The sequence below is a fragment of the Lemur catta genome, chromosome 2 (assembly GCF_020740605.2).
Source record: "Lemur catta isolate mLemCat1 chromosome 2, mLemCat1.pri, whole genome shotgun sequence".
In the NCBI taxonomy this organism is placed as follows: domain Eukaryota; kingdom Metazoa; phylum Chordata; class Mammalia; order Primates; family Lemuridae; genus Lemur; species Lemur catta.
In genome coordinates this window covers 112,306,236-112,378,324 of record NC_059129.1, presented here as the reverse complement: position 1 = coordinate 112,378,324, position 72,089 = coordinate 112,306,236, and the positions used below count along the sequence as shown (strand labels likewise).

Genomic DNA, 72,089 nt, shown 5'->3' with positions numbered 1-72,089 from the left:
GCATGTTTTATGATTTCAATTTATGGTCACGCTAAAAGCAGTATGTATAAGAAATGTATACCTGTAATAAGTCTATAGGTTTTTAAGTAATATTGTGATAATAATTATAAAGTCAACATACATGGTAGAGAACTACTTTAAAAAAAGAAATATGTGTATTCTTTGTAAGAAATCTGGATTTGGTTTTGATACTAATTATATACATCAGATTGCTTCTGACTGACAAGCAAAGAATCCAGAGAATACTACACAGGTTAAGTTAGAGAACAGAATGTAAGAGACTATGGCTCTCCTGAGTGTGGTGCCTGGAAGGAGATTCAGAACAGCTCATAGCTCTGAGCAGAGCTGAGGGGCCCAGGTGAACAAGAAGGACAAGGAGGAACTATCAGCTAATGTAGAATTTCCCGCAGATCCATCCCTGATGTTTCTGTTTTTTTCTGATCCCTCCTCTTATAACAACAACAAAAGACTTCTGATTCCAGGAACCAGAAAAATCGCAACATACTTTAAGTACATGTAATGCTAGGTACATTTTCACAGAGTGAACATGAGAAAAGTCAGCCAGACTATTTTCTATAGAACAATGCTCTAAGGACTCCTAAACAACTATATATTCATACATAAACTGGGAAAGTGACCTATTGGTGAGTTGGACACTACCTATAACGTTTTACATTTGTCCTTATGTGTTTCACCTGTCCTAAGATCTAAAATACAAACATTTATTATTAATATTTCATTAACATATGTGTGCAACCATATAGGTTTTATTAGAAAGACAGAAATTCCTGCAAAAGTTAGTTTTCACATTAAAGCACAGCGCTGTCTACTTCCTGTTAATTCATGTTCCATGAGGGGCAAGAAGCATATTATGCAGATGACGGGAAATGATTTAAAGTTATCCAGACAGATAATCCCAGAGGGAGGAAAAAGCCACCTTTGCTTCACATTGTGAGAATTATCTAGATTATTGCTCCAATTCAGTATTTTGCCTTGGGAGTAAGGGTTTGGACTCAGAAGCCTGTCTGCTGCAACAGCTCTACCTTTAGACCCAGAAACCATGGTAACCAACAGCCACAGTGAAGGCAGCTTCCTGTGCTGCTGTGTATTTTCTAGATCTTTACAGCTGAGTCTTGAAACACTGCTGTATAATCAGTCAATCCCACAGATTCTGCAATGAGCTCGTTGCCCTTTATTGAATGACTGGCATCATTAGCTTTTGGATGAATGTACATATGAAGCAGCATTGTGGATACAGGGGATAAACTATGTACTGTTGTATTTTGTTATCATCATTACGTGACACACTATGGTAGCTCTATTTTATCGTTTTAATTAAATTCCCAGGAGACAGAGAAAAGTGAGATGACATAATTTCCTGAACACACAAAAAAGATGCTCTTATTTTTTTTCTAAATATGACATTTATGTTGTTCTCAAGAGGAATATCCTCAGGATTATCTGTCACCTGGGCCATAAATAAAATAAATAATGGGTTTCAAGGTATGATGAGTGTTTCTATATGTGTGTGGGTATGTGTCAGGGAAGGGTAGTAGAGGAAGAGAATTTTGTTAAATCAAATACCATTGAAATGTGTACAGCAGTTTTATCATTTATGTTTCCACAAATTTTTAACATTAAGTAAACTCCACTAGTTAGCATGTAAATCTTCCATTTTTAGCACCTAAAAAATATTGGAAGAGTGTAATAGTTTAAAGAACAAGTTCAGGAGCTGGACTGCCTCAGTCTTCTGCCATTGACAAGCTATGTGACCTCTGGCAGGCTACTTACCTTCTCAACTGTACCTTCATTTCACCAGCTTTAAAATGAGGGTAATAGTTCCTACTTCTTTGGACTGTTATGTGAATTAAATGAGTCAACATACATAATTCATAAATATATCTAGAATTTAGTGTTTCATAAACTTATGCTATTATCATAGTAATTGCCATCATCATTATTTTGCTATTATTAAACCATTTGCCTGATTTAAGTTAAATTTCAAAAATAAAACAAATAATTGAAGACCAATAAGTTAAGTAAATAAGTATTAGAAAAAAGGAAATTGGTATACAGTTGCTTCAATAATAAAAAATAAAATTATTGACTTTTCAACTGGAAAGGTTCTTAAAGATCATTCAATGCATGTGCCACATGGTACAACTTTGGACACCCAGCTACAAAGAAGGCCAGTAGCTAATCAAGGTTCTTAGGAGCTGGTCCCTGGTATGGAGGCACAATGGAAGAAGTCACTGAGGCAAGTTTCCTAATGTCTGGTACATTTCTACTCCATCACACTAAATCCCTTTATAATCCTTTATACTATAGGTTAACTATGTTAAACTCAGCTTTCAGGAGATGTCATTTAGCTTGCCATGTTAATTAATGTAGTACATGAGGTTGTCCTGTTATGGGGTCTGTGTATGTGAGCATATGCCAACCTTAATGTAAGTGTGCCCAAGTGTATATGTTGTGTGTATGTTGTGTTCTTTAATAGGTGATAATGACAAAATAAGTAACTTGGTATTGGTGTATTATATTTTTAAAGTTGTAAGTAGGTGTAATTCATTAGCTAAGACCATTGGCTTTGAAATCAAGCACATCAACATTTTAGGCTTAAATCCTGACTCTGTATTTTAATAGTTGTGCCTCTGTTTCATCACTTGTAAAATCAAGATTAATAACTCCCTCAGAGCTTTACTGTGAAGGTAGAATTAGATAAAATAGATACAGCTCTCACAGTGCCTGACAAACACTAAGTGTTGGCCATAATTTCTACTGATGCAGAGGACTTCTGATTTAGGATCTTTCACCAAACTATTCCTTAGTACTTTTCCAATATCTCTAAACTCAGAATTTTTAATTTTTCATTGATAGCTTTTACACATGGTTGGAGCCAAATCAAGAATAAGAATATCTAGCAAAATCTAAGAAATCTATGGGCTATGGGAAATACTGGACTTCCAAGAGATTTCTTTTCATTCCTGAACTTCTTCTCCATACCCATAATATCTAGACTGAGAGGAGGGGCTCGACCTTCATTGCAAAAAAGACTTTTTCATTTGGAGACCTTTTCATTCCCAGTCCTCATGCCAATTAAATAGGAATCTCTGAGATGAGACCCAGGCATCAGTAGTTTGTAAAGTTCTCAGGGTGTTTCCAATGTGCATCTAAGGATAAGAACTATTGCAACAATCATATAATATTAGGTACGATTGTTGGTTCTTTGTATGGCAGTGCATAACACAAAGATACTCAGATAGATAAAAATCAGAACTCTTTTTCACTAATAGGACCAAACAAGAGAAGGCTGTCAAGAAGGACCCCATAGGGGGTTGCACCTGGGAACAAGGTAACACGCAGCTGCAACTGGAGGAGATGGTTTATCATGGCAAGTAGGGTGGGGTTAGCTGGATTTTGTGGACTTCCAAGAGACTGCGTATTTCAAATAATTCTGCTTGCCCAAGGAAGAAGGGGCTGTTCCTGTGTATTAGGTATTGGGGCCTCTCTAGCAGTTCGGTATGTGTGTCTTGTAACCCAGGAGTGTTAGAACCTAACAAGGGAAGTAGTGGGAATAGGAGCTTAGCAAACTGCGTGCAAAGAGGAATTGCAAGTTTTTTGCCATAGCTTCAAAACTGGGTGAAGACAGCACTTGTAAAATACTATACTACAAGAACCACCACTCTAGATCCTTGTATAAAATGCAACGCTCTTTTACGTGTACTTATCTCGCAGTGCATTGAAAGGCGACATAGTAGAAAGAGCACCGTACTCTTGATCAGAAGACTCGGGTTCTGGATAGGGCTCTGCCACTTACTGAACATGGGACCAAATCATTTCATCTGAGATTTTGTTTCTTAATCTATCAAGTGGGCAGGACATGTGTCCTGCCAACCTCACAGTGCTGTGATGAGGATCAAATCAATCAATGCCCTGTGGATAGTGCTTGGTAACTATTAACATTCTAAGTGTAAGTAATCATTGTTTTTATTGAGTGTTATTCCTCTGGGCACAAGAGTGGAGATAGCTGAGCTGCATGCATGGGTAAGGGGAAAGCAGAAAAAGAGGAGAAAAAGGCTAAAGATTTAAAATTAATATAGCCCTAAGGCCAAATCTGATGCCAAGGGCAACCCCTCCTTCCTACTGTTATACACCTGCAGGCACTTAAGGGCCTCTCCCGCATTGTAGAAAAGCAAGCAAGTGTCTCTGATTGGAAGCAATTGCACTAATCCCTTCCTTTCTTCCGCCTCCCGCTCTACCTCCCTAACCCCAAAACACAGCATCCAAGACTTCAGACAGCCCTTTACGACCCTTCTGGGAACAATCAATAAAACTGGACACAAAACTTGATAGTTCTAATCTCCTCCTCTTTCCCTCACTCATGCTTGTGATCAGTCAGCAAATCCATTCCTCTTCCTTAACACTCTCTCCTTCCCCTCTGCCTTAGCCATCATCATCGTCACTTCCCATTTGGAAGCTTCCTCACTGATCATCCAGCTTCCGACCTCCCCCCAACCCTGTCTGTCCTCTGACAGTAGGCTGACAGTTCTAAAATATAAATCCACGTTTTATAGCTTAAAATCTTTCCTTCAAGTTTCTGGGAAGCACTGCTCATTTTCACTCTGTAGCCTTTTTGTGTATTGTTTCTGCCCTGGAATGCTCTTCCTACCCTTGTTCGTGGGAAAAGTTTTGTTGAAGAGAAAACAGTTCTTACTTCAATATTTGTGGGGAATGAAGGTTGATTACTTCTTATATTTTGGGGATCAAGTTGACTGGCTGTTTGATTAGTTTATTTTATTAAACAGATTTGTTCTTTAGTCAGTGTGGCATGAAAGACTTTCAATAATAGTTCAACACTGCTCTCAGAATCGAGTATAGGAAATAAAAAATGTCCAAACCATATACTAATCGTGAGTGTAGTAGGCAAAATGTTAAGATGGGCCCAAGATTCCTGGCCCCTGGTGTACATACAACTTCTCCAAGTTATTCAATCTAACACTAATCCAGGTTCTGCTGTGAGGGACTTTTGCAGATGTCATTAAGATTCCAAATCAGTCAACCTTGAAATAAGGAGATTATTTGATGGGCCTGACCTAGTCACATGAGTTCTTTAAAAACAGGCTATTTTTTCTAGCAAATGACAGAGGAGGAAGGCAAAAATTCAAAACACAACAAGGATTTGACCTGCATGCCATCACTACCTTGAAGATGGAGGGGAGAGTGTAGCAAGGAATGCAGGTGACCTTTAGAAGCTTATAGGAGCTCCCAGCTGACAGCCAGCAAGAAAATGGAAATCTCAGAGACAAAAGGAAGTAAATTTTGCTAATGGTAAGAATGAGATTGTAGGAGGATTTTTCTTCAGAGCCTTCAGATAAGAATCTCAACTGGTTAACGTCTTGGTTTCAGCCTTGCAAGAGCAGAGAACCCAGCCATGCCATGCCAGACTTCTGACCTACAAAACTGTGAACTAATATGGGTTCTCTTTTCAGCTACTGAATTGGTAATTCATTACACAGAGTAGTAATGTAACACAAGGGACTTTTCAATGTATTGAAAACATCTGTTCTGTATTATTCTTTCCTTAACTTCCTTCTCCTCCCTTTACGCACCTGGCTAAAAGAGCCCTTGGTTTTAATCATTCTAATTGAAAGTAAATAATTGCTTTAGAGATGGAAGGAATTTCAAACCCAGACAGAGTACAAGTGGCATGCATACTGACTCAGAAAACCATTAAGAAACTTACCCAAGGTAGCAGGACACAATAAACTAGGACTTAAATATCAAACTGAATTTAAATGCAACTTTGTTTCTGTTTGATCTTGTGTGTAGTTCTTTTTATGGACCTGTAACAGTGATTTTCAACTTGGCTGTGCGTTAGAATCACCTAGGATCTTAAAAAAAAATATTGATGGACAGATAACACCCCCAACTAATTCAATCAGAATATCTAGGGCTGTTTCCAGATATCAGTATTTTTTTAAATGCCCAGGAGATTCCAATGTGCAACCATGTTTGAGAACTTCTGGTGTATAAAAAAAGGACTAAGACTATAGGATATCAAAAGCTTCTGGCAATTCTAACAGTTTATGAGTTTATGTTTACTTAACACAAATATAAATTCACAAGCAATAGTTTAATGATGATGAGGAGGAAGTGGTCAATTACTATTTAAGGTTATAATTTTATACAGCTATTTCTGTCCCTAAATGAGTTGGCATAATTTTCTTCCCAAGGACAAAACCATTTTATTCTTTTAGGAACTACCTTAATGAGACACAATGGAGGTGAACGCTCATCTTCTATATAGCTCATCCTTTCTATATATGATTTTGGCGTGGGTAAAATACAGAACAAAAGGCAAAAGAAAGAGTGTGGCAGGGACAGGGGAAGAGAAGAAGAAGAACAGCAAAAAATATACATATATACAGATATAGATAAGATATAGATAGATAAATACTGGAAACTGAAGAAATATCAGCCAGTGACATATCCCTGATTGTGAACTGAAGGACTTTTAAGTACTGAGATGTAATAACAGTTATGCATTTGCCAAAACTTCAGTAAATTTGACTATGATATAAAAAGACTTATGGGAATAGGAATGTTTTAGGGACAAGAAAAAATGATTGTTTTTCTTAGCTTAGTAGGCACAAAGCAGGGACAGAAAACAGCTCTGTGAAGTGAAACACTAACTGAAGAGCTCAAAGGGAACATAAAATTGGATCAAATGTTACCATGAGAAAATAAGTCCTTTCTAATTCCTGGAAATCTTGAGGTGGTCACTGGCATTTCCACTGAATATGGGTTTGAGGATCTAGAACTCATGTCAGTCCCCTCAGTGCTCCAGTCTCCTAATCTGTAAAATGGATTCAATTATGGGACCCACTTCATAGAGTTGTTTGAGGATGAAATGATTTTTTTTGGTTATAAATTATTAAAAATAATGTTTGGCACATCATGTTATATAAATAATTATTAAGTAAAAAATAAGCAAACTGAAATAAATATCAAAGCATCATCAAAAGAGTGTGGCATTAGAAGAGGACTAGGCAAATAAATCAATGGAATAAATTCAAATCTACAAACAGACTTGGGGATATGTAATCACACTTCACCTCAGTAAGAAAAGAATGGAGTATTCAATAAATGGTTTCAATTGCACCCCTCTGATTTTTCTTCCTATTTCTTGGTGAAACAAAGCTCTGAAAAAACGACATTGATTTCAGATTGATCTTACTCCTTCTCTCAAGCATTGATCTCACTAAATAATCTCCAAGACCCTAAACTGCATATTTCAACAGTATTAAAGTTCTCAATATTTTCTTTCGTTTTGGATTGTGAAGTTGCCTTTATCTTTAGAATTGGAAAACTGCTTTAGATATAATTAACATGTGACTACACTAAGACATATAGTTCTTTGTGATATATCCCTGACATAGATGTTTTCAGTGTGAGCAGTGAACACCCTTGCTTACACGGCCTTGATTTTTCTAGTGTGAAGCAGATTAAGCTATTAACTGTGCAGTGTAAGCTGGCAACACCACTAGAGAGGGTTCTACAGCTGCAGGTTAGTGGTCCCCTGAGAACATCTGCCCAACCCAAAAGGAGCCTATATATTTCTCAGCTGTGACACTCAGGACTAATGGGAAGAGGGAAGTAAACGGGAGGGGCATCCTGTTAACACATTGGCCTATTAGTGACTCTTGAGGTTGCTGAGTTGCATTTGGAAAATGACTACACATATTCATTGCCAAAGACTATTCAATTATAGTCCCATTTTGGTCATAACCAGTCCCAGGAAGGCAGACCAATTATATCGCTTTTAAAATACTCTCTCTCCTACTATCCTAGTCTGCCTTGTGTTGCTATGGCAGAATACCCACAGGCTGTGGGTAATTTATCAAGAAAAGAAACTAATTTTTTACAGTTCTGGGGGCTGGGAAGCCCAAAGTCGAGGGGCTCACATCAGATAAAGGCCTTATTGCTGCACCATTCCCTGGTGGAAGTCAAAGGGCAAGAGAGGGTGTGAGAGGGAGTAAGAGGGAGGCCAACCTCACTCTTATAACAAGCCCACTCTCATAAGAACTAACCCACTCCTGTGATAATGGCATCAATCCATTCACCACGTGTATTCACAAGGTGCAGCCCTAATGGCATTAATCACCTCTTAAAGGTCCCACCTCTTAATACTGTCACAAGGACAATTACATTTCAACATGAGTTTCGGATATTCAAACCATAGCATTCCACCCCTACCCCCCAAAACTTATATGCTTCTCTCAGACAAAATACATTCATTGCATCCCAATAGTCCTGAAAGTCTTAACTTACCCCAGTATCAACTCCAAAGTCCAAAGTCCAGAGTCTCATCTGAATTAGATACAGTAAGACCCAAGGCATGATTCATCCTGAGGCAAATTCCTCTCCAGCCTCAAGCCTGTGAAATTAAACAAGTTATCTACTTCTAAAATACAATGATGGACAGGCATACAGTAGATGTTCTTATTCCAAAAGGGAAAAATAAGAAAGAAAAAATAATAAATATAACTGGTCCCAAGTAAGTCCAAAATCCAACAAGGAAAACAACATTAAGTCTTAAAGCTGGAGAAGAATCTCCTTTGACTCCATGTTCCCCATTCTGGGCACACTGCAGTGAGGGTTGGGCTCCCAAGGCCTTAGGCAGCCCTGCCTCTCTGGCTTTGCTGGGCTTAGTTTACCCAGCAACTCATGAGTTGAGTCTCAGGCCTGCAGCTTTCCCAGCTGGAGTTGCATGCTGGAGGTCTTACAGTTCTGGGGTCTTGGGGACTACCCTAGTCCCACAACTCCCACTAGGCAGTGACCTAGTGGGGACTCTCTGCAGTGACTCCAACCTTATAATTCTGCTGGGTATTACCTTAGTGGGGGCGCTCTGTGGTGGCTGTGCCTGAGGACAAGTCTCTGCCGGGGGCCCCCAGGCTGTCTGCAACATCCTTTGAAACCTAGGTGGAAGAAACCACGCCCTCATCTCTCTTGCATTCTGGGTGCCTGCAGACTTAGTACCATGTGGACATTGTCAAGGTTTATTGCTTCCAGGTTTATGCTCTTCCAGAGTAGTTGGATGAGCTGCACCTGGGCCCACGTGAGCCATGGCTGGCATAGCTGAGGGGTTCATGGGCTGCCCCAGAACTTGGGGAGCAGAATGTATGGGGTGACATTGGGTAGAAAATCCTAAATTTCCTCAGATGCCTCTCTGAAAACCTTGCCTTCAAGGCCCTAGCTTGCCTCGAAGATCTCTGAAATGCCTTTGGGGTCATTCTTACATTGTCTTGAAAAATAGTACCCAGCTTCCTTCTATCTATATCTCTTGAGCAAACAGTCACTTGGCCACACCCTTGGTTTACTCTCCTAATAAGGCCTTTTCTCTGTATACATGGTCAAGCTGCAAATTTTCCAAAATTTCCTGCTCTTGTTCCCTTTTATAAATTCTGTCTTTAAATAATTTCTCTCCTCTCACATCTTACTGTATGCAGTTAAAAGTAGCCATGCAGCTCCTTTGATATTTTGCTTAGAAATATCTTCTGCCAGATATTCTAGTTTATCGCTCTTAAATTCCACCTTGTACAAAGTCCTAGGACATGGACAAAATTCTAAGTTCTTTGCAACTGTATAAAAAGACTGGTCTTTACTCCAGTTTCCAAAACCTTGTTTCTCATTTTCATCTGAGACCTCATCAGAATGGGCTTTACTGTCCATATTCCTACCAGCATTCTGATCATGACCAATTAAGTCATCTCTAAGAAGTTCCAGACTTTCCCTATGTTTCTTGTCTTCTGAGCTCTCACCAGAATCACCCTTAATGCTCCATTTACGCAATCTAGGCATTTCCCAGCCCGCTCCTCAAAAGTCTTTCAGCATCCACCCATTACCTAGTTCCAAGACCACTTCCACATTTTCAGGTATTTGCTATAGCAACAGCTCCACTTCTCAGTATCAATTTTCTGACTTAATTCATTTTCTGCTGCTATAGCAGAATATCTTAGGTTGAGTAATTTATAAAAACAGAGATTTATTTCTTACAGTTCTGGAGGCTGTGAAATCGAAGATTGAGGGGCCCACATCTGGTGAAGGATTTCTTGCTGTGTCATCCCATGACAGAAGGTGAAAGGGCAAGAGACTGTGTAAGAGAGAGCAAGAGGGGGCTGAACTAACTTTTATAACAAGTCCACTCTTGTGGTAACTAACCCACTTCTACAATACATAACCCACTCCCATGATAACAGCATTAATCTATTCATGAGGTGGATCCCTCATGGCATAATCATCTCTTAATGGTTCCCCCTTTTAATACCATCACAATGGCAGTTAAATTCAAACATGAGTTTTGGAGAGGGCATTTAAACCATAGCACCTACTATCTTTATCTTTTGTCATATACATGATATTAATAAATAAAAGCATAGCTAATTCCTAGAGCTCTGAAAAACATATCACCCAATGTGTACCAGGCTTATATTGTAAAGAATAAAATTATTAAATAAAATTTCCATAGCTTATTTTGGAGGCAAAGCATATGAATCTTTGTAGGATAGTTTTCAATCTACATATAAAAATTAAATGTTTAAATGATATATTTTAATAATACCCCAGAAATTGCTTTAATTTGTAATGTTTGACTACTACCTCTTAGCTTTCTCTGTCCCAATATCCTCCCACACTCACCTAAGTAATTCTGCATTGAAGGTCAGGATAATATTACACTCAGCTCCTATGAGGTTGCATGATTTCCTGGTGCATTCCCTTCCTCTGGCCTCCTAGTGCACCCTGCTGGACTCCCTCAGGACTGCTGGGAACAAGCTTCATACATACACTCCAAACCCTGTACACACTCCCAGATGCAATGTAGTCTCTCATGCTATCATTCCACAAATGTTTTCCTTCTTTCCCTTGGTTCACAGACTGACCCAGCTAATAAAGGTTTATATATCAACAGTTTCTGCAAAAGATCGTGCTTTCTTAGTACTATATCATTTAATAATACAAGTTGTCATAGAAACAATGCAGAGTCATAAGAAAAGAGTTTACTAAGCACAGATGATGTGCCTTACCCTGTGCTAAATTCTGTTAATACAGTTAAACATATTTCTTTTTTTTTTTTTTTTTTTTGAGATAGAGTCTCACTTTGTTGCCCAGGCTAGAGTAAGTGCCGTGGCGTCAGCCCAGCTCACAGCAACCTCAAACTCCTGGGCTTAAGCGATCCTCCTGCCTCAGCCTCCCGAGTAGCTGGGGCTACAGGCATGCGCCACCATGCCCAGCTAATTTTTTTCTATATATATTTTTAGTTGTCTAGATAATTTTTTTATTTCTATTTTTAGTAGAGACGGGGGGTCTCGCTCAGGCTGGTCTCGAACTCCTGACCTCGAGCGATCCACCCGCCTCGGCCTCCCATAGTTCTAGGATTACAGGCTTGAGCCACACCCAGCCCAGTTAAACATATTTCTATAGAAGGCACACTTTACCCTAGACACTGCAGAGGAATCAAGCAAATAAGTAGCAATAAACTCTCTAGAATGTATAACTCCAGGGAAAGGATGTAAAGATCCTGCTGGGATTTTTGTTGGAATTGTATTAAGTCTATAGATTAATTTGGGGTGAATTGACATATTTACTGTAAGATGTACGTGTAATATTAATTTAGCTCTTAACATGCATTGCCCTCCCATAACCTGCAAAGTCGTTATTATTACTTCTATTTTCAAATGAAAAGACAACTGGAGGTCAGAAAGATGAAATTTGCCAGTATCCCAGTATGAGAAGAGACAGAGTTATGACTAAAAGTATTTAACACCATGATAATCCCTTATTATACAGGAGAAATGAGAGAAGTATTCAATTCACCATAATATAGAAAAAAATAGATAAGTGACATGTAGAGACAGAATGATTTGTGTATTTAATTGTGGAAGAAATTATGTCTGGCAGGGGGAACTGGAAAGGCCTCACAGAAGGAAATGGATTTAAGAAAGGTCTTGGAGAAAAGTTAAGCTTTCAACAGCCCAAACTGGGGGAAAATGAAACAGTTTGCAAAAATACTCCTACAACTAACAAACGACTTTATCAGGATCACAAGATACAAAATGAAGACACAAATATCCATGGTATTTCTATATATTAGCAATGTATATTTGAAAACTTATTTTAACATCAATACCATTTACAATTGGTCTCCCTAAAACAAATAGTTATAAATCTAACAGGACATTTTCCAGATACACATGCTGAAAACTACAGATTATTAATGAAAAAAATTAAAGAAGATCTAAATAAATGGAGAGACATACTATGTTCAAGGATCTGAAGAGTCAACATAGTGAAAATGTCAATTAACCCCAAATTAATCTATATATTTAATACAGTTCCAATAAAAAATCCTAGCAAGATTTTTTTTGTGGATACAGACAAGCGAATTTTAAAACTTATGTGGAAAGACAAAGGAACTAAAATAGCTGAAACAATTTTGAAAAAGAAGAATGATTTGGAAGAAACCCTCTCCCAGATTTTAAGACTTACTATAAAATTACAGTAATCAAGACTGTAGTATTAGCAGAGTGATAGACAAAGATCAGTGGAACAGAATAGAGAACCCCGTAAATTGACCCACACAGATATGGCCAATAGATTTTTGACAAAAGTTCAAAAGCAATTCAATGGAGGAAGAATACTCTTATTCTACAAATAGTACAAATAGTGTTAGAACAATTGGACAGCAGAAGAAAAGAACCAACAAATAAAAAAACCTTGACCTAAACCTCACATTTTATACAAAAATTAATTCAAAATGTATCTTATATCTAAATGTAAAATATAGAACTATAAAACTCTTAGAAGAAAACATATGAAAAAAATGTTTATCACATGGGGTTAGGCAAAAAATTTTCAGATATGACACCAAAAACATTATTCATGAATGAAAAACTTCGATATGACACCAAAAACATTATTCATGAATGAAAAACTTCGGTAAGTTGAAGTTCATCAAAATAAAAAAAATGTTTATTCTGTAAAAATCATTATGCTTAGTGAAAGAAAGCTAGACTTCAAAGATAACATTCCATTTATTCCATTTATCCAATTTATCTGATTCCATTTATATGATAGGCACAAATTATATGATATATGATATTCTCAAAATGGAAAAATTATAGTTAAGTAAAATAAATCAGCAGCTACCAGAGGTTATGGGTGGAGTGAGGGGGTGACTTTACATGGGTAGCAGGAGGGCACTTGGGGAGTGATGAAATTTCTTTGTATTCTGATTGTGGCGTCATTGTATCCATCTACACACGTGAAAATTCATAGAACTGTACCAAAAGGCCTATTTTTATATGATGATTTAAAAATAAAATTAGATAAGGGGAAAAGAGCAGAGGGAACCATGAATTGTCCTGTTGTCGACAGAACACAAGATAGACAGAGGGGACTAGTGGAAGATACAGTGGGATGAAGTATTTGTGTCAGATCCAAAACTCTCAGAAGCAGGATGGACACTGTTGTGGTTTTCATGGTGCATGACCGCTAGTCTTCTTCTCTGCTAAGATTCCTTCCCCACTTTCTCACTTTGCTCTGAAAGCAGATATTCAGCCAGCCTGAGTGCCTTTCCCTCTCTACGAACTCTGTCTTCACAAGGACTTTAAACCTGACCTGTCCGTGTTAAGGAAAGGAGGTGAAACATTTCTAGCAGAGATCCTAATGGGTGGATCAAGGCCTGAATCAATGAACACAGGGCATGTTTAGCAATAGCGAGTATTTCAACAAGTTGGCAAGTGCATGAGAGCAGTGGGGAATTAAAACTGAGGTAGGCTGGAATTAAAATGGAGAAGGCAGTGAATGCAGGATTGAGGAATATGTACCTAATTTGGTAGTCACTGGATTGCTGCAAAAGTTTTCTTAGAAATGCTTCAGGAATATTAGGCTATGATTTATAGGATGGAATAGAATGGAGGGAGAGAGAGAGAGAGAGAGAACAAGAAAGAGAAAGCAAACAACAACCAACAACGGCAGCAGTCACAGTTCACAGCCATGGCCATGATGACAGAAAAGGGAAACTATAGATCAGTAGCAATTCATGAACAATAGTGCAGAAATTGGCAACATATTTGAAATAAGTTAAGGAAGAGGGAGATGAGCTTGAGCAATCAAAGGTGTCACTCATTATACGCAAGAAATGATATTCTAGAGGAATTTCTGACAAAGGTCAGGGAAAACCATTTTTTCTTGCCAAGTCCCAAATTAATGCACTTATGCATCAGGGTCAAAAGTTTCAGAGCACTCAGAGATAGATATTAGTCTGAAGAGTTTTGCAACAATATTTCTTAATTTTCTAATCACATTAAGTAATAATCAGAATTACCCAAACTTGTTCCTCAGCCCTCTGCAGGTCAAGCTTCTCTCCTTGACCTCTTTTAAAGGCTAAGTACCAGTGGAAATCCCCATCCCTACCCTGTAACCATCCACAATCAAGTTTTTTTCCTCTGCTTCTGCTTCCTGCTAGGGACCCAGATTTCCTCACTTATACCCAACATCCTCTTGGGTGGCACTACACTGACGACATCCAGTCATGCTTTTCTGGGCACTGAGTGACACACAGTCTCTACTTTCTAATAGAGACAGATCAGCAAACAAGATACAGAACAAGATGGAAAGACTGAACAATCTTTTCCTTCCCACCCCTTGTTGAAACTTATGGAATAATCCCAGCCTTTCTCTACATGTTTCCTTAAAAATGATTTCTCAAATCCATCCATTCTCAAATGAAGGAAGAACTTAGCAAATTGCTCAAAACCTTTGCTCCCAGCCTGCTTCATAGGACTGTCCAAAGGTACAAAGTATAGTAGGCACTTGATATTTTGTATCAATCATAATTACAGCTTTTTAAGGGCTTTATAATTTTTTTACGGCATCTACATGTCTTGACTCAGTAGAGCGAGTTCATGCTAATTTTGCAGATGAAAAAGCTGGTGTTGAGACTGGTTATATAAGCTTAGTCAGAAAAGTAATAAATGGCAAAGTCTAGACTCAAACATTTAGATTCCTAATCATTTTTTTTTCCTGATAGAACCAAGACTCACTTGTTCTTTTTATCTATAGAAACTTCTGATCTCTTTATTTGAAATAAGATTAAGAACCAAGATTTTTAACTAGTGTCAAGGAATTGGTCCAGATTCGTTATCACATTATTCTCATTTTCTCCTTTGTTCAGCAAGTGGGCTATTAATTGTGTCTATAGGTTAAATGATACTTGGAGCTTTACTTTTCATTTGCAAAGTAAGTGGGTGGATTGTAAAAAAAAAAAGGCACTCTTCACAAAGAGATGGCCAGTGCAATCTCAGCAAAATCCAGCAACATACTGGAAGATTCATATTTTCACAAAATGAACACACTCATGGAATGAACACTGAGATTGAGAAATAGAATACAGTGTTCCTTATACCTCAAAACACACTTCATGATCTTTTCCAGTGAGTAATGACCTTTCCAGGTGTAATTGGCATAACTATCCTTCAAACAGTATGGAACAGTTTTACTGATGCACTTTTAAATAGAAATAACTCTGCCATTTTATATTAGTCACATTATTGCCATTTGGTATTAAATCAAAGATACTATAATTAGAGATATTTGGTTTCCTGAAAGTATTCTTCAAGATATCTGTTTTTCTGAAAGTTCATCATCTTGAATTATCAAGAACTGAAAGTGCCAGTTTTGAAAAGATGACTTTTTAATCACAAAGTCCTAAACCAGAAGAGTAATGATGTTGAAAGAAGCCACTGTCAGGTGAGCAAGAGCATCATTACTGCAGCATGAAATACAGCATGACTTCAGCCATAAATCCATGGTAAACTTCCTTTATGGGTTACACTTTATTATTTTATTATTATCGAGGAGAAATATCACTTTGCCTTTAGCGATGTTCAAATCTTCTGGGGGAGAAATATTAAATATATAAATGTGTGAGGAATAAACTTTCACATTGTAATACATTATGAGTATATTTGAGGCATAAAATCTATGATAAATGGATAGAACCAGTACTAGTACATTTCATATTTAAAGAATGGCTGCTAATACTTCATGCTGGATGATAGATTGAGTAGCTGTTTTCCTCGCTCTTCACTCAAACAGTTCATCAATTTTCATGTTTTTTAAAGTTGGATGATAACTTAATCAAAGACTGATTTCCCTACTACCAATCTTATTTTATTTTCTTTTCAAGGCAGAGAGTAGGAGAAATAAATTGACTTATAAACCCTCCCTATTCTTTGGTAGTTTCTTCCATGAACCATAGACCCCCAACAAGCACAGTGTGAGAAGGAGCGAAAGAGGGATATTAATACATAAATTTATTAATCCATTGGATGGATATAGCACTTTACTGATAGCAGATCAGCTAATAAAACAAATATAGTCCTACTTCCCATGAATTTACAGTTCAAAACTAAATTATATCACGCTTCATTCCATGGTAAACCCAGAGGCAGTCACCTATATATTTTCTGTAAGAAAGGAAGACAGCAGCCTCTTAGACAGTCTTGAACATTATACAAATGCTTTATCATTGAATGTGCCTTCACCTCCATTCAAGTGTGGTCTTGCATGGTACTCTAATAATTAGATCACAGCACTTCTAGCAAAATAATAAAACAATCTTGTGCAGGCTTAACTCATCAAAATGGAGAAAGTAACCAACACTTCCATTTGATTCAATCTCAACTTCTCCCAAATCCTATTTCAAGCTGATACTGTATATTTAGTCACTTTTCCAACTGTTGTAAAGCATACAGTTTCCCTTTCTTAAAAAGCTTGCACTCAGATAAGAAAAACAAAAGTTTTGGCTTTATATTATTTACTTGATTTGGTACAGCAACAGGGTAAATAAGATATGAGTAAAACAACAGGAATAGATTAATGTAAGCAATAATTGATAGTAGTAGTTGCTAATTCTTAAAAAGATCTAGATGCCAACATTTTAATATATTTCACCTCAGGAAAACAAGGAGAAAGGCAGGCTTGTTTTTTTAAGCGAATAACTTATCTTAAAGGGCAGAAAGGAATAACACAAAGAGAAAGCCAGTGGGATGAAAATGGAGTTTCATAAGAGTGACTGAGGTAGGGACAGAGCCTGAAATAATCTCTTGAGCTTGCAGCTAAAGCAGCTTTTTTTTTTTAGATCCAGGCAAGGGTGAGTCCTGAGGGCTTAGAGATACTGGTTAAAAGTGATAGTTTTCAAAGATTTGTCACCAGATCAGCAGAATTAGCATCACCTGGGAACTTGTTAAAAATGCAAATTCCCAGGCTGCCTACAAGGCCTACTGGCCTACTGCGTTAGAAACACTGGAGGTGAGGCCTGGTGACCTGTGTTTTAAACCCTCACCCCCAGGGACCCTGATGTACATTGAGTTTTGAGAACCACTGGTCTAAGGCAGGGGACAGTAAACTTTTTCTATAAACGGCCATAAAGTAAATGTTTTAGGTTTAGCACGTCACACAATCTCTGTCACAACTTCTCAACTCAGCTGAGGAGTACAAAAGCAGCCATAGACGATATGCAAACTAACAAGTATGGTGATGTTCCGATAAACTCTTGTTTACAAAAACTGGTTGGAGGTCAGATTCAGCCCATGGGCCCTTGCTGCTGATCCCTGATACAGAAAAAGGGTGGGGGGAAGAGGAGGAAGCAGGTTTGCTCGCTACTTCTCCTTTCTCCCCTTTTCTCTTTTGTTGGTCCTGACACCTAGTGAGGAGTCCAGATTGCACCAAAGTACCTTCCAATATGCATGCACTTCCCTGCTTCCACTTGAGAATTGTGCCTAGGAGGTGCCCAAGTGCTACTTCCTTTACTAAGTAAGAGTAAAGCACAGAAAGGAAAGCAGTAGAAAGGGGTGAACCTAACTCTACCAGTCATTTGGTTGCAGAATTCCAGGGCTTAGCAAGAAAGAATAGCCTTAAGCCTGAAATATAAACACCATAGCCATCATTTATCCAAGGTTTTTTTGTATCATTTTCCTAAAAGAAATGTTCTTTGTGATTCTGTTTGTCCTCAAGGAACAGGGAGGAAAGAAAAAAAAGAGCTTGACTTCTTCACTAAAAAACAAAAAACCTAAGCAACAAGCCCCAGACGGAAATTGTTAACTTACCTCCCAAACAGAAGCTCTCAAATTCTAACACACATCAAAATTGCCTGGAGGAGGTGTTAGATTGCCTGGCCTCACCCCCAGCGTAACTGGGACAGAGTCTGAGAATTTGCAGCTCTAACAAGTTCTCAGGTGTTGCTGATCATGATGTTCCTGATTCAGGAAGCTCACTTTGAGAGCCCTGCTCCGAAACATGCTCTTCCTTCTGTGTTCCCACTCTTAGTTGGCCAAATCACCACCTTATCTATCCAGGCACCTAAGCAAATACTGCGGTCATCCTAGACTCCTCGTCTCTCGCCCCACAGTAATCAACCACTAAGTCCAATCAAGTTTGCTGCTTCAGAATCTTAGAAATCCAATGCCTCTTTACCATCCTGTTGTCAAAAATTAGTTTAGGCCAGTGTTCCTACACTTTTCACATATCTTACACATAAAAACCAATTATATCCATAGGCTATAGGGGGTAAACACATTTAATTGTAGAGGTTAGTGGAGACAACAGGGCTGGGGGCTCCTTTAACCATCCCGAGGGTGGGGAGGGGGGGGTCCGTGTCCCTACACAGCTGTGCCCTCCCCATTCATTCACTGGGGAAACCTTGTTTTAGGTCCTCATCATCACACATCCAGGCATTTTACCTAATTCCAGATTTAGCTCTTAAAGCATCTTCCTACTAGCTAGAGTTTTTTTTTAAATTACTGTAAAAGATAACCAAATACTCAGAGACTAAACATTTATTATCTCTCCTTGTGCCCTACAAAATGAACATCAAGTTTATTTAGCTTTGCACACACTGTGTATCAGTCATAATTCCAACAGAGTACAGATATCATACTTAAAATATTATAATTTATGGAAGATATATTTATAAAGGTGAGAGTGTAGGGCAGGGATTCTCAAGCAACAGTGATTTTATTCTTGAGAACATTTGCCAATGTCTGGAGATATTATCAAGATTGAGTGGTGTCACTGCACCTAGTGGGTGAAAGCCAGGGATGCTGCTAAACACCCTGCAGTGTACAAGACAGAACCGCACTACAAAGAATTAGACAACCCAAAATGTCAGTAGCACCAAGGTTGAGAAACCCTGCCACAGAGTGAGCTCTTGTAAAATGCTTGTCAAACAGAATTAAACCAGAACTGCAAACACAATTCCCAGATGCAACTAACTCTGCTTGAGTCAACTAAAGAAGAATCATGATAGGTGATCTGTATGGAATGATGAAACCTTCACCTCATGTTGGGTCCTTGTATTAGTCAGGGATCTCCAGAGAAACCGAACCAACAGTGTGTGTGTGTGTGTGTGTGTGTGTGTGTGTGTGTGTGTATCAAATCATAATTATATACAAATCATATATATATGGAGATATGTTAAGGAATTGGCTCATGCAATCAATTATGGAAGCCAAAAAATCCCACAATCTTACATCTGCATCTGGAGACCCAGGAAAGTGGGTGTTGTAATCCCCAATCTGAAAACTGGGGAAGGGGGGAGGTGCTGGTGTAACTCCCCGAGTCCAGGAGTTCTGATGTCTGAGGGCAGGAGAAGATGGATCCCCGCCCAAGCTCAATGAGAGACAGAGAGAGAGAGAGGGAGAGATTGCCCTTCCTCTGCCTTTTTGTTCTATCTAGGCATTCAATGAACTGAATGATGCCTGCCCACATTAGCAGAGAGGATCTTCTTTACTCAGTCTATTAACTCAAATGCTAATCTTTTCCAGAAACACCTCCACAAATACACCCAGAAATAATGCTTTACTAGCTATCTGAGCATCCCTTAACTCAGGCAAGTTGAGACATAAAATTGACCATCACATCCCTGTTTTCTGGCTTAAGTTCATCTTATTGAAGAGTATTGATCTGGCCTAGTTATTAATAGTATCTTTCACGTGGCCAAGGTACCCCAAGACTTGCCTGAGATGCTTTGAGATCCTACCATGTCAGTGTTTTGCTACAAGGAAAATCCTCAGAAATAGACTTAGGTATCCATTCAAGGTAGAAAATGGAAAAGTCACATTAATGCATTCATGAAACATTTGTTGAGAACTTACTATATTCCAAACACTATTCAAAACAAATTTGAAAATACAATTTAATATAGTCTAACCAAGATTTAGTTCTGATGTTGCAGGTAAATCTTTTCTTAGCTTTTAGGTTAAAGAATAAGATTTGTTCTTCTAGATTGCCCCTTATACAGAAAAAGCAATTGGGTTCCAGTGATGAGCCCTACAAGATGAGAAGGAGGAAGGAGTGGTTTCCTTAGCCTGTTGGCAATCCCTCTATTACATCAAGTGAAACCACCTAAGGTTTGCATAAGGGAATGTTCTATTTTCTAGCCACATTGTACTAGAGAAAATGAAACAGGCATTTGTGTTCTTGACTAATTTGAGGTTGGGAGTATATGCTTATTAATTTTTCCTCAGAGAAACTAGCTAATATCTTTCTCAATAAAAGCAGAATAGTTGACAGACCATATTGTGTCTTTTGTCTATCACTTGTCCCCCATATATCCATTTATTGTTTCATGCCAAGATAGGTGGAGTAACACATGATACAGTTATCTCCATTCTCCCTCCTGCTCCCACAATAGAAATGAGTAATCAGTCATGGCACTCTCTCCCTCTGAACCTGGGCATGGCCTCAGAGTCCTTCTGTACATAGCATTTCAGGAAGCCACTATTAATAGAAAATAATTGGCAATTCAGGTAGAATATTCTTGTGTTTGCTTGGCAAAGTTATTGATTCTGGGGAGGATTTATTAACAAAGAAATATGTACCCAAAAAGAGTAACTCAATAACACTATCTCACCTTGTTTTAGTAAATATATAACAATTTAGTTCTGATAAGAGGGCTGTGGTCAGTAGGTGGGAGAAATTTTCGAAGTCAATAGGTGATTAAATTCACATGATAAATGCATAAGTCCAATCTGGATCTCTCTCTTGAACTCCCAACTCATATATCTAACTGCCTCTTTAACATTGTTACTTGCATGCTCAATATCCACATTCCAAAATTAAAATACCTGAGCGACTTCTGCTTCCTGCCAAAATGGAATAACAGGAATTTGATATAACTACCAGCAGCAGCAGCCCAGCCTTATACTAGTAAGTCAGACAAAAATATATGAAACAACAATTTTCAACCACTGGACATTGGTAGCATGCACAGTGAACCCCTGAGAGAAAGGAAATAAGTAATGTGAGCCCTCTGCTCACACCAGTTTACTGCCTAGCGAGAGCTTCCAGGATAGAGCAGAGAGAAGGAACCCGAACAGAGCTCAGGTATCTCACTGAGTTGAGAAGAGATCTGAGTTCAGAAAGGCCAGAACAGCTAGAATCCCAGAGGGGAAGCAGCTACACAGAGAAAATTTAAGAACTACAGAGGAGCCCCTTGAGTCCTCTTCTGAGTACTGATACGAGCATAGGTTACAGGAAACTACCTGAGACCAGAGAAAGAATCTTTGAAAATCAGCACGCAGAAAAAGTCTAAAAGCTCACACAGGATTGGGAATACTCAATGTTCCCACATGCCAAAGGAGAGAGACGTTGTAATACATGAAACATTGAGCAAAACCCTCAGAAGAATATCAATTTAATATTGGGTAGAAATTAGATCTGGACTAAAGGGTGCCCTAAACTCACCCTGACAAAGTTTAAGGCAGTCCTCATCAAACTTATCTCATGTAACTTAACTGCATGCCAGAACACTGTTCAACATGATTTAAAGGAATACAACAAAATCTAGCACTTGACAATACAAAATTTTTAATGACTGTCTTCAAATAAAAAATAACAAGCATGAAAGAAAGAGGATATATGACTCATAACCAGAAGGAAAATTAGTCAATAGCAACAAAACCAGATTTTACAGAGATAATGAAATTAGCAGACAAGGAATTGAAACTCTATTATAATTATATTCTATACACTCAGGGAAGTGGAAGATACATAAACATTATGAGGGAGGATGTGGGAGATACAAAAATAAAATGTAATTTATAGAGATAAAAATATATCAGAAATGAAAAATATAATGGAAGGCATTAACCAGAGATTAAACCCTGCAAGAGTGAAGGTCAGTAAGCTTAAAAATATTAAAGTGAACTTAAAGGAATAGATAATATCCAAAATGAAGCACATAGAAACAAAGACTTTAAAAATAAATGAATAAAGAATCATGACTTCTTAAGCAATATTAAGCACTCTGATAGAATGTAGTTGGAGACCCAGAAAGGGGAAGAGATAGAATAAATACTTAAAAAAATAAAGATCAAAAATGTTCTAAATTTGATGAATACATAAACCCACATATCCCAGAACCTCTAAGAAATCCAAACAGGAAAAAACGTAAAGAAAATCACACCAACACATGTCATAATCAGATTGCTGAAAACCCACGACAAACAGAAAAATTTGAGAGCAGCTAGAAAAAAATAATAGATTCATCAGACAAAGATCAAGATGACAACCGAGTTCTTGTCAGAAACTATGAAATCCGGAAGACAATGAAGCAACTGAATGTATTGATTGGGGTGGGAGGTGGGGACTGGGGTAGATGGGGACTGCCAACTTAGAATTCTATATCCAGTGAAAATATCATTCAAAAACAAAAGTAGAACGATGATTTTTTTTTCCTATCAAAAGCTGAGGAGATTAGTCATCAGCAGATGTGTACTAAAAGAAATGTTAAAGGAAGCTCTTCTGGTAGAAGAAAAATTATACCAGATGCTCATTTGGAGCTACACAAGGGAATGAAGAGCACCAACATGATCAACATGCAGATAAATATAAAAATTAAAATGTCTCCAACTGGGCTCCTGATCTTTTCCTCAAAATCTGCTTCTTGTTCAGCCTTTTCTTATCACATGTAAAGGCAACTACTCCATTTTTCCATGTTAAGGTCAAGCATTTAGGTGTCAGTGATTTGTGTTTTCCCACACCTCCTGCAGACAATCATCGGCAAAGCGCGGGGGCTCTCACATTGAAACACGTGCAAGGTCTGACCTCCAGAGCGGTCTCCTTGGCATTCACCGTCATCCTTTTGCCCCAGTTATTGCAACAGCCTCATAATCAGCCTCTCTGCTTCTACCCTGGCCCCCATTGCTGTGTATTCACCACCCAGCAGACACGGTGATCTGCAAAATCATATGATGGTTCATGTCGCATCTCTACTCCCAAAACTCCTGTAGTTCTGTATCTTACCCAGAGAAAAGCCGAACTCTTGCACGGGCCCTCAGGGCCCCACCGAGCCTGCCTTCCTCCACCTTTTGCACGTTCCTTTCCTTACCCTCACTCAGCTCAGGACACACTGGCCTCCTTGCTGTTCCAGCAGGTGCCATTTCCTTCTTTGGCACCTTCACATTTCGTCTGCCTAGACCATCCTCCCCCAAACACCAAAGGGCTTATGCTCTCACTTCCTTTAAGTCTTTTCTTAAATGTCACATGTTCGGTGAGGGCCCCCGTGGACACACTATGTAGTTGCAACGTGTTTTGCACATGTGCCTGCTCCCTGATTTATTAGCTCCATTGGCCTGTGTATTTATATGATATGTTTACTGTTTTGTCTCTCCCCACTAGGACATGACTTCCATGACGATAGGGATATTGTCTTTCTTTCTTACTGCTGAAACTCCAGTGTCTAGAGCATGGCTGACATATTGCAGAACCCAGTATTTGTTGACTGAATGATTACAGAAAGGAGTGTGTTAGGTCGAGCTCCGCGGCTGTAGGGCATGATCCTTTTCACCAGGGGGCAGCACAACAGCATCAAGGGTTTAATAACAGCTGCAGGAGAACCACCCAAACCCAGGTGCACACATAGATGAGGAGAGATTTTCTAAACCCAGGTCATGTAGTGAAGCCTGCATGGAAGAGGAAATCGGGGTAGAGGAATCAACCTCTGCTTTGCTGTGTGTGACCCGGAGCATCGTTTCAGTCTCTGGTCCTCAGTTTCAGCGTATTATAATTCAAGGGCTAGCACTTGACTGGTTAAGTCTGATTCACTTCTGGCCCTAATACTCCAAGATTCTAAAACAAACAGGAACCCCCCTCCACCCTCTCTTTTTAATTTCACATCCAGGCTAGAATGTAGGGGCAATGAAATTCCTATGAAGTTGTCCTCGAGCTTCTGGGATTTGGTTAAATACACACAAGTTCAGGAGAAAGACTCTTGTGCGTGAAGTAAAACTATATCGGGGAGTACGCTTGACTCAGTTAAGTTATTCCCACCACTACTTTTTAAGTCAGAATGGGTAGTACTTCCGGAAAAAGAAGAAAAGTCAGTACCCCTCTGGAGATCCCAGGGCTCTGAGTTAGCGTCAATTAAATGCTGTGGTTTCTTTCCTTATTATTACTTTGGGGGTGAAGCTAATGTACAGCAATTTGAGACGTAGAAGATACAGTCTCCTGGAAAAGAGGCCATTTAAATTTATCCATGGGAGGAAAAGACTAGATTTTTTTTCCCTAATGATGGAAGAGTTTAATTTTCTCTAATAGGAATAGCATTTCTGAAACAGAGCAGGGGAGGGCAGTAAAGAGTTGCATGTGGCCGGCTAGTTAATGAAGTATTCATACGACAGAGAATAATTATATTTTAAACAAATTTATTTTTATCTTTTACTGCACCTAATAAAATTCACTCACCATTTGATGGTTTGAAGAAATTAATGTGTCATCAACGGGTTTGTGAAGATTAGTTTGGGCACTGAGTTAACATGGCACCTCAACATAAAAATCCCTCAAATTGCATTTTACCATTGAATATAAAGCCTACAACCATAGGTAAGTAAAATTATTTTATCAGGATAAGGTATTTAAATGGCTTTAATTAAAGCCAAGTCTATTATGGGGTTAAATGCATTGATTTCTATTTTAGGGTAATTTATTTTCTTAATCCTGACATTTGATTTATTTTAGAATACCTAATCCACATTCATGACTCACAGAATTTTATTCTCTCATTGAAAAAGCAGGACATGAACAGACATCCACGTTGGACTTCCTAGTACTGGTTATTCTTTTAATGTAAAATCAACCCAGGAGCTTTGTCTCTTTGGCTGAACTCCATTGATGTATGAGGGTATCTCTGGCTGCAAATATATGGGGCTGCTAAGGAAACAAGGAGAAAGAAAGTGTCCATGCCATGCATCTGAAAAGCACTACATAAATACATCTGTTTTTCTGTCTAATTTTCTGAAAGAATACTAGGTAGGGTATCTGGAATGAATCAAACTATCCAACCCAGATCCTGGCCATATTCTTCTAATACCTGGTACTTGCCTTTGGAGCAGTTATCAAAGCTGTAATCATCTAAGATTTGTGTTTTTTATTCTCTATCTTCACCACCTATAGCACCTCCCTCCGCCCCCATATCACCTCATTCAGATTTGTATCCCTGACAACACGCACAATACCTGTTCATGTAGCAGAGGCTCAGTAAATATTCATGAATGAATAAATAAATTCTTCTAGATTATGAGCTCCAATACAGGGATAGTCTCATAGTCATCTTCAAATTCCTAGCACTTAGCACAGAGCATTGTAGAGCATGTAAATCTAATAAACATTTCTTAAATAAAGCATTGACTGATTTATTCTCTCTGTAGGATACTGCAGTGAACAAAACATGTCTCATGCTCTCATGAAAACATTCTAGCAGGAGATGGGGAAGCAGAGGTAATAGATATATACACATGAATAATTAAGCAATTAAAATGTCAGACTGTGATAAGCATTTGCAGATCCGTCTAGAATGTCAACAGAGCCTGCTCTGGGTAACTGAGAGCCAAGCACGAAGTTAAAAGCACTGTCCTTGGAAGAACACACAAGAGTCCTCCAGGCAAGGGAATAGCTCATGCAAAGGCCCTGCACAAGAGTTTGGCAGGTTCAAAAGGTCAATGAGGTCAGAAGGAATTGCTGAAGGAAAAGCATGGCTATCCATCCATGCCATTCTTTGCAATGGAGACCAAAGACATGTAGCTTGGAAAGAATGACTCAAGAAATGCAGTAACAAAACAATCATCTAAGAACAAACATAAAGGAACGTGTGCTGACCACTCAAAGCCATGGTGTTCAAAACTCTTACCATCTAATTTTGCAGCATTATATAAGCTTAGGAAAAGATTACATCTATAATGCTAATTTAAATATCAGTATACAAAATCACTTAGACAGGATAAGTTCAACTAGGCAAGAACTGTTGAAAGAAATAAGACATGCTTGGTCATTAAAGTGTAATTTAACAAATACTGAGTGACATCTAGTGTCAGGCATCGTTCTTGGTTCGGGAGACATAATAGTGAATAAAATAGAAAAAACACCTGTCCTCATGGGGTTTATATATTTTACTGGAGGTGAGATAGCCAAAAAAATAAAAATTTTACAAAGAACTAGATCATTTCAGCTATGACAAGTTCTACAAAGGAAAAGTGCCAAGATCAAGTCAGATAGTTGGATATTTTCCCAGTTCCCTTTAGAAAATAATCTGTCAGCCAATCAGTACACCTAATATCAGAAAGGTTTCTTTTAAGTAGTAGAATGACGAAATGGTTTTCTCCTTTACATTTTCTGCATGTTCTAATTTTTTTACAATGAGAATGTTATTTGACTTAACAAACTTGAAAAATTTATTAAATAATACATAAAGATATTGTTGTTAACATTTCAGAAATTAAAGACAAAGCTAAAATTTCCTTTGCCAAGAGAAAGAGACACACATAAACTGATATTATAAATCAGTTTTGTTAAAAGTCACAGAAAGATTTGAGGTCTGAGATTTGGTGTCTCTGCTTCATAACTGGCATAAGTTTTCTTAGAAACAGTTATCTCTTTTCCCAAATATGTAAGAAGGCACATTTTGTCATTTGTAACACAGATGCCTCCTTCCTTTCATTTATGAAAAAAAATATTGTCAGCAGGGATACCATTTTTAGCACCATGTGATCAAAGGAGAATTTTGCAATTCCATTATAGATAAGCAGCAAGAAGTGCTTTCAGGGTTTCGTTCACATGCTATGGAGAAGTTAGTGAACCCCAGCACAGTGAAGTTCTCATTTTAAAAACCTTCTTGATCAAATGTTCAAACTGGAGTCAAAACACTGCTGATTTCCATAAAACCAGTCATGGAAATGGGCTATCAACACTGACTAAAGTTGCTTCAGCAAGACATGTGGAACCTCGGTGTTACAGTCCTCAGATGAGATCACTGGCAAAACCACTGTATCTCATTACGTTCAAATAAGCCTCCCCTGACCAATACGTGGTACCAATAAGCAATGATGTATATAGGTGAGGTACATGGGGACTAGCCCATCATGTGTGTTAAAGCATACAATCTGCTGTAAGCAATGTAATCTGAGGGAGAATATCCAGAACATTATGAAAACAGGAAGAAACATTCTATTCATCTTAATTAACCCCCCAAAAGAAATGTTATTTTATCTCTGCTCTGTTAGTGCACAGAAGCATTTGTAGACAAAAATTAATATAACCACAACAAAAACTGGGGAGGGAGTTGATGGAGGCTATTAACCAAGTCCCAAAAGAGAGAAAACTGATGTACTGTGCCCAAATTTCAATAAACTGAAAATGATTTCTTCCCCAAAATTCAGTCTCCCTTTTCTCTTCCCTCCATTACAGAACCTTGATTTTCTTAAAAAATAAATAAATAAATTTGTTGGTATAGTGAATAGCATTTAGCAAATCTTAAGGAAAGGCAAGCATCTCTTGCTCTTTTCCCAGGCTTTCTTCTCTTTCCTTGAAAGACCAAAAAAAAAAAAGAAAGAAAGAAAGAAAGAAAGAAAAAGAAAAAAAGGCAACAGGGAGAGGCTGCTGGCGCTGCCCGGGTCACTGTCATGCGATGCTGATGTCAGGCGCTGGGGGCACACTGACTGGCTGCCTCGGAACTGGTCATGCTCTCTGCACACATGCAGCAGCAATCAGCTTACAACTAAATCACATCTGAGCACAAGCTGTCTCCACAAAGGCAGCCAAAGAGGCAGCATTCAAAGGCTGACAAAGCATCCCTAAAGCAGGGAAGAAAAGGAGCCCCTGAGGCTGCTGACGGAAAAGGCTTCCAACATTCATGCCCCGTCTACTTGGGCACTGTGCAGACCACGGAGGGGAGGAGCTGATGGAGTACTATCTGGAGTTACACTTTGGGGAGCTCCACGCTTAACACCACAAGTGGGAGGAAACTGTCAAGATATAGAAAAAACAAATAAGATAGAGAAATAAAAATAAGAAGGGAAATTCAGTGTCGTGGGATAACACCAGGGACCGATAATGTTTGTTGCATTTTGGGCTTCCAGTGGGCTCAATTATTTCCGAGCAGGAATTCTATGAATTGCATACACTTTACATGTCATTTGCTTTTAATATCAGCATTAGGAAGAGAGCCATTTCTTAAAAGTGCAAAGGACTTTAGTTTGGCAACACTTAAAAAATTATAAAACCTGACTAAAAATCATCAAGTGATATCTAAAATATAGACTGACTGTAATAAATCTGTTCTTCCTGGGCAGATTGTTAATTAATGTTTTATAAATTATTTACAGTCACATCATTGGTGATCTCAGTAATGGATTGTACCAGAAGAAACATACCAGCTCTGACTTAATGTGGCCCTGAGATCTGAGCCACTTCTCTTTACTTGTCTATTAATCTCATCTATGCACTTGTCCCCCGTCCCTTCCTATGCATCTTTCTGTCCATTCAGCCCTCAGCAAGCAGCTCACTACTTGCTGGACTGTATTTACCTCTTTGTCAACACCTCCTTCTTAAAAGACTTCAACAATACCAGGTCCTACCCTTTTAATATCCTTTCAAAGAGATATTGGTAAGATCTATTTATGGAAACTGCTTAATTTTAAGTTGATAGCATGCAAACGTCAAGCTCCTTCTAATTGAATAAACAAAATAAAACATTGAGCCCACTATAAATTGAACTCGAGATACACAAAGATTTTTATACTCGGAATAAAAAATATAGAGATTCGTTCACACTTGGGCATAATTCACCCCACTTATTTAATAATAATAATTTACATTAGATAGTACTTACTTTTTTCCAGATAACAACTTTATAGATAAGGAAATTGAAGCCCAGAAACTTGCCAAATTCCTACAGCTAACTAGTGGTAGAGATGGTATTTGAAGCCTAGCTGTCCAGATCTAGAAGTTGGGTTCTTGACTTCTACACAGCCTTTTATATTAAAGAATGTTAAAGATTTTCTGTCAGCCCTTTTCAAGGCATTTTGACACCTAAGGTGTTTTTTTTTTAATTAAAAGGCCCCTATAACAAAAGATAGATTAACAAAAGAAAAACATATACATTTATTTAATATGTTTTTCATAAACGGGAGCCTTTGGAAATGAAGACCCAATTAAGCAGGTAAACGTGTGTATTTCTCATACTAGCTTTGATGAAGTGGATAGTTGTGGAGACTGTGATTGGACAGTGGGAAGCATGTAATGGTGAATAGCTGGGGGGACTTAGCAAGGCTTGTTTGCTCAGATTCTTCTCTGTGTCCCCATGTCTTCAGAGATAAGCATGTTCCTTTCCTCTGGGTATGGGGAAGGCACCTGTGGAAGGAGGGTCTTATGACCTGCTTCAGAGTGGAAAGGTGGGAGAAGGTCAGACAGAGACTGACCTTTGTAGGTTTAATGATTTGCTTCAGGAGAGAAGAGCAAGAGGAAGGTGAGAGTGGCCTTCCTATTTCTGCTGTTTTCTCAAATGCCAAGGTGCCATAGTTTGGGATCACATGTCCTGAATGCCATCAACATTTTAAAATAAATCTGTGAAGAATTCTTTTAGAAGTGTACAAAGTATGATGGCTCTGTAATGTGTCAGCTAGGCTAGGCAGAACTGTTTTTCCCAGAATTCTTTTTCCTGTATGTTTCTAGTGAGGGTGGCCCCCAAAGAGAGCCTTGTGGGAGTGGAGACTGGAGGACAGAAGTGAGGCAGCAGCCATTTTGTAGCTCATGAACTTTGTTGCTTCTCTGTCTGCTCACCCTGTTGGCACGGCTCAGTAGCCCGATCTGCCACTGCTCCCCCTGCCCCTGGATACTCCAGGTCATCTAGCTCCTGGGAGAGGTGTGTGTTCAGCTCTATGACGAAGAGCACCAGCCTCTGCAGGACCCCCACATCACTATGGTTAAGAGCAGTGAGAACTGATACAGACTTCAGTCTGTCCTTTCTAAGCTCATGCTCAAGAGACCCAGCTTTTTCTCACTCTCCCTAACTTCACATTTATTTCCCCAGTGGTTTTGCATCTCTGATTGAACCCTAAACATTGTAGTGAATTAATACCCACAATTACTCTAAGTAATATTAGTATAGAAATGCCAATTCATTTATGAGTTCCTTCCTAATTAGTTACAGTAGTGATCTATCATCAAAATTATTTTTAACAATCTATCAGTATATTAATAGCAAAGAATTAGAAGTCACCTGATTTGCAAAAGGATTTGCTTCCCAGTCGTTTGAAGTATTCGCTTTCTCAATGTTGTGATATTTCTAAGTGTCCCTTTATTTCGTATCTGGGAAATTTTTAAACCCCGGGGTCATGAACCATAGAAAGATCCTGAATAGATGAGAAGAAAGCCTTTCTTTATGGGAGAAAAATGGTTATGAATGGGGCAGTGGAAAAGAAGAACTGGCCTGGTGCTTTTATCATAAGTGCTTCCTTAGGCATATACATTTTAGAAAGTATGTATCTGGAAAATTCTTGTCGTCATTATCTGGGAATGAAACTCTACTGTCTTTAAGGCTTCACTGTTATGATCACATAATTCTGGAGATAAAATAAGTATCAGGAATTTCATCAAGCACTTCCACCTGTATTCAAACAAACAAAATTAATTCAATATATGCAAAAAAATCAAAACATTTCTTGGACTTTTCTGTAAGGTCACAACTTCTTATTACAAATGATATAGGAGGTTTTTAGGTAATGACCCCAGCCCAAAAGGCTTCTTCATTTGCAATGAAAGACAGACGTTTAAACCTTTTCTCTTCCCAATATAATAGTGTAAACCACTCCAGTAGTCACCACTTATTTGCGGTTTTGTTTTCCTCAGATTCAGTTACTGGGACACAAAAATATTAAATGGAAAATTCCAGAAATAAACAATTCATAAGTTTTAAGTTGTGCATTGTTCTGAGTAGGTTGTCCTGGGTGGAACGTGGGTCATCTCTTTGTCGAGCGTATCCACGCTGTATTCACCACCTGCCTATTAGTCACTTAGCAGCCATCTGGGCTGTCAGATTGATTGTCTAGTATTGCAGAGTTTGTGTTCATCTAACACTTATTGTATTTAATAATGGCCCAAAAGCTCAAGAGTAGTGATGCTGGCAATTTGGATATGTCAAAAAGAAGTTGTTATTTTCTTACTGTGCTTAATTTATAAATGAAACTTTATAATATGTATGTATATATGTATAGAAAAAACAGTATATACAGGGTTTGGTATTATCTGTGGTTTCAGACATCAACTGGGGGTCTTGGAACGTATTTGCCATGGATAAGGGGGACAGCTTGATTTCATTATAAATTTCAGATTCTTCAAAGAGAAATAGAATCAAAGGGAAACAGGCTTGTAGTAACTATGGTAGTAAAAGAGACACAGTAGGACTGATTAATTCTGCCTTAAAACTCTGCATTGGAAAGGAGGTATCTAAAAAAAAAAAAATCCCCTGCTGCTGAAGAGCATATTTGACAATGACATAAGAGCAGCAAGAAGCACCAGGAAATGATGGAAACCCCAGGTCACATTATGAAATATGATGAAATATTATGAAAATACAGTTGACCTTTAAGCAACATGAGTGTTACAGTTCTGACCCCCAAGTAGTCAAAAACCTGCGTGTGGATACACATGCACAAACATACTTACATATTTATATTTTACGTCAATAAAAAAATTTTAAGAAAATCTGTGTATAACTTTTGACTCTCTGAAAACTTAACTACTAATATCCTATTGTTGACAGAAAGCCTTACTGATAACTGTAAGAGTCAATGAACATGTATTTAGAGTACTATATTATTATGTACCATATTCTTATAATAAAGCAAGCTAGAGAAAAGAAAATGTTACTAAGAAAATCATAAGGAAGAGAAAATATGTTTACCATTCATTAAGTGGAAGTGGATCATCATAAAGATCTTCGTCCTTGTCTGCTTCACAAGTGGGCTGAGGAGGAGGAGGAAGAGAAGGGTTGGTCTTGTGGTCTTAGGGGTGGCAGAGGCAGAAGAAAATCCGTATATGAGTGAAACCCTGAAATTCAAATCTGTGTTACTCAAGGGGCAACTGTACTCTAAAGTAGTGCTGGGTAAGCTCTTTCATTGTCACCTGCCAGTTTTTATCAGTAAAAACTGAAAATATTGAAAATATGAATTGGTATATTTGATTGATTTTGCATAAGACATTAGGTAATCACAACCACATACACAAAAGAAAGCTTTATACTCCCTCCTCTAAGCTTCAAAGGTAAACTAAGAGCAGTACCTTTACTGTTTACAGGAAAATGTAGCTTACAATCATATAGCTTCTGACTACTCATTGTTGAATTAATAGGTGAAAGAAAGAAATATTTTCTTCTGGACCATTTCTATAGAGGGATCAGAATGTCTTAAAGAGATATCAAAAATGGAAAGAGGCAATGCTGAGCAACGTTATCCATTTTAAAGGTTCAGAAAGAAACTGAAAATGGCTGTGGGAAAGGAAAAAGAATGATTCATACAGATCTTGAACTTGGCCTTTTGGGAAAACAGATACATTCTGTCCTGTGCTTGCAGCATCTAATCCTGATCACCTCTGCAAGAAAACTTGTAATGAAAGCCGATTACCTCACAACATGCCACTAGAAAGAATGATCCATCTAATTTCCATTGTTTACTGAGTTACAAGGGGTTACCATGGCTCAGGCAACCTCATTACAAGCAATGCTAAATACGCAGAGTGTGAATGGAGAGTACATAAAGGCACCAGGAATGATGCTGTATGAAATCCAATGGTCCCTTGTTTTATAGCAACAAAGCAGATCTCCTAAATGGTGAGTACAACAAGAGAAGAAAAAACTTCAAGGAAATATAATCGTCACATCCTATATGAAATTTCATAAGCTGCATAAAACAATTAAGAAATAGTTTATGACACTAGGCAAAAAAAAAAAAAGGCATTTTAGAGAGCTTGCCATAGTAAAAGGAGTATAAATAAAACAAAGCCTCGCAAATTTTGTCCTTAATCTTCATAACTTGGTTAAATTAATCCATTATTTCCAAGCCACAGACTAGAAGCAAAACAACATTGCAGGTTCAGTAATTTTTGTTTTCTTTTGCTTTGTTTTGTTTCATTTTTTAGCTTGGGAGTTTTTCTTGAATTAACTTCTCCACATTTTACTTTTCAACATTTTAATTTATTTTAATGTATATGTATTTGTGTGTGTATATATACATGTGTGTGCATGCATGCACATGTATGCTAGTTTTATCAAATTCAGGAAGCTTAATGTTAATACAATATTATACAATACAGCTTATTTTTAATTTTCACCAATTATCCCAATAGCATCCTTTATGAATATATTTTGTGCCAATCTAGGATTATGCATTGTACTTACTTGCCAGGTCCCTTTATTCTCCTTTAATCTGAAATGATTCTTTAGTCTCTCTTTTTTTTTCTTTCATGACACTGACCTTTTTGAAGATTATAGGCCTGTTGTTTTGTAAAATGTCCTTCAATGTAGATTTGTGTGATATTTTCTTAAAGGTATGTTCATTTTATACATTGTAGGCAGGAGTGTTATATCATTCATGCATCACAGCAGGAGGTTCAGTTGTTTGTCCCATTGTTAGTGCTGTTAGCTATGAATTCTTGGTTAAGGTGGCATCTGCCTGGGTTCTCCACTGTAAAGTTACTATCTTAATCTTTGTAATTTGTTTACAAGCTGTAGAAAAAGACTGAGATAATGCAACATACTGTTCCTCTTCAGTAGTTTCAACAGCCATTGATGATACTTACCTGAAATAATTATTATTGTGTTGGTTAAAAAAATAGTTTAATATATTTTGAAAAAACTATATTAGTAGAAACTAAGGAAAGAGTTTTGGATTGTGTCATTTCTCACTTTTATGCCTTTAGATGTATTGAGAGATACCTGTGTGATTTGATCAAACATGAAATTTAATTCTTCTTGAGAAATACAGAAATATTTCTTTCCCACTCCCATGTGTTTTAGTAAAAAGCCTTTCCCCTCATGAGGGTACCTTAATGTGTGTGTAAGTGTGTGTGTGCACAACAGTTTTTATTATTCACACTTCCTAAGAAAGTTCTGGGGCATAATATAACCTATATTTGAGTGTGTTTTTTCCAATACCATTCTCCTTTCTTTAACGCAATTATAGTGTTTTTTACCCTTCTTAACAAATGAACTGGTGAGTAAGCGCCCAAGGGATGAATTATCTTTTAATATAAGATGCTCTGGGGCCCCTTGGTAATCCTGTACCAGCGCAGAAAGTTGAAAGCCATTCCATAAACTGGAGTGATCAGGAACTAACTGTGAACCTTGCATAAAATGATGGTAAATAGGCCATGTTAAATGCATAATTGACTGAGACTCATTAAATATATTAGCAGATTATCAGCAGGTTATTAGCAGGTAAAAGAAAGCTTTCTAGCAACATACTTGAAAGTAGTTATGCATTTAATATATGATAATCAAGATTGAAAAAATAATTATCTAAAACCTAAAAAGTTACCTTTAACGTACTCCAAAGTAAAGGAAAAAGGATAGGCTCATTCTTGAATGATTCCTAAATTATATCTCGGTCAGAAGAAAAAGGAAACCAAATTATGAAACAGGTGTTTTAATTTAGTAGAAGCTGGTCACGAAACATCACACAACCTTAGTGTTCCTTGTATTTTCAACTCACCAATCACAATAAAGTGAGTGTTTCCGCATAAGGAGGTATGTAGTATCAGAAGTGGTTTATGCTAAGCACTCAGTATAGGCAAATTCTAATAAGACAAAGAGGCAAGAGTTTTACTGAATAAACACAACATTTTAAAATACTGACAGGCAATCTTGGAAAAAATCCATCGTCTAACTCAATTGTTAAAAAAAAAAAAAACCCTGAAATTGTTTTAGTAGAAGAGTTTATTATCCATTGCCCTGTGAATCTAATGAATTATTCATCGGTGTGGAAAGTGCTGGAAATTGCAAATTTGACTAGTATAATGGAATTAGTGCTGAACTTGAAGTCAGAAGGCTTGGGTTTGAGTTTCAGCTTCTTTACTTAATTAGGCATATCCCTTAAGCAGTTTACTTAATCTTCCTGAGCCAACTCTGCCCATACATAATGTGATAGAAGGACTAAAATGCTTCTGAAATATTAAAGTACTAAAGGAATTATTATTTTGAAAGTCCATATAGGAAATAGATAAAATGCTCTAGTTTTATTCGACAATTTAAATCTCCTTAACGAGTAATTTGTGGATATTTGAATAGATTGGACTGGTAATGACCTTAATATTTGAAATTCACTAGATATGCTGAAAGTGTTTTAGTTTGGACTTCAGTGTCAAATCTATCCAGCAGCTCTTCTTACTGCTACCCCATGAATTCACAGAATAATATTAAAACGCACAAGAATTTAAACTTCATAAAAGCAGGGATATTTTTTCTGTATCCCCAGTGTCTAAAATAACAACTAGTATGTAGGAAAAAACTCCATGAACATTTGATAAAAGAACAAATTAATTAACCGGGACTGAGAGTCATACTGTTGTTAGAATCAAAGAATTTCAACTGACCACTGGATGGGAAGACAAATAGTGACCTCTGCACAATATGTAATCAAGTAATGAAAACCTGCTGCCTTCAAGAAGAGAAACCTTTGTCCTTACTTCACTATCTGACAATGACAGAGAAGCACAAGGCATTTACCAGCCAGAAATCCAGCCACAGTGTAGCACCCTGAGTGTTGGTTTCTGCTATGGTTTGAATATTTGCCTCTTCCAAAACTCGTGTTGAAATGTAATCCTAAGTGTGGCAGTATTGAGTGGTAGAGGCTTTAAGAGGATTTTGGGTCATGAGAGCTCTCCATTAATCGTGAATGAATGGGCTAATGGATTAATGGGTTATCAGGAGAGTGGGATTGGTGGCTTTATAAGAGGAAGAGACACCTGAGCTAGCACAGTCAACCCCCTCGCTGTGTGATACCCTGTGTGGCCTTGGGACTCCATAGAGTCCCATCAGCAAGACAGCCCTCACTAAATAAGGCTCCTCAACCTTGGACTTCTCAGCCTCCATAACTGTAAGAAATCCCTTTTCTTTATAAATTACCCAGTTTCAGGTACTTTTGTTATAAGCAACAGAAAACAGGCTAAGAAAATTTCCCCATCTTCGATCAGTCTACCTCTTTCGTATAAAACTAGTGACCAGCACCCCTAGAAAATAATTGGGTAAGAATTGTGAAGGAAAAATGTAAAGCTCTGTGAGATGCAGTCCCCATAAATAAAATTATAAGTATGTATGGAGGCAGGGTGAGCCTACATGCTACTAAACATAGGAAATTATGAATTTTCTCATAATTATGATGTTTTAGCATCTCAGACAACCAAACAATAGAGAAAAAATAAGATACCAGCCCCCAAGTCCAGGGACAGCCTTGCTGTAATTGAATTTCACATGCTGGGTGGTGAGCTAACTTACTATCAAAAATGCAGAGCCCGGGATCAGTCAGTGCGAGTCCTAATCAAGAAGCTATTGCCATTTGTTAATTAGCATATTGGATCTCAGAAATGGGGTTTTATTGGTCAAAATAATGGCCTCTGGATTATAACTCTCAGTGATGAAATTAAAGATGTGAAATATGTAGACGCTAGTGTGTGTGTATTCATATATTTTTTTCCAGAGACCTCACCCGTAACATGCATAAGCAAGGTAGAAAGAAGAACCCTGAAATGATACCTTGAACTAAATTTCTATCCCCTCTTACCTCCAGAGGTGAGCTCCTGAGGGATTTGAGTAGTGCCCTATCAAGCCTATTGCAGCCTGAGCTCAGCAAAGAAAAAAATGTGTTCCCTTATCTACGCTTACAAAAGTATTCTCCTACATTTTGAACTAAGTAGAAAAAGTTAATAATATCTTTACAATCAAAAAACGTGGTCACATAAATATCCTCATGTTGCCCACTGTGTTGCCCGATGGGATTGTGTGCCATTGTCAACCCTTATAAACCCATCCTGGCAAACTGGAACCACTGACTACTTGGAAATGACTTTTCTTGTTGCACTAGGAATGACTAGAATGACTTTTCTTGTTGCACTTTTCTTGTATATGTGGAGACATATACAACAAACAACAGTCTGCCTTTATATAAAATTTTGATATTTTGCTCATAATTTTTTTTGTGTTCACTTTGATTTTTAAAAATACTACCTTAAAATATTATTATGGAGTTTTTGGTGCCTTTTTAGATTTTGCACCTATGATGAGTCCCTCACTGCCCTGATTTTGAGCATCTGAGGAAGTTTCACGGCTGAAATACCTTGTCTCTAGAATTTTGGCATTTGGCTCCAGCGAAACTTTCATTCAAGATAGCGCTCAAAGCACCTCATGGATGGAGAACTGGGGCTACCTAGAGACTATAAAACGAGTTGTGCAAAATATTTGTTGTTTTAATTTTTTATGGTTTTATTTGTTCTCTTACTTAGAAATATTTAGTTAATAAATGCCTATATGTGTGGTATAATTTGGCTGATGCTTTCATTTTAACCTGAGACCAAATAATTTAGGAATGACTCTATTTCTACTAAAAAGAAACAAACGGTAAGTTGAATTAGGTCAACCACAACCCAGCAGGCAATGACTGGGATCAAGGATAAGGTATATTCCATTTTATTTAAGTACATTTTTGTAACACTTACTATATGCCAGATGTTGTTCCACATGCTTTGTAACAATTAACTCTAATCTTCAAAACAACCTATATGAAGTACTATCTCTATTCAATAACTAAGAAAACTCTTTTCTTTCTGTTGGTGAAATTCAGAGTTAGGTGTACCTCATTTGATCCTGGCTGGGAGAAAAAGTCCACCATGGATATCATAGAAAAGTAATATAACAAAAGGAAAAAATTCATCTTTAAGACTCACAGGGGTACAATATTTCTAAAATAACTCATCACAAGAACCAAAAATAAATAAATTAGAAAATTTGTTAAAATCCTTAATTGAACGCAAAAACCAGGAACTCAAAACACAAAGGATTGGCCAAAATGTGACAGATCAATCAATAAAATTTCTCTACTATAATATTTCTAAACTTTTTCTATGTATGTGTAAAATACATATGTAGAATATGTATGCATAAATACATTTCATGAGCACATTTCATGTGTATGAAATGCATGTGTAAAATTCATATTTCAGATATCTTTGTACCCGATAGCTAGCACAGGCCCTGCACATGATAGGCTCTAAGAAAATGCTTGATGAATAAATCCACTCCTCCCTTTTCCATAAATAATTATGGAACATAGGAGTAACTTAAATAAACACATTGTAGCCTCTAAACAAAGTAGCCCTCAGTGTAATATTCTGTAGCCTAATATCCTCAACTGAAGAAGATAAATAGTATCTTAAATGTGCCCTTATTGAAGGGACCCTGTTTTGCATCTAAAGCATAAAGATTCCAAATCAAAGATTTTGGTTCCTTCTAGTGGGGCAAACATACCCATTAAAATATAAACAATTATTAGATGGTATTTTGAATTTTTAAAATCACCTTTTTATATTTAAAGGATTTTAATATCCATATATTCTAAAATAATTAACACCAACACTTCCCAAACAAATAAATAATTATAAGAAACCTGATAGATTAAGATTCTAGCTAGATTGGAAGGGGAAAGGTGATTAATGAGTTTTCAGATGAATAGAAGCTACCTCGGGTTGTTGCTATGGTGCTTTGACACTGCTTGGCAGCAATTTGAAGGCTTAATAGGAAAGAAGACAAATGAACACTACAGCGAAATTCACCAGAACACTAGTCATTGTTCCAACCACAATTCCATTGTGGTCTGAGTGATCCGAGAATAAATGCTTTCAAGGCACATCCATAAAAAAGGATTTTGTGAGTATCAGACAGGTATCTCAATATCGATCAGCGAAATAATAAAATCTGCCAGAGAGACTAATCAGAAAATAGATTTTTCTTCTATATTGTGATAATCATGTCCATGTTTATATTATTACATGATTTTAAACAAACCAGTCATTTTAGTAACATTTCATTATTCTTTCCAAAGATTTAAGACAAGTGGACATCTTTGTATTAAATAATGTAGCTGTCAGTATTTCTGACATTTTTGTTTTGTGACATGACAATCACAGTCCCTATTATTTAATAATTAGTTCTCTGGTAATGAAGTCCATTGTAATGAAGGTGACTGTGTAAAAATATATTAATTATTAAATCAGTTTTTATTATCTGTGATGTGGCTCAAAGACAGTCAGTGTTTCCTCTAAGCTACACACACACACACACACACACACACACACACACACACACAGACACACAGATGTTGCGCTAATGCATATGCCAGAGTGAGCTTCCCGAGGGCAGGAGTCTTTGTTTTGCTGAATGCTGTATCACTAGCACCTAAGACAGTTCCTGGAACATTAACACAACAATCCGTATATGTGGAGAAAATTGTGTCAGTTTAGGAAAAATCTCCCACCCTTGTTATCTGACCACCCCTGATATTTCAGCATGCTGGCCTGCCTTCAGCAATGATCCTATCAAGTCGGTACCGTGAGAAATCCCCTTTTCTTTCAGGTTTCCTTCTAGTAATTTTCCATCCACTGACCCTCACCGGGCTTCGTGGTTATAAACCCCTGCTTGGCCTCGTTGCAGTCAGAATTGAGTCTACTCTCTCTCCCCCACTGCAGTGGCCCCAACAGCTATCACCATGGCCTACCTTGAATACAGTCTGCCTTACCATCTCTAACCAGTGTCATGAGGAATTTTTTTCCTTTAACAGTCTTTTCCAGCAAGCCAAAGTACTGGCGTATACAATCTTATCTTCCCTTAAGTCCCTCAGCCTCCCCCTTCTCTCTTCTACTGTAATTCTCCCAGTTTGTCTAGAAGCAGGAAACAGCTTGAGCTAGCCATTGGAGAGCCCTAAAAACAATCTCCTTAAATAAAAGTTCATTTTTATCCTCTCTTGAAATATCATGACAAAGAAAATTCCACCACTGCCTGCTAGCATATTTCTTTGAGAAATAGTTATAGCTTTTGATTCATTTCAACAATTATTTATGAGGTCCTGGGCACTGGACTAAGAACCAGGCCTTGCACTCGTACTGAAGTTGCAATCAGTACAACTTGTGACATTCTCACCCTTAAAAGTTAGCAGTGTCAAAGACTCATGGAAGGAAGAAAGCTAGGCAATACCTGCCCCATGATGTTTTACAGACTCGGCAATGACCCTAAGGAGACCTTGGTATTTTCCCAAGAGAAGATTATGCCTTTAAACAGTGTTAACCTAGTTTATACATTAGGCTTTAACAAGAATGAATTCAAAGATTGAAAATTATCATATTAAGAATACTTCATCATATTTTGGGAAAAGTCCTTTGCTTTATTGTATAAATGACAATTTCAACAAGAGTATAAATTAGATATAATTATATAAACTTGAAGATAGGATATTTACATTTAAGCATCATTCTATTAATGGGCAGCTTAAATATATTCAGTATAATAAAAATTTAGAATGCTAAAGATAAGAATTCTGCTTGCCAACTCAGTAATTCACAAAGATTTACATAAAATTCCCATAAATTGATCTCAGAAACAGCAATGTTACATTTTCCATGAACATGAACTGTGAAATACTAATGATTGTGCTTTATATAATATTGTCTGAGGCAATTTTCATAGGAAATATGATCAAGATTCATAATTGCACAAATTTGAAAGGCCTTACATGTCTTATCACAAATTATACTGCTGTCATAGCTTACAAAGTAGTAATTGTAGTATTTCATAAACTGCTTACTGTTTAGAATTGTAAATTGTTTAGCTAATCCGTATAAACTTTCTGGCTGCAAATCTTTGATGCCATAGGTCTGGGTCAGGATATACTCCAGCTTCCAGTTGGACTCTCCCTTTAGATTTGCCTCGGTCAGATTCAAGTAATACTGCCACATATCCTATAATTAAAAACAGTAACAAAGTGTGGTTTATTTTTTGGCATAGAAGGCACTGTATAAGAGTCCATATTAAAATTTATGTGACATTCTTAATTTAAAATTGTAGTTATTAAAAGCAAAGCAGGAGGCTGGGTGTGGTGCCTCATACCTGTAATCCTAGTACTCTGAAAGGCCGAAGCAAGAGACAGCTTGAGGTAAGGAGTTCGAGACCAGCCTCAGCAGGAAGGAGACCATCTCTACTAAAAATACAAAAAATTAGCTGGGCATGGTGGTGCCTGCCAGTAGTACCAGCTACCACGGAGGCTGAGGCAGGAGGATCGCTTCAGCCCAGGAGTTTGAGGTTGTTTTGAGCTAGGCTGATGCCACAGCACTCTAGCACAGGCAACAGAGTGAGATGCTATCTCAAAAAAAAAAAAAAAAAAAAAGATAAAATAAAAATATAAAAACAAAGCAGGAATTAGTTTTAAAGAAAAAGAGCCTTGATTAAAAAAAAAACTCAGTCAGGCACAGTGGTTTATGCTTATAATCCCAGCGCTTTGGGAGGACAAGGTGGGAGGATTGCTTGAGGCCAGGAGTTCAAGACCAGCCTGGGCAATATAGCGAGACTCCATAACTACAAAAAAAATTTAAAATTTAGCCGGGCGTGGTGGTACGCACCTGTAGTCCCAGCTACTCAGGAGGCTGAGGTGTGAGGATCAATTCACACAACCTCAGAGGTAGCCATTCCTAATCATTTGTATAAATCAGTAGCGTGCTGGAGGGCAGTCTGTACCAGCTCACAAAAAGCTGATTATCACAGTTTTAGGAATGTTGTGAGTCAGCTTATGTCACTTTGGTAGCTTGAAATTGTCCAAGATGGGAGTATTTCAATCAAGGAAATTGGCAAACACTGTAAATCAAGACATTTTTTTCCCTCAATGAGCCAGTTGTTAGACATTTACCGGCACAATAGTGTTGTTCTAGACTTTATGTACAAAGTAAACATAAATATTTGGAATATGCATACCTACTTACCTTTCTGGCTTTTTAAAAAAAATAATGAAGTCTTAATATACAAACTATTTTGTATTTTAAAAATTACTTGGTACATGGGAGGGGAGAGAGGATCTGTGTGACGTATGTGGAGGAAGGACTCAGTATGACACTGGAATGGGGGCTAGGTATGACAAATGAGTGGACGAAGGGCTCAGTGTGACACATGAGAGGGACTCAGTGTTTAAGATGAGTAGGCAAGGGCTCAGTGTGATACACGGATGGGGAGGGGCTATAAGTCACAAGTGGGTGAGGGTCACATGCAGTGTGACATGTTAGGGGAGATGCTCCAGGTGACAGGTGAGTGGAAAAGAGCCTCAGGGTGACACATGAATGGGGAAGGGACTCAGTATGACAAAGAGGGGGACTCCCTAAGACACACAGATGGAGGAGGGGCTCAGTATCACACATGCATAGGGGAAGGGGCTCAGTGTAACACCTGTGAGAGGGAGGGGTCACAAGTGACACAAGAGTGGAGGAAGGATCAGTATGACACAAGATTGGGGGACTAAGTGTGACACATGAATGGGGACAGGGCTTGATATAAAACACAGATAGAGGGGAGTTTCCATGTGACACAAAAGTGGGGCAAGGATGCAGTATGACAGAGCAGTGAGAGGCCCTATGTGACACGTGGGTAGGGTGTTGGGCTCTGTGTGAACATGACGGGAGGTGGGACTCTATGGGACGCATCAGCATGGGAGGGGCTCTGTGTGATGCATGGGTGGAGAGGCTCCATGTGACACATGACCTTTAGTGTGATACATGTGTTGGGGGAGAGCCTATGTGTGACCCATGGGGGCTTACTGTGAAACACTGATGGAAGTGGGGCTACACAAGACACGTGATAGGGGAGGGGCTCTGTGGACCACATGAGTGGGGAAGGACTCAGTGTGACACATGGTGGGGGGCTTAGAGTCACATGAGAGGGGGCTTAAGTGACACTTTAGTAGGGGAGGGGCTCCTTGTGACTCATGAATGGGGGAGAGAAAAAAATAAAAAAATAAAAATTATTTGGTGCTATATGGGGAAAATCTTTCCATGTCAGTGCACATATATATACACATATACACATATAGACATATGTGTGTGTACATACATATCTGAGGTTCAGACCCAAAAAAAAAGTCACTAATAGTTGTAAAAAAATCCTTTGGACTATTTTATCAATTATTATATTTTCCCATATAATCAAATATTTATGTATTAAACCAGATTTCTGCTGCCCTACCTCCTCCTTCTGTTATTATGGGGAATAACAGAGCCATCTCCTATTTAAATTTGTCTAGGAAAAAAGTAAAATTATATCAACCCCAGCTTTAATTGAAGTGAATTCTTTTTTAAATTATATTTGTAGGAAGGGCAGTTACCCAAACTGAAGTATCCATAAGCTAAACGGCCAAACTGTTGTGCTCAATTGTTCTAAAGCATAAAGACATGAACATGTTCCAGAGAACTTCTGTCTCAAAAATAAATGTTCAACTCAAATTTTTTCTTTAAAATAATTTTTTTTTTGTTAACACTGAGTACTTAGTATGGGCCAAGCATTTTTCTAAGTGCTTTACATATAGATTTGTTCATGGAATCCTCATAGCGACTCAGTGAATTCAGTAATATTTTAATTCTCATTTTACAGAGGAATAAACTGGGACACAGAGAAGTTTAGTAATATGGCCCATGAGAGAGTACAGGTCCAGAGCCTACACTCTTCTTAACAATTATATTCCAGAGAAGAGGCATTAATATGGTTTAGTGAAAAGTTTCAATATGTATACAAGTCCCCAAATATGACACTATCCAATGAAAGCTTCATCTAAATAAATGCGAAATCCTTAGCAGGAAAGAAACACCCTCCCAAAGGCTAATGTTACCAGCCCACACTTAGAAAGTTCTGACAAATATTCCAAGCATAAAAAATAAAAAGGACATCATAAGATTTCAACATAAAATACATCTCAGATAGCTGTGCTGAGAAACATTCAACTAAACTAATGAAAACTGCAAAGACATGCATAAATATGGGGTCAACTCTGAAATCTGCCAACTTACCAATAATTTATAGTCACGAGGATCATACTGAAATAGTCTGACACCAGGATTGTTGGTCTGTTTTTCTAAAACACTCTTCACTGGCGTGACAGCAGGAGCCACAAACAAAGAAGTTATTGGACTTCCTGGAAAAAAACATATGCATATAAACATATTTTTTTAAAAATTGAATTTAACTATATTAAAAATATAAACAAGTTCCAGATTAAGAAATTAACAGAGCCAAATGAAGTGTGGATCATTGATGTAGGCTTACAACTATAAAGAGATAATTTTGAGAAAATAGGGGAATTTTTATTATTGATACCAAAAAAGTATTATTGGTTTTGTTAAGTTAATGTTATTGTGATTATATAAATTATCCATATATTTTAGCAATGACTATAGGGCTGAAATAGATGTTTGAGATTCACTTTCAAATTCTTCAGGAAAAAAATAAAAAGAATACAAACGGGATAGGCAAAGAAAATGTGGAAAAATCTTAATAGATGTTGAATATGAGTGATAAGTGCATGGGAGCTCTGTTGGACCATTCTCTCTGCTTTTCTATGTATATGAAAATTTTCATAATAAAAAAACAAGTCTATCACAAATAACACACACAAATACAAATAGAAAACTAGTTTTTTCTGTGCCTCTACCTAAAATAATATTCCAATTATTACGTAATAAGAATTTGATTAAAGTGTCACCATGTTTTATACACATCTATTATAGGAGTAAATTTCTTCCCAAGTTAAAAAAAATCTATCAGATGATGAAAAGTGGTCATTTTTACCAAGCCAATTCATTCTAGATGAGAGAGATACATTTCAAAAATGTTCCCCAATTACTGAAAAAAATGCATATTGATTTTTCTCTTCTCTGACTACTATAAAATGAGAACTCTTTTGTTAACTGTCAGTTTCTTGCTAGAGCTTCTTCTATTATTAATATTTTTCTTTTAATGCTGAGTAAGTGACAATGTCAATAAGGGCTTACAAGTAAGAGCTTAATATATTTTATTTAAAATTATTATGTAAGATATGCTTTGCTTTTTAAATTTTGAGAAATGAACAAGGCATACCAAAAGCAACTTGAGTCTAGCAAGTTAATAACAAATAGTAATATTTCTCTAAACTCAAAGATCTAGAAGAAATTTTGAGGTAGCTGAGGGTTGCAGAGGCCTTTGTGTTGACAGCTAATAAATAATGCTGGCCCCGTGGAGCTAATAGGAGCTTCTGTTGAAACTCAGTTGCAGGCCTCACCTTATGATTTGAACACTCGTCATATAATTATCAAAGGTAACTCAGAAAAGGCTAATGCTAGCAGGTTTTTTAATGAAACTTTTGATGTACTGAATCAGTAAATGTAGTGGATATTCACTGCTTTGCTCTAGCCTCTTGGACTGGGGAAATGCAAACAGAACATCACATTACCTTTTGTGTCTGAAAGAACCATAATGCTATCCCGGTGAGTGTGTCCATAAAATTGTCCTGCAATAATATCACTATATTTTCTAAAAATATTTATCAATTTCTCATTATAGTATTCTCTCATTGCTGTGATGCTCCTTGACGAGGGCAAATATCCCACTGGAACATGTGCTATGATGTACACCTGGGGAAAGAAACACAAGGAGGATGCATGAGCATATTTTTGCACATTTATCATAACTAAAGGACATTTGGATACCCAAGATTGAAAGTATATTAATTAAAATTTAGAAAGCAAATATCCCATCTCTCCTATTTATGACAAAAAGATGAAATATGAAACTATCAAGGTCACTATTTTTATACTTGTCTCATTTATACTACCCTGATGATATAAGATAACTATGACCCTGGTCACAATTTTTTGAATTGGCCTCTCTTTATAACAATAGGTGTCCATTAATCCTAAAAGCAGTAAAAGCAAAGCAAAATAAAAGAAACAGAAGAGGTGAGTCTATAACATGTTTCATGTGAAAACATCTTCAAATTCTAATACTTTTATTAATATCTGAGTCTGCCCCAAGGTTAATAAATACACAAATTTAATTTTCTGTTTATCCCCTGATGATTTTGGTCCGTGGGCCATACCTGCTCTTTATTTTGCTGAGAGCTGTTCAGTGTACTTTCCAGCCATTCAAATTGATTTGCTGGGTCAGTCTTGTTCAGGGTCATGACATTTGGACCATAGTACAAGTTCGTGTTTAGACTGATAATCCTAAGGTTCGGATTAGTTCCAACTTTCTGTGAATAAAAGCCACCTATAAACACAATTTAAAACACCACACAGACATATTCAGACATTGTGAAAGCAAACTCTTAAGGCTTACAGTACAGTTGGGAAGCTCATACTCATTTCTCACTGTTTAGTCTGAATATACCTAGGCTCTCATTAGATAAGAATCAGATATAATAAACATTGACTGAAAACCTACTATGTGCCAGGGCCAATGCTGTCACTTTCACATATTGAGGTAACAGTAATTGTATCCAGTATTCAGATGAAAAGATAACTAAGTGTTTGGGCAATAAGCAATGAGATTGATTTTGATAAAAGAAAGATTTATGCATTGATCCCTACTTTTATATGACTGTTGGGTTAAGATGGGAGAAATTGTGAAATAGAAAATCCAAAGAATGGCAACACACGTGGATCTTGCTGGAGACCACTGAGGAAAGAAAAGGTCAGCTAAGCCAGAGCTGTTCCAATCCCAGGGGAGAACAGGCTTGGAGGCATCACCCCAGTGCCCCCTCTGAACCAGCGGTGACAGGACACCCAAGGGACTGCTGCAATGACACTTTCAGAGCTGGTCATTGGGCTCTTTGCCCAGCTTTCTTTATCCTGGGCCCACTCAGCATCCATGCCTTTCCTTATCTTTCAATCACTGCCGATAACTGCCTCTTTAATTTCCTTTATTTTTCCCTGTAGTCATAACACCTTATGATTTTTACTGTAATAGTGGCAAGGCAGACAGGTTTGAATTTGTTGGAAGTGATTTTTGGAAAGCTGCGCTTTAGGCCCTAGTAGTAGAAGATAACAATAGTTTTCACTAGAGACTCTGGGATGACAAAATTTGAGGCCGTTTATGCAGAGCGTCTCTGCTCCAAATCACTTCTGCATTTAAGATTTTCACAGAAAGCTTTTTATGACTTTCAGCTTTAATATGGTACTCTAGCGTTTAACTGGAGATTTGACAGATACCACTGGAATGGGTATCGGTGTGACACTCACATGGCTCATTCTGCGGGCCAGCATTCCATGTGTCATCTTTTCTCTGCCTGCCTTTGTCTGCTTGAAGCTGAGCCTCCTTAGCATCCAGGGTCTCTTCAGGAATCGTGATCATTCTTTGTGGCTCTCCCTTCTACTTGCACAAGCTCTCTGTGCACCCTGCAAGTCTGAGGGTACAGGACTAGATGCAGTTCCCTAGAGTAATCAGGATTATGGCCTAATTCTAAGACAGCAGGACTCAAATTCATATATATGTTGTGATTAGCTGAGTGCTAACAAAAAAAACAACAAATAGTGGCAAAGCCAAAAGTTTAAGAAAAACAGTGAAAGAAAAACTTTCAACTGACAGAAGTCTAGGCATTAACTTAATATTTGTCTCAGAATTTTAAATCACCAAAGTCTTAGTTTAACCACTGGGCACCTGAGGGAAGCTCACAAAAATGTCAGGGATTTACATAATGATGCGTTGAGAGCCCCTGGAGCAGGGAACCTTTAGGCATGACCTGGGGAAGGCTTTCCTGTGCAATAATTATGCATCACCTTTCCAAGCGCCTCAAAGTCTATGTTAAAAGCTTAGTTATCCTCACTTTATCAGCTATTTGTTTTATACAATTGTGCTGCTTGTTTAAATGTCAGTGTCCAGTCTCTCTTCTCAATCAATTTTCCAATTAGAAACATATACTTTCATTTACATTCAAATCCAAAGTTCAGCTTTTGCTTCACGTGGGACATACCTACCTGACTGGGAGGAAAGGAAGGGAAGAGCTCCCTGTAAGACAAACAGGTTTGCCACATGTGTCACAGGCAATGTCACTACTCACTGTCCTCCAGAAACATTGTATACAGAGGCTCTCCAGAATTGGCGCACGCAAGCAAACATTAAAGATTTAAGTCATTAATCAATATGAATAAAAATGGAAGCAAAAGAAGGATAAGTAAGTCTCTTGCTTACCTCCCCTTAAAGTACGAACAGCTTCTTCATCTAGCCACGGTTTCCAGAGGTTTGCTACTGCATTGTACACTTTACTGGAGACTACAGGCAGTTGATCCTGGCCACAAACAATAAAATCCACCATTGAAACTTTAAAGACATACGGATTAAATAACTTAAACATTACTTGAATGCTGACTGCTATGTTAGGCATTTGGAGATGCAAGGATGAATACCAGATAGACTTAGTCTTCAAGGAATTTATAACTTTCTTGGGGAGTGGGGGACAAAATATAATCAATTAACTATAAGACAGTGTGCTGGGTGCTATCAGAGGGGTCCTGGAGGTGCAGAAGCAAGAACAATCAAGTATGGCCTGGGGAGTCAGGGTAAAAGGTGAAGAGAACATTTGAACCAAGCCTTGAACAAGAATTTTATCAATTTAATAAGAAAGAGCATCCAAACAGAAGCAATGGCACAAACAGAGACACAAACAGAGACATAGAGCCATGCAGTCCTAAATACAGAGAAAAGCTCGTGTCGTAGGATGGTCAGGGTATGCCAGGAGTGTGCTCATTAAAGAGATGCTGAAGGCAGGCTTGAGTCTGAATTACAGAGCCTGATGGAGCATGCCCAGGGAGTGGGAACAAATGATGATTTTAGAATTTAACAAAGTCCTCTGAAATGTTAAAGCTCTTACGAAGTTTCTTAACTCCTTGAATGAAGATTTATAACCACATGCTTTTGATTTGGAGAAGTCTATGGCAGCCTGAATCAATATGTTTTGATTTTTTTAATAATGTAAGTATAAAACATTATTTTTATTATCATAAAGTATCTTTAAGGTGACTCTAAGCTCTAGAGAAAAAAATAAACAAAACTTTAAGAAAGTAAATACTGAATAAAAATCCAGAAATTGTTTGTGAAATTGGATGTTTATTTCTATTTTTAAAAGAATTATATTTAAAAACTGAAGCCCCTCATCTTCACTTTCCTCATTTCCTTCTGTATATTGGTAAGATATACCTATTTTCTAATAGGCATTTCCCTCACAGTATTAATCAAAACACTTAGTTATTTTTTAAGATTATGCACAAGTCACATTAGTTCTTATGAAATGTGCCTAACACATGACAAAAATATGGATACATTTTAGCTGGAATTAATTGCCCAAAATATATTTACAGTTTATGTCAGAGATCAGGGTTACCTGTCTGAGAATTATACAACAGCTTAGCCAATCTACATTCTGATTAAAAATTGGTAAGCATCGTCATCATCATCATCATCACCATCATCATCACATAACGAAAAGCCACAAAGTCTTGGCCATTTGTTTACTTTGGGATGGATGCCAAAGTATAGTATGAGAATATAAAATCTTAAAATTATATAAAAATCACTCTAGATTTTCCTATTTTAAATATGAAAAACATGAGCACCAGAGAAGTTAAGTGATTTATTCAGGCATAGCTGGTCAGTATCAGAGATGGATCTAAATCCATGATCATTCTTAAGTCCAGCTGTTTACTGCACCATGTTTCCCTCTCATTCCTTTTTGGCTGTGACATGACTACTGCTGAGAAATGAGGTTTAATGGGAAGCAACCCACCCATAAGTTTGGTGGCACCAGTCTGTCCCAGACTGCTTCCTTGGGTGGCAAAAGGAAGGGATACCTGGGCTGCCCACACTAATACCTACTTCTGATATAATGGGTGGGAACACGCATCTCTATATATATGTTTATGTAGCTATGGTGCATGTACATGGGGGGTTTAAGGGAAAAATAGCACTTACCAAATGTATTAATATTTGTTCCTAATGTTCTCCAAATTTAGATATTAGTCTCTAGGAGAATTTATTGTAGAGCTTTCATGTTACATTTGGCATTCCTGAAACCGTGAGGTGGAAGGATGGCAGTAAAATAATAGAAAGAAGATTTTCTGATATAAAGTCATAAAGTAGGAAGAAAAAAAAATAACAGTTAAAGTTACACAGGCTTCCCAATTTCCCCTGGCTGTTTTTATAATAGGATATGTTATAAAAGTTAGATAGTATCTATATGTTTGAATATAAGATTTGACTTGACAAAAAGAGGACAAAGGTAAAACGAAACAAATCTTCAAAAGAGTCAAGAAAATTATCCCATGTCACTACTTAATGCTACAGTAATGCACAACACACTTACTGAGGGCTTATTATGTGCCAGGTAGTAAGATATGTCCTTTTCATATCTTATCACTAATTCTCACAAAAACTTTGCAAGGTAGGTATTATTGCTCCTGTTTACAAATGAGTGATCTATGGATCACAGATAATAAGTGGATCACCCAAGTTGGCCAATCTATTAGAAACAGGGTAGGTTAGAGATTTATATTCTAATGGATATGGCTCTAAAGCCCACATATTTTCCACTATCCCAGTCTGCCTGTCACGTAAGGCATATAAAATCAATGTGTGTGACCTCAGGTTCCTGGAGCTCATTAGTCCCCATGCTCTGTACTGTGTGGTCTAACATCTCAACAGGAACAAAAGTTGACCACTGTTTAAGAGGCTGACTCACAAAGACTCAATTATCATCCATCTCAAGATGGTAGGCCAAGGCCAAGAAGTCACTTGAAACTGAAGTTTGCCCTAGGGTGCAACTTTCCAAAATCACTATATTCAGGTTAGATTAGCTAAAATAATCAAAACCTCAAACCCCTCACTGATCATCCATTTGACGTGAGACGGAAAAGATACCCTAAGCAAAGAGGAAAATGTGGACAAAGAGAGGCATGAAAGTAATTATCATGTTTGGGAAATATTATGTATGTTAGGCAAGAGCAAGGGATGTATGAAAGTACGCTGGTCTAACTGAACACAGGTCTGGGGTGAACCGGTCCGGAATGTAGGCACTGCCACTAAGGGCTTGTGAAAACTTAGACAAACACTTAACATTACTGGGCCTCAGTTTTCTCATCTATAAAACGAAGGGTTGATGCAGACCAGTGTTCGGCAAACTTTTCCTATAAAGGGTAAGATAATATATATTTTAGAGTTATAGGCCATATGGTCTCCACTGCAACTACTCTACTCTGCCATTGTAACACAAGAGCAGCCGATACAGAATGAATGGAAACATAGCTGTGCTCCAAGAAAACTTCATTTACAAAAACAGGCAGCAGGCTGAATGTGGATCACAGGCAACAGTTTGCCAAGCCTTGGACTAAACAACAATCTCTGGGATCTCTTGAATTTATACAAATCTAAGGTTCTATACTACTACAACAGGACCCTGTAACCAGGACTGGTATCCAGCTTTTATGCACAGGTTGTTTATCAAATAACCATTCTGGTTGGAGCCAGGGCTACATCAGGCAATAAATATTCTGAACAAACTCTGCCTTGAATCACATCTTAATTAGATAAACAGGATTTGAACATGGACCTCCTTTGTCGGTTCTTACTGTAGTTTGTTATGTTTTTGTTTTTAATCACAATCTAGCTTGTATCAGAGTATGTAGATCTTTTTATACATAATAGAAATTGTGGAAAATGTAAATATTTGTCAACATTAACCTTCCTTGCTAACCCTGTCATGGAAATACAAATGAACAAGAACATTATTCAAAAGAAAGGAGAAACTGAAAAAGATTATGAAGGTAAATGGGTATTAATAACCACAAACTGGGTAATTTGCTTCTGAAAACTCACTACTGACACAACTCTTTATGAATTATCAAAAGAATCCTCTTAAAGTCCCCAGAGCACTTGTCCTTGCCTTGTTGGATGGTTAGGATTAAGAGCACACTTTACATGACCCAGTCCCATGCCCTATCACTGGCTCGTCATTGTCATAATCTTGACACTACTAGTAGGACAAATCCTTGAAGCACTTTTGGAATTTGATGTCAAATTTACCTGTGGCCAATAGTCATGATTACCCAGTGCAGGGAAAACCTTTATATTTGGAAAGAGCCTCTGAATGGTGGTTGTCATATTAGTGATCACATTTATAACAGTTTCTGTAGAGAGTTCAGTTGGTGGAACATGAGGTGGGCTATCCCTGAAAAAAAGACAGAATCATAAAGAACAAATCAGTTTTCATAAAATGCCACTAGACTTATGCATGATGCCTGGCTATCGAATAGAATTTTCTATTCTATAAAATAGAAAATTAACAAAAACGTAATACAAAAAATATACCAGAAATCCTAAAGTCCCAGTCTCTTTCACTGCCAGATTGAAGATTTATGAGAGATAAAAAGCTACATCAATTAAAAGCACAGATTATAGAGCCAAAATGATTGAATTCAAATCCCAGTTTTGCCAATTACTAGTTGTGTATACTTGGGTAAGTTATATTCTCAGTGCCTTCATTTCCCCATCTGTAAAATGGGAAAAATAATAATATCTATTGTAAAGAGTAAAAAAATTACCATGTATAGATTAATCAAAACAGTGCTTAGCACAAAGTAAACACTCTACAAGTATTAGCCATGGTCATTATTCCACGTACAAGAAATACAGACCTCTTTACTTTGATGTGGAACTAGCTATACCACTTGAAGATGATGCTTTACAAAATTGCCATGACTGGTTAATTCCTACTGTTGCCTTTTGCCTTTGATTATTTAATCAATACCTATTATTACATTAATCAACACCTCAAGACACTGATACAAATCAGCTGTTTATGAACTTATCTCTTTGTTAACACTAACAAATCTCTAAGCCTGTATCCAAAAAGAATATATTGTGACTTCTAAAATTGTTCTTATTTCTAATAATGTTGATTCATTTGACCTAGTATTTTTTTAACCCAAATAATTCTTATGGCATAATTCATCTTTGTATGGAATTTACCATTCTAATGAAACTGAGGGTACTGTGGATAAGTACTGAGTAATTCACAGTGTTTCTACAATAACTTACCCTGTCCATATCATGAAAGATGCTTCTTGTCCTGAATTTTTAATAAAATCAAATGCCGACAAAATAAGTTGATACGGAGAGTCACACAGAAAGTCTCCAAAAGGACCAGGATTGGAGGCATTTGCACCTCGGGATGAAGAACATACTTTTGTGTGGTCATCTGTGATGTGGTAAGTAGGGTCTAAGTGTAAGTCCGTCACATGCCAAAATTGTCCTGTCGATTAGGAAAAAAATGCTGATGAATCTACTTTTTTGATTTTGAATTATCATACAAATGTATACAGTGAGACTAGAGACAGCCTATGATGGAGGCTTAGTAATTTAAATGTTCATATGTCCAAAGTTAAATACAACCCTTCCCAGTGAGGAGATAAGGATTCAAAGAACAGTAGGAAGAATTTAGCATTTATGTGTGTCAAAACTGAAGAGCTCAGTTAATACTGACTACCAAGGAAGGCTACATAACAAGGAGAAGTTTGCATAGTAAAATATATGGAGATATTATTCCAGGAGGTCAGTGACAATATCATCTTGTGTCTTATATATAGCATGTCTCTTGGCAGAATTTAAGGTTTTGGAAATTATTTACATTCTTCTTGTAGAAAATCAGCATAGAAATGTGCAGTTTGTTAGGATTGCATGGTGAGTAGATTGTAGAACAAGGAACTATAGATCACTCAATTTCTTATATAACCTTGCCTCTCAACATAAATTGAAAGAACATAAATCTTTAGTACTAGCTTTAAGACAAAAACAGGAATTCCCAGTGGTTCTTACAAATTATTTAGTAGAAGTACATCTTCTGTCATACACTTGTATAAAATGTTAATACTATTAAGGGAAGCAGTCATTAAGAAGGATGCTTCCATTGGGTTTTCAGGAACAAGCCAAACCCATTTAAATCCATAACGGCTCAGAAATCATCTTAAGGAAGAGTCTTTCACTGAAGGTAATAGTAGAACAAATAATCATAGTAGTGTCTCTCTATATTAAGCATTTACCATGTGCCAGGCACTGTGATAAGCAATTTAAATGTACTATGTCATTTCATTCTCAAAACTACTCTCTGAAGTAGTAATAATGATTCTCATTTTAGAAGTTGAGAAACTAATGCAAGATCAATTAGGACATTTACTCAAGTATACACAGCTAATAAATGACAGAGTCAAACCCTAAACCCTCATTTTGAAGGGCCCCCAAGTTTGCTTATATATAATTTCCATACATAGAAAATGATTTTGCTGCCTTCTCATAAACAATTTTCAAATTGTTTTAATATTGAGTTTTCTTCACACTTTGAGTTTTTGAATTCGCTCTGATTATGACTAATTTACATCACAAACACATCAGAAGTGGAAAAGTAGCATATACCATACCGGAAGCAAGAGCAAATAAGTTAAATGCAAACTTTTATCTAAACAAAGATGATAAAACTTGAATAGAACCCAAAGCTGGGAGTGAAAAGTTAATTTGTTAAGGTGGAAAAGGTGAGCTATTTTTTGATTGTTGTTTCTTCCCAACATTGTTATTGTAATAGTTTTATAACATATTTAAGTTCACAAAAAGTGGTAGACAAAAGATTCAGAAGAAAGTAGACTTAAAATAGTCTTTACGGCTAATGACTCAGCACTTAGTCACCATTTGAAAATATCTGCAAGAGTAATTTGATTTATTTTATTTCATAATGCAGAAAATAACCCAACCTTTATTGCCAGCTTAGATATAATTTATCCAGCACACAAAGTAGTGATGGTCAATAGCTCAGAGGATGCCTTTCCTTGGGGTATAAGTAGATAATGCAACTCATTTTAAAGTAAACAGGTATTTTTATTATTTGTAGAATGTTAAGGTATAGTAAACTGTACACAACAGTATGTAACCAGCTCTATGAACAAAAATGCCTTTTTGCAGTTTTCTTATGTTTCAAGTTCCCAGGCTGGTAAGATTTGCTGACCAGAACTTTGTGATTTTCTCTTTCATTGATCCCATCCCTTTTGAGTTGTTCTTCAGAAACAGTAAGGAGCTAATTACAAGGCCTTAAAATACACGATAGTTCAGAGAAGTCAAGCAGCTTTCCACGATGAACCTATTCCCCACTATCTGCATGCACACATAACTGAAAGAATGACCGATATTACCCCCTAGCTCATTACACTACTAAAGTCTCCACCCTGAAGAGGCTTACCTGCCACTTTTTGATCATGTAATGTATGTGCCAGTATGATTTCTCACTGTGCTTGCATGCCCTGCACTCCACCCCAAACATGTAATGATGCTAAGTCACTTCATGCATTATTTGCATTATTCATTTCCCCTCTAGGTAAAACCCTGACCCCACCAGTCAGAGAGGGGTATTGAGACAGTCCTTCCACCTTTCTGATGATGTCCTCCACAATAAATTTCCTTTCTTCCTAGACAATCCTCCTTGTCTTAGTAATTGGCTTTCTGTGTGGCAAGCAACTGAGTCTAGGGGGGAAAAAAAAAACCTTCATGGGTTCCTTAACAAGTATAGTGTTGTGGTTAAGAGTGGAGAGTCAGGCTGTCTGACCTCCAATCCAAGCTGTGCCACCTACTAATCTAGCTGTGTTATCTTGACCTGTTTCACCTGTAAAATGGGAATAATAATAGTACCTAACGTAAGGTTCAAGCGACTTAGTAGAAGTAAAGTCCTTAGAAAGTATAAGATACCAAGTAAGCTCTATGTTAATTTTCCTGTTATTATTTTGTAACTGCAAACGTTGAATTTCAAATTCTCCATTTCCAAGTAATACTTAAAATTCATTGAGCACTTATGATATGTTTAGTACTGCTTTTTATGCTTTACATGTATTAACTCATTATTATTTCCATTTTACAGATAAGAAACTGAAGTGCACAGAGATTAAGTTCAAGTTGCATATATCATTCGCAACAGATCTAAAATACGAATCCAGGATGTCTGACTCCAGTGTCTATGTTGGCCTTAACGGCACACACTGCCTGTGTGTGCTCACATTCAAATATCCTCAGTCTCACTTGCCTCACAAGAAAATAGATAATGACAACATCTACTTATGAGATACTGTGAAGATTAAGAAAAATGAGATTATAAACAGAATCAATTTTTATAAACCAAAACTTGAAATGTATTAAGGGCATATCCCTCTGATGTAATCTAGTACCTGGATTTATATATCTCCAGCATCTAGAATATGCCTGACCTGCAACAGGCCTTCAACAAATACTCTTTATTTAGACGTGATGACATTTAGGCGAAGACAAGTTTCAAGATTTCCTCAAGATCACACGATGACTCAATAATGAAAGCTCACCTGGAACCAGTCTCTCCTGTCTAATGCTCTTCCTACTACACAGCATTGCCAGACAGAGAAATGAGGGGGTAATTACTTAGACTCACTGAGACATACCTTTAAATAGAATCCAAGAACAGAGCTCTGACAGGTTCTTAACCTGGGATTTCTGAATAACGAACCTCAGGAGGTCTCACTTCCCACCCCTAATGGAATTGTATACAAAACGCTATACGCAGGTGTATGTGCACATATGCCTGTATGTGTTTCCAAGGCCACTGACGGGCCGTGGCAGAGCCCACATTCCAATGCAGGTTCCCTGGCTCAGAGCCCAGAGTTGTTTTCACTATATCATAACTACTTTCTTGTTCTGCAGACCATCTTTAAAAAGATTTCCAAAAACGTCTGTGTGTGTGTTCAACACATCTAGGTAAATGCTCAAAATTATAGCAAAAAATCTTGAAGTTAAAGAAAATGTTATAGTTTATCCTAAAGGACCCATGAATCATACATAGTTCTTATGTTTGGACATGTGGTTGTTGTTTAAATAGGTGTTTGACTATAGGAACTTGAGAGGGCAGAAAGCTGAGACTAGAAATTTAAACACACAAACACAAAACAAGCAAGCAGGAGCCAGGCATGCTGGATGTTTAAAAGCAAGTCCAAGCATTTGGGGCTGGGAGGAGGGGGAAGGAATGGTCACATCAAGTGGAAAACATGTAAAATGAGACACGCAATGTGAATTGTGAAACTGAGTTTCACTTCAGACCTTGGAACTCCAGTTACCCACCTCCCTTCCTCTTCAATAGTTGGTCATTCAACCATGCAGCTGTCCCAAGAAAATGTTCATTGGGTCCTTCAGCTGCCAGATCCTTAAAACCAAAAGGTGAATTTGCCATCGGTTGGCCTCATGCAACCTGAGACATTTAATCTCAAAATCCTCAATAGTCATGGAACTAAAGTAAAACAACTCCAGCTTAAATAAACGCAGAAACCAACATACATAAACATATTGGGGCAATATCTTGTTATGACTGACATTTGCCACAGTTGGGAAACCAGATTTACAGTTCTTGTTTCAGATTGCCTGACAGCTGAGAGTCATGAGGACTTGGCTTTCCGACAAAGAGAAGACATTTGCCCAGAGCATTCCCAAAGTCCTGAGAGAGAGCAGAGACAGAAAGAGAAGTTTCAGCACTAAACGTACTACTGACTCCCAGGGACAGCTCTCCACTTCTCTAATTTTATTTTTCCTCTAACTGAGCCATTATTTTTAAAGGGAGTCGGGGAGGTGGGGGCGTCTTGATTTTTAAAACTGAACGCTCAGATGACATTGTATAATCTCATCAAACATTTATCTATTCTGGACCAATGATTCTCAAACTTTAGCCTCTATCAAAATCACCTGCAGAGTTTGCTAAACAGCGGATTGTCGGGCCCCACCTTCAGAGTTTTGGATTCCGTAGGTCGAGGGTGGGGCTGAGAATTTGCAATTCTAACAAGTCAGGTGCAGCTGAGCTGCGGGTCCCAGCCCACACTTAGAAACTGGCACTGTAACAGGCCCTGGGGTGAGTGTTGAGTCGCCCTCTGACTGGGGCAGCGGCAGGAAAAGCCACTCGGCAGAGCAGGGCAGAAGTTACTCTGAGCGCGACTGAAATCTACCCCCCAGAGGTGAAGGGGAAACTGCAGTCCCGCTCCGCCCGGGCAGGTTCGGGGCAGGTGGCAGACGCCCACCTCCCGCCGTCCTTTTCCCGGGAGACCTGCAGCATTTCCTTCCTTCCCCCAGACCCAAGCGCCGAGGACGCAGGACGCAAGCAAATGCCCCCTGGCGGAGTCCCGCCCTTGGAGCGCCCCCACTGGCGCGGGCATTTCCCCCAGCCCAGCCCCGACCTCCCGGCGCGACGACCCCGCTCCCCGCCCCCTCGGTCGCGGTCGCCCTGGGCCTGCCCGCGCCCCGCAGCCGCCGTCCGCGCCCGCCGCGTCGGGGCCCAGCCGGCCGGGCCTCGGCCGCCCCCGCGCACTTTCCCCGACTTCGCTCGGGCGCTTCCGCCCAGCGCTCGGCAGCGCCTGGGAGCAGGAGGGTCGCGGCGACTCACCCACCGCCGGAGCGGGGCCCCGGCCGCCAGCGGGCGCCAGGGGCAGCCCGAGGCCGGGGCGGCCGTACCAGGCGGCCAGCAGACAGCAGACGAGAGCGCCCAGCAGCGCCATGGCTGCCGTGGCACGGGGCGGGGAGACGCGCGCTGTCCCGCGGTTCCCCTCGGACCGTCAGGCCCGGGGTGGGGAGGAGGTAGAAGAACGACGCGGTGTAGACGCCCAGCCTATCACGTGCAAGGGCAGGTTCCGCCGCGGGTCGGTTAGCCTGACCTTCGGCCGTTGCATAGCCATTAGCATTCTTGCTTCTTAGCGTCAGTGACTGGCCTGGGGAGGAATGTTCTTCGGCCAACTCCACGCAGATCATCTTCCTTATACACCACCAGGCCCTAAATGGATAGGGCTCCTCAGCAAGATGAGATGCAGAAAGCCCCGAAGTATCATGATTTGGACAAGACCAGCAGAAGTTTCGGATAGCGCAGTGGATCTCCAGTTGTAGTCTCTGGAGCAGCAGCACCACCTGAGAACTCTGAGATGCACATTCCCAGGCCCCAACCCAGACCTATAGAATCAGAGTCTGGGGCTGGAGCCCAGCAATTTCTGCAATTTGCGTTTTCACAAGCCGTGATGGTGATGTTTGAGAACCACTGCTCAAACACAACGGGTGTTGTTTTTTTTTGTTTTTTTTTTAATAGAATATGTCTTAGAATCATGCTCTATGCATTCTAGAGATGCATGGAAATCATAGAGGCGGTTGATTTTACTCTTTCAAAAAATATTTGAAGATATTTAGTCTGGCAAAGAAGCCCAAATCCCCAAAGAGCCTTGGGTCCTATGCTCTGTGTTCCTCCTCTTAACATTTATGAGAATGCTGACCTCGTTAAGACAATACAGCTAAGAACTTAAATTCTATAAGGTGTGGAATTCCTTTGGAGAAGAAAATGTCTTCCAGAAATACTAACTTCCTAAAAGATGTTGTAGAGTGTATTTGTTTCCCATCAAAGACAACCTTTTTTTGTACTCTGTGTAATTTAATGAGAGTGAGTCTCATAAAAGGGGCTTTGAAATGAGAATCAAGGCGCCTCTGTTTCCATTTCAAGTCCTGCCAGGGCTGTCCAAGTCTTGCCTCAGCTTTGGGATGATTCAAAAGCGTTTCAAAAACCAAAATGCATTCCAATGGTGGACAAAATGGTCCTTGGAGTTTCTCAGTCCACAACTTCCAGAGTATGGGAGAAAATGAAGCAGGAAAAAAAATGGTGAGCTACTGAGGGAGAACAACTTTAAGGATAGCAAAATAACATGTGACTTTCTAGTACAAACATTTTAAAGACAGGAAACAGAAAAATTGTAGAAATAGCTATTTTCACTTTTTTTTTTTCAATTTCAATACTCTTTACTGGAAGTAAATTGGTTGTGAAATAGTTTTCCAGTAAGTAATCATAAAATGAGGCATACCCATTTGGAAACTTAAGAAATGTTTGCAATATTAAAGGAACAATACAGTATATTAAAATTAGTGGAAGCCCATCCTCGTTTCTACTCACTCTGCTTTCTTTGATTTTTCTTTATACCCACTCTTTAACAGGCACAAAACTACAGTGCCCCTACATCTCTGTGGGTATACCTCAACTCTGAGCGTGTGTTTGTAGTTGTCTATATTCCAGGTGTGTGCATATATCGCTGGGAGTGTGCATATCTGGGTGAGGGAAAACACATGTAAGATAAGGACAGAACAAAACAGCCTTAATCTAGTTTGTATCGTTGAGATCTTGGAATTTAAGACATGTTCTTGGGCCTGTTAGTAAAATTGCCTTTGGTCTTGGAAATTTTGTCCTCACCTTTAACTATGTTTTAAAAAAATAACAAAACGGGCAAACCAGAAAAGTTAGTATATTTACAGATGACTGTGTGAGATAGAATTTGGTTTGAAGAAAAATGATTTGCAACTACCCTGTAAAAACGTAGGAAGCAAAAATCTGTTCATTTTCTTCCTGGAAAACTGCATTTGGTCTACTACTGCAACTGTTGGTCTTGTAGCCCATTGTATCTTTGGTTCTTATTTAGGCCACCCAAAAGCTTTCCATTCTTTACTCTGTGAGACAGTTGTTATGGAAATTAATGCCAACAGAATGTTATTTGGCTTCATTATAATGAGCTGAAAATAAATCCCCATCCTTGGCCTTGTATCTTTAATAATAAGAAAGCCAGAATCTGTGCTTGTACTAAAGCATAGGCTGAAATCACCAGGGGTTAAGCAACCCTCCACCAGAAGCAGAGATGATGACTGTCAAAACAGTTGGAGCCAATACTCTCTCAATGTTTGCTTCATGCTGTTAATGACAGAGGTAAGCCACGTGTGGTGGTGGGCCAGTAGTCCTAGCTATCCACTACTTGGGAGTCTTGAGGTGGGAGGATTGCTTGAGTTCAGGAATTCCAGAACAGCCTGGGCAATAGCAAAAACCCACCTCTAAAAAAAAAAAAAAAAAAAAAAAGGAATTTCCCTCATACTTACAGCTATAAGTTAATTGGACCTTAAATTAACATGTAAAAACTTACTGAAATCACTCGGCAAATTAAAAATGAAAACAACATTACATACCCCCCAGCACCACAGCTAACAGAAAAAAAGATTTCCTAAGGAATGATAAGTGAAAATAAAATTTTGCATTTTTGTTTCAAGAAAAAGCTGAAATATTACTTTTGGAGAGGAAATAAGGGGAAAAATTGCAAAGATTGCAGTTCTCAGTTTTATTTACTAGTCATGAGAACTTAGACACATGAATTTAATCTTCAATTTCCTCATTGGAAAAACAATAACACCTGCCTTTCCTCAAAATAAAAACAATAATACCTGCCTTCTTGCTTCTCATTGTGAAGTTGAGAAAAATGTATAAAAATCATCTTGTAAATTATGAAATACAAAATAATATTTGTTTGTTTGTACTTCACAAGTGCAAATCCTAACCAGTTACAGAAAGATATCTGCTTTGGTTTGGTTGACTCTGTTACCTTCTCCTTCCCCCCCAAAAAAAGCAATTTGAGTGCTTTTGTGCACAATAGTCCATTTTGCACTCCTGTTGACTTAGTCCAACTCAATTTAGTAGTTTGGAGAAATAGCTTTATAATTCAGGACAAAACTCATTTCCTTTTTGGATTTGCCTTTCTTCAATAAGAGACTTTGATTATATAATATTATGATTATATATATTTATCTTTTAATAAAATATTTTAATGTACATCATTTTGCTTTATCAGACTGTTTCTAATAAAGACATCATTACTGTAGCCCAACCCACTATAATAAGGCTTGAGTCTTGGCCAAGTGCATTCAATCATTACAGATTCTCCATGGAAGTCTCAACCAAAACTGTAGCATTTCTACATTTTGTAAGGCTTTTTCTTTTTTTATAAATTAGTATTTTAAATAAGGTGCTAACTTTTTTAGCCCTACTTTGTGCCATAAGAAAGGCTATTTCATTTACAATTCTCTAATATATGATTCCTAGCCAGATTAATATTAAAAATGACGACAAAATTTCACATGTAAGATTTTTATTCTAATTTGAGTTGCATTCCAAAGGAAATTATAAAATGCATATTCTTTGTAAAAAAGTGACAAATTTTTAACGTGAATTATAAAACATGATAAATTTGGAGATTAAAATTGGGCTAGTTACTTGGAGTAACAAGTTTTTAAATCACCATTTTCCACCTCCACACCAAGGATAACCTTCTAATTAGTGATCAGCCATGCCGTAATAGCAGTATAGCACTGAGACTTCAGTAAACAGAAAAAACTGAAGAGCTTCTCCAGCCCCAGACCAGGAACTTTTCTATGCCTTCTCATAGTGGCGAACGGCAACCACATCACCAAAAGTAAGAGTCTGAAAGATTCAAAAGATAATCAATCATTTTACACAGGAACATCAGTAGCTGAATTTTAAAGATTATCTCATATATGATCTAAATATTATGAAAATAATTTTATAGACATTAAACACTGCATAAGCTCTTCATTTGTTAAAACAAATAAACAAACAAAAAGCCTTATATTTTTTCAGTGAATAATATGTATACATAGTTCATGTCTCTAAAATGAGAATGAAGCACAAGCTGAAATTAACAATTTAGACTGAGGTCAAAAGAATTTCTTTAGTCTTAAATTATCTGGGTAATCGAGCAAATTAGGGTGAGGAATGAATTGTCTACATTGTTGTCTCAGCTGTCTGCTTTGAAAGTGAATGGGATTTATAATAGGCTTTCAAAATAACAGTTTTCACTTCATAATCTAGATAAATTTTGAGTAGTCTTTAGAAAAATCACATCTTTTGAGCCAATGTCATTTGGAATGACTTGTTCCAAAATGAACAGGAAAATGTAAATGTACAAATGTTCTCCTTGGGTTGGCTGTCATGTTTTAGTCTATGTGAACCCAATGGTTAGGTGAGTCTAATGAGGAACGTTGGCTCTATTACTTCAATGTCAAGTCCAACTTGAAGAATTGCTATAAAACCACTTTACAAAGTTTAGAGGGTTTTGGTGGACATTATTTTTATGCATTGCTGTGATTTTCAAGAGCATCCTGTATCCTTGCCATCCATTGTTTCAACCTTCCTTTTTGAACTCAGTCTGGCCTGATTACAGCCGTACATGACACAGTTGAGCTGCCTGCTTTGCTGTATGCAGGAATAAAACAGTGGAGGTAAAAGCGTGAAAGAGAACTTCAGATTGAATCTGTTAGAAATGAATCCTTTCTTTTGTTGATTATTGAAGAAAAAAAAATGTGGGCAGATATCCTTCAGCATGAAAGGAAAACTGTCCTTGTGCTCCCCACCTCACTTCCACAGGAGCGAAAATATCTCAGTCTAGAACAGCTCTGGTTGTAATAGTCAAGGGGAAGAAAAGGAAACAATAGTCAATTTTCTTAAATAATAACAACAAAAACAAAATCTTTTCTATTGTCATCTTAGAAAGAATATGTAAAGCAATCCGCCCCCACATGAATGAATGAGCCTACTTGACTTTGTCAATATCGTCAAAATACCATTAGTCAGTCCACACAAAAGTGTCTGAGGAGGGCTTGGTCAAGGCATAATACTCCCAGTTTGTGATACTGCTCCATCATTAGAGAAATTGTTTGTAAGGAAGGGAGGGAGAGAGGAAGGGGGAGATGAGGAGAGAGGGGAGGAAGGGAGAGGGAGAGGGAAGGAGAGGGGGAGGAGAGGGAGGGGCAGGGAGGGAACAAGAGGGAAGGAATTGAGAAGGGTCAGGAGAGGGTGAAAAGCAGGAACTATCATTACTTACCATAACCATTTTGCCATCCTTAATTTCTCTTACAAAATTTGTTTCTTTGCCATCCCATTTCTGTACATGAATGAGTTTGTCTCCATCCAGGCTAACAACAGACTGAGTGAGACCAACAACAAAATGCAGAACATAGCAATGAATACAAGTCAGATTTCTGATACGGAAAACAAATGACATGACTTTTGACAGAGTTGTATAATTGAGTAAATTGTGATCAACTAATTATCCTATTGGTACCACATCCTCTGTTACTTCTGGATTTCTTATTATGTAAATTCTAGTAATCCATAATTTGAAATGTGTACATCTACATGCAAAAACTTCATGTATTATAAATAAAAATCCTAAACTAGTGCTTTCTGACTAGTCACCCTTCTGGTTCAAAGCCTAAGAAAGGCAAATTGTTTATTTAGTTGATCTGAGACAACCAGAGGGATTAAACAAAGAGCAATCTTTCTTTTAAACAAGCACTATTAAATACTTTCTGAAATATGTTTGATACAAAATGTACAAAATGTATGGTAAGCAACAAATACAGTCAAGATTTGAGCTACACAAGAAGTGCCCATTGTTCAGAACATAACATGCTCACCAGAATGCTAAATTAACTTTGGTGTCCTTCTCCCTGAACTAAAATACTGAAAACCTTCTTCACTCCCCAACAAAATACTGGAAACCTTTATCTTTTATTACTCCCTCCCCAACCTCACACCTGAAAGGCAGCAGCTTCTCACCTTACAGTTTCTGTCATCTGCAGTGGTTTCATCAAACTCTTCTCCCAGATGGAAACTAATCTCTGTGTTCTTGAATGTGCTTTGAGTCCTGATCACCACTTTGTCTCCTTCCTGACTGATAATGACCGTTGGCTTGGTCACATTTCCCACCTGCCTGGTGGCAAAGCCCACACCTAACATAGCAAAAAGAAACAGTACAGTCAGCATCAACTTCCAAAATAGCCCACAAAGCAGGAATCTGCTTTCTGATCCTAGAATCCACATGCTAAAGTATAAGTTTCATTAGCACATGATTAGCCCATTAATGATGTAATAAAACTACTAAGCACAGATAATAAGTGGATGCAGGACAAAAAGAAAAAAAGTCACAGAAGTTTCACATTCTCCACAGAATATCAAATGCTCTGTTATTTGGTCCTGGGCAAGAAAGCAGGTAAATGCCATGTTAAAAATCCATTCAGTGGGAAATGCATAGCCTAGCATCTGATTAGGACAATGTGATTTTTGTCTCTTGCTGACCTGATGGGTGAAAAAGGGAATCTGCATGTATCTGAAGGTGCAAGTTAAGAAGGAAACAGCAAGTCTTATTGTTACCTACCTAGAGCCTTCATGTACTCATCAAAGTTCTGGCTGTCCGTCAGCTTCCAGGTAGCACAGAAAGCCTCCACCATCCTTGCCTTTCCCCCTCTTTAGAGACAGGAGCGAGGATCCTCTGGTCTTAGTGCCACTGCAGCTCCGAAGACCCTTTGCGCCCCAGCAGCAGCTCTGCCCTCTTATTTGGAAGGAGGGCAGGCAAAAAGCCAATGATTTGAATTGTAAACACACTCTCACCAGTGTGCCCCTCTTTCCAGGAGGCTGTCAGAGAGAGGGCATGGGAAGGGGGGCTCCGGGAAGCTCCAATCCTCTTCGTAATTGGCTCAGGCCACTGGGTTAGCAGAGTAGGTCGGGTTCCTCCCAATCCTCCCACCACTGCAGCTCTTATGCCTGAGAAAGCTCTGCAGGGATTCAGTGGTGCTGGAGGCAGGGAACGGAAAAATGAGAGAGGGTCTTTCAGGTTCAGCGAGAAAAAAACTTGGCAAAGGCAATCTCAGACTGTGAGGAAAGAAAAAAGACGCATAATAGGACATTCAGATTGATTTCCGTTAATGGCAAAGCTGGTTACAAATGAGGACCCCCTTAAAGGAAGCCACTGAAAATGCTAGGCTTTCCAGACAAAGGAGACCGAACAGTGTGTTTTATTTTCTCTCATATTTACAAGGAGAGCAAAATGCAGGCTAGAACACGCCAAACTAGGAAGAGAGGAGGGGGAGGAGGTGTCAAAGCCTTCCCTAGATGTGTTTTTCTGCTTGGAGGCTGCTCTCACTGAGTGTCCACAGGAGGCTAAATAATTCTGCCCCCTGCCCAAGACAAACTAAGGGAACCTAAAGATCCCATTGTCCTTTCCAAGAATGTGAGAACCAGACTGAGTTGGATAGGGGCCTAAGGGAGAGTATGGTTAGGACTTACTAATGAGGTATAAAAATAAAGGAAAGAATGCTCTTTTTTCCCCCTCCTTTAACAGATTATAGAATCCATCTGGAAAAACTAGACAGAAGATTATTTAGTAAGATTTTAAATGACCTGCACTGTAGGACCTTTTCACTTCCTGAGGCCACGTCTACATAAACACAATCTGTGCACATGCTGGGCGTTAGGGATGGGGGGGCGGGAATTAGAGAAGCACTGGGAATCAGAGGGGCAAAATACCTTGAGGGTGCAAAGTAGAGTATTTAAAGGCGTTCTCTAAAATTCCCTTTCACCCAGGTTTTCCTGCTTAGAGCACCAATGAAAGCAACTTCCCTGCCTCTCATGGGGACAGAGCAGGGAAACCTGACTGGGCAATTCCTGCTCTTCTCTCTCCCTTCCCATTTAAACACAGCGCAGTGCCTTTCTGCTTCTGCCCACACCAAATCCAACAGACAAAGCTCAGAAAGCATCTCATGCTGACTGCCAGTGTTGTGATTCCACGTCAGTGTCTCAAAGGTGCTTGTTTAACATAACAGTAGTCTTTCCCCAAGCCTGGTCTCCTTCCATTTTTCACTATATTTGTGTATGGCACCATCATGTACTCAACTGCACGAGCCAGAAATCTTAGAAATCATTTCTAATACTTTACCAGCTAAACTCAATGTCATGGCCTATCTTTTTTACTTCTTGAATATTTCTCTAATTTGACATTCCACCCCTATCTCCATAACCACCATCTTAATTCAGGCAACTACTAGCTTTTACTGTTTCTATGGCAGTAACCCCCTACCTGTGCGTCCTAGAGCCACTCTAAATCTCCAAGCCTTTCACTACACTGGAGCCTGAGGGAAGTTTTCCAATACAAATCTGCATCTCCCTAGTGACTAATGAAGTCCAGCAGCTTTTCATGTGCTTCCCTGCTGTTTGTACTTCTTCAAGTTAGTGAAGTGACTATTCAAATGTTCTGCCCGTCTTAAACTGGGTTGTCTTCTTGCTATTGAATTATAAGAGTCCTTCATATATCGTAGGTAAAATCATTTGTTGGGTATGTGTTTTGCCAAAATTTCTTTCTTTGCATTTTCTTCATTTTCTTGATTGTGATAATGGTTTCCCTGATGTGTCCAAATTTATCAAGTGTACACATTAAATATGTGCAATTGATTTTATGTCAATTATACTATAGTAAAGCTATTTAACAAAATCTAAATCTGATCTTGTCCCCGTGGTACAGCAGATTATGCCACTCCAAAAATATACTTGTTTGGGATATTTTAAGATGGCTATATAGAGAAATTGCAGACATAAGAGTAGTTCTAAAAAGCTGTCCTTTTGCAAAAGAAATTTACATCTATCTACATTAGTAAAGTAAATGGCAGATGTAGAAGCTTTCTCTGAGGCCCCTTATCAGGCTAAAGATGGACCTAGGAAAGATATCAACACCCCACCCAGAGATTATCATTCATTCTTCTGTAGGAGAAGAGATAAAGTCCTGGGAGACTTTATCTGCATAATAAGACAGGCTTTGTTCACCCTCTGGCAGCTTGTGGCCAATACCCTCCAGAGCTCTCCAGTCCCTATTCCTTTCCTTATGGCACAAAAACTTCAGCATCTGGTCCTTCTTTGAGTCTCGTATTTTGCGTGGCTCCCATGCACATGTATACATAATAAATTTGTATGCCTTTATCCTGTTAATCTGTCTACTGCCAATTTATTCCAGAGACTCAAATTATGGAAACTTCATAAGGTAGGAGGAAAGTTCCTTTCCAGCCCTACATCCCTCTCCTGCTTAAACCCTTCGAATGGCTTCCCTTTGCTTTCAGGTTAAAGGCAAAAATTCATAGTATTGCCTATACCAGGCTTGTCCCAACAGTTGAAGGAGTCGGGGTAAGAATCCACATGGAAGCACACATGCCATATGTCTAAACAAAAGTTAGAGATCAAATGATGCCCATAGCCTGGCCCAGCGCCCCAGCCAGTACTCAAACCTGCTCCCAATCCTCTCACCAAGGCCATGCTGTGATGCCTGTAGGCCTGAGCACAGATCTGCTGGGGTAGACAAGGCAGATCTGGTCTGGAACCCAGAGTTTCCAGGCAGTGAATGGAACCCCCTAAACCTGGGGTGGGGACATGAGGATCAACCTGGACTTGGTGTTTTAGTGACATGAGTTTAAAGATGCCCTAAACTACCTTGAAAAGCTTGAATGGAAGCAACCCAGAGGACACCAAGCTTAAACAGTAAGCCCCCCTGGCATCATTTAAGCTTCTGGACCAGGTACCTGAAGCAGCCCCATCCAGGGAATTTTCATAAGTTCTCTCTCTCTTTTTTTTCTAAAATTTAGATGACTAATCCATTTATGCAAACTATTTCTATGGTAAAGGTTCTCAAACTCATAATTTATTTTGTTAACATGAAATATTCTTATATGTTTCATCTAATAAATCATGTTTAAAGTGGTGGTATGTTTAAGTATCATTCTGAAGTATAGTAAATTATTACATTTTCATATTCTAAGAATGTAAAATCATTGTGAACAGGGATGATATATTACACATCTTCATCTTAGCTCCTTATAGATCGTGGGTGCTGAAATATTTGCCCATATCCATTTACTTTTTCCACTCTTTACATGAAGAATATGAGATGATATATTTATTCTGATTTAAAGCATATATTCTTATAATTCTGATTCTTTTATACCTTATAGAAAACATAAAAGCCTCACATTTAGAGGCAGGTTTTTTTTTGGTTGCATATTGATTTCCTAATAGGCAGAAGAGAATACATATTGTTATACAGATCTCTAAGCAGAAATTTTAGGAAAAGCCACTTGACTATCTTTTAAATTTTATTATTTTTAATTTCTATGGATATATTAATATAATAGCTGTACAGATTTATGGGGTACATGTGATATTTTGATACAAACGTACAATGTGTAATGATTCAATTGCTGCACCCCAACCAGGTTCTTTGCCCCCTGCTCAAGAGGAAGCCAATACCCCCAGGCAGCAGGGGTTATAGCAGAGAAAAAGCTTAATATTGCCAGCTCCATGTGAGGAGACTGGAGAAAGTTTTCAAATCTGGCTCTCTGAGAATTTGGGAGAAAGGGTTTAAAGATAGTTTGGTGGGCAAAGGGCTAGGCAATTCAGTCTGCTAATTGGCTGGGTTTGAGGTAGGACCATAGGGGTGTAAAAATCATCTTCCTGTTCTGAGTCAGTTTTTGGGTGGGGGTCACAAGATCAGTTGAGTCAGTTCCTTGCTGTAGGCCACTTGTCCGAGGCGCTCAGCCACTCCACTGGAATGCGGGCCTGGACGATATCTCAAAAACTAATCTTAGGGTTTACAAGGGTGATGTTATCTACAGAAAAAGTTAAGAATCTTTACAACTATCAGCTACGTGACTCTTGAGTAGCACTATAGGAAAGCTAAGTAGGGGACAATGGCTGGTTATTATTATTATTTTGAACTATACCTGTGCCTTTGCAGAGTTTAGGCCCTTACCATGGTTCTTGCCTTGCACCCTTTTGTTAATTTGTAAAAGACAGTTTCAGAATCTGGGTAACTCTTATATTTATCACCTCAAACATTTATCATTTCTTTGTCCTGGGAACAGTCCAAATCTTTTTTTTCTAGCTATTTTGAAACATATAATAAATAATTTATAACTATAGTCACTCTATTGTACTATTGGCTATTAGAACTTATTTATTCTATCTAACCATATTCATCTACCCCTCTTCATCCCCTCTTCCCCATTATCCCTCTCAACTTCTGGTAAGCACTATTCTGTGGTAAGCACTACCCCCCATGAGATCAATTTTTTAGGTCCCACATATGAGTGAGAACATGCAATATTCGTCTGTCTCTTCCTGGTATATTTCATTTGATATAATGTCCTCAAGTTCCATCCATATTGCAGCAAATGACAAGATTTCATTATTTTTATGGTTAAATAATATTCCATTGTGTATATATCCACATTTTCTCTATCTGTTCATCCATTGATGGACACTTAGGTTAATTCAATGTACTGGCTGTTGTGAATCATGCTGCATTAAACATAGGAATGTAGATATCTCTTAAATATACTTATTTACTTTCTTTGGGTATATACCTAGCAGTGGGATTGCTGTATCATATAATACAATATTTTTACTTTTTTGAGGAACTTTCATACTTTTCTCCATAGTGGCTGTACTAATTTACATTCCCACCAACAGTGTACAAGTGTTCCCTCTTCTCTCCTCACAAGCATTTGTTATTTTCTGTCTTTTTGATAATAGCCATTTTAATTAGGGTGAGATGATATCTCATTGGAGTTTTGATTGCATTTCCCTGATGATTAGTCATGTTGAGTATTTTTTATAAACTTGTTGGCCATTTGTATGTCTTCATTTGAGAAATGTCTATTCAAATCATTTGCCAATTTTTAATCAGATTATTTAGTGTTTTTTGGTATTGAATTTTTTGAGTTCCTTATATAGTCTGGTTATTAATCCCTAGTGGGATGGATAATTTGTAAACATTTCCTCCCATTCTGCAGGTTGTCTCTTAACTTTGTTGATTATTTTCTTTGCTTTTCAGAAGCTTTTTAACTCAGTGTAATCCCATTTGTCAATTTTTGCTTTGTGTCTTGTGCTTTTGAGGTCTTACTCAAGAAATTTTTGTCCATACCAATGTTCTAAAGCATTTCTCCCATGTTTTCTTATAGTAGTTTTATAGTTTCAGTTCTCACATTTAAGTCTTTAATCCATTTTGATTTGACTTTTGTATGTGGTGAGAGATAGGGGTCTAGTTTCATTCTTCTGCATATGCTTACCCAGTTTTCTCAGCACCATTTATTCAAGAGACTATCCCTTCTCCAGTGTATGTTTATGATGCCTTTGTTGAAAATAGCTTGGCTGTAAATGTGTAGAATTATTTCTGATTTCTCTATTCTGTTCCATTGATCTATGTGTCTGCTTCATGCCAGTACTGTGCTGTTTTTGTTACTCATCTTTGTCATATATTTTGAAGTCAGGTAATGCAATGCTTCCAGCTTTGGTCTTTTTGCTCAGGATTGCTTTGGCTATTCAGAGTCTTTTGTGGTCCCACACAAATTTAGGATTTTTTTTCTATTTCTGTGAAGAATGTCATTGGTATTTGATACAGATTGCATTGAATCTGAAGATAGTTAGGGTAGTATGGACATTTTGTCAGTATTAATTCTTTCCATCCATGAATATGGGTTATCTTTTCATTTTTTGTGTGTCTTCTTCAATTTCTTTCATCATTATTTTAAAGTTTCCATTGTGGAGAGCTTTCACTTCTTTAGTTAAGTTTATTTATAAATATTGTTTTTATAACAATTGTAAATGGGATGACCTTCTTGATTTCTTTTTTAGACTATTCTTTGTTGGCATATAGAAATGCTACTGACTTTTGAATGTTTATTTTGTATTGTACAACTTTAATGAATTTGTTTATCAGTTCTAACAGTTTTTTGGCCAAGCATTCATTTTTTCTAAATATAAGATCACGTTGTCAGTAAAGAAAGACAATTTGACCTTTTCCTTTTCCCTTCCAATTTAAGTGCCCTTGATTTCTTTCTCTTGCCTAATTGCTTTGGCTTTTTGATTTTATTCAACATAGTTGAATAAAAA

General features: G+C 38.0%; 2 protein-coding genes across 3 annotated transcripts; both read right to left on the bottom strand.

Moving 5' to 3' along the window:
• Window positions 1-40,793: 40,793 nt before the first annotated feature.
• Window positions 40,794-59,190, bottom strand: SMPDL3A (sphingomyelin phosphodiesterase acid like 3A). Of its 2 annotated transcripts, XM_045544286.1 has the most exons (8): window positions 58,905-59,190; window positions 53,519-53,732; window positions 52,505-52,649; window positions 48,623-48,719; window positions 46,533-46,702; window positions 45,888-46,068; window positions 44,470-44,594; window positions 40,794-41,388 (listed from the first exon to the last, which is right to left on the bottom strand). In XM_045544286.1, exons 1-8 carry the CDS (start codon window positions 59,014-59,016, stop codon window positions 41,071-41,073), a joined length of 1,362 nt encoding a protein of 453 aa, XP_045400242.1. In that variant the 5' UTR covers window positions 59,017-59,190; the 3' UTR covers window positions 40,794-41,070. The 2 variants fall into 2 exon arrangements, with proteins under 2 accessions (XP_045400242.1, XP_045400244.1); XM_045544288.1 differs by lacking the exon at window positions 53,519-53,732 and having other exon boundaries at window positions 58,905-59,117.
• A 3,244-nt stretch (window positions 59,191-62,434) lies between these two features.
• On the bottom strand, window positions 62,435-65,927 carry FABP7 (fatty acid binding protein 7). Its single transcript, XM_045544285.1, has 4 exons — window positions 65,539-65,927; window positions 64,941-65,113; window positions 64,204-64,305; window positions 62,435-62,783 (listed from the first exon to the last, which is right to left on the bottom strand). The coding sequence occupies exons 1-4, from the start codon at window positions 65,609-65,611 to the stop codon at window positions 62,733-62,735; spliced, it is 399 nt and encodes a 132-aa protein (XP_045400241.1). The 5' UTR covers window positions 65,612-65,927; the 3' UTR covers window positions 62,435-62,732.
• Window positions 65,928-72,089: the final 6,162 nt, after the last annotated feature.

What these genes read in the sequence shown, in the direction of transcription:
- SMPDL3A (XM_045544286.1), bottom strand. Translation starts at nt 59,016, where the DNA reads ATGGCGCTGCTGGGCGCTCTCGTCTGCTGTCTGCTGGCCGCCTGGTAC. An exon ending in CTCAGCAAAATAAAGAGCAG is followed by an intron (nt 46,069 to 46,532) that starts GTATGGCCCACG and finishes TTCTTTCCCCAG; the next exon opens with GTGTACATCATAGCACATGT. An exon ending in GGTTCTTTCAGACACAAAAG is followed by an intron (nt 44,595 to 45,887) that starts GTAATGTGATGT and finishes GTTTTTTTCCAG; the next exon opens with GAAGTCCAATAACTTCTTTG.
- FABP7 (XM_045544285.1), bottom strand. Translation starts at nt 65,611, where the DNA reads ATGGTGGAGGCTTTCTGTGCTACCTGGAAGCTGACGGACAGCCAGAAC. An exon ending in TGAGTACATGAAGGCTCTAG is followed by an intron (nt 65,114 to 65,538) that starts GTAGGTAACAAT and finishes TTGCTATGTTAG; the next exon opens with GTGTGGGCTTTGCCACCAGG. An exon ending in CAGATGACAGAAACTGTAAG is followed by an intron (nt 64,306 to 64,940) that starts GTGAGAAGCTGC and finishes GGTCTCACTCAG; the next exon opens with TCTGTTGTTAGCCTGGATGG.